General features: G+C 36.1%; 2 protein-coding genes, 2 long non-coding RNA genes and 1 other non-coding gene across 26 annotated transcripts; 1 reads left to right on the top strand and 4 right to left on the bottom strand.

Moving 5' to 3' along the window:
* Positions 1-975: 975 nt before the first annotated feature.
* Positions 976-2857, bottom strand: LOC106363993. Its single transcript, XM_048764011.1, has 4 exons — positions 2078-2857; positions 1521-1962; positions 1154-1380; positions 976-1062 (listed from the first exon to the last, which is right to left on the bottom strand). Exons 1-4 carry the CDS (start codon positions 2855-2857, stop codon positions 976-978), a joined length of 1536 nt encoding a protein of 511 aa, XP_048619968.1.
* A 7437-nt stretch (positions 2858-10294) lies between these two features.
* Positions 10295-15452, top strand: LOC125590702. The gene is made up of 2 exons (XR_007326705.1): positions 10295-13124; positions 13900-15452. It is a non-coding gene; the product is annotated as an uncharacterized LOC125590702 (long non-coding RNA).
* A 4565-nt stretch (positions 15453-20017) lies between these two features.
* On the bottom strand, positions 20018-22506 carry LOC106352958. 22 transcript variants are annotated; one of them, XR_001271773.3, is made up of 9 exons: positions 22294-22476; positions 21619-22184; positions 21475-21509; positions 21334-21392; positions 21116-21228; positions 20978-21026; positions 20791-20903; positions 20591-20687; positions 20018-20503 (listed from the first exon to the last, which is right to left on the bottom strand). It is a non-coding gene; the product is annotated as an uncharacterized LOC106352958 (long non-coding RNA). The 22 variants fall into 22 exon arrangements; XR_007326214.1 differs by having other exon boundaries at positions 20591-20676; positions 20978-21228; positions 21619-21947; positions 22046-22184; XR_002660297.2 differs by having other exon boundaries at positions 20591-20903; positions 20978-21228; positions 21619-21752; ... (1 more) ...; positions 22046-22184; positions 22294-22475.
* Positions 22507-40752: 18246 nt separating this feature from the next.
* Positions 40753-43242, bottom strand: LOC106356753 (ammonium transporter 1 member 3-like). The gene has a single exon (XM_013796477.3). It carries the CDS (start codon positions 42418-42420, stop codon positions 40909-40911), a length of 1512 nt encoding a protein of 503 aa, XP_013651931.1. The 5' UTR covers positions 42421-43242; the 3' UTR covers positions 40753-40908.
* A 19496-nt stretch (positions 43243-62738) lies between these two features.
* On the bottom strand, positions 62739-62845 carry LOC125590813. The gene has a single exon (XR_007326815.1). It is a non-coding gene; the product is annotated as a small nucleolar RNA R71 (small nucleolar RNA).
* Between the last annotated feature and the right edge of the window lie 9244 nt (positions 62846-72089).

Raw genomic sequence — 72089 nt, 5'->3', positions numbered from 1 at the left:
GGCTTTCTTTGGAAAATCCAATAACCTTCGTCGTTACGCTGCCATGCTCCGTGATATAAGCTTACACGCAGAGGTGTTGACATCTTAAAAGAGAGATTTTAGTTGGTGAGGTGTGTGAGGAAATAGTTTTGTGTTATCCTGGATATATAGGCAAGGAAAGTAAACAAGTATGCAGATAAGATCGAAATTTTCAATATGTGCAAATATAATAAACATCTTAGCTGGCTACTCTAGTATAGATATCATGATGAGATTCGAATTTTAATCCATATGACAAAACTATTCCATCACATGCATTCGAAACAAAAGCATATGTTATTAGTCATACACGCGCCTGGCTTGGAAAGACCTCTATTGAGTAGTCTAATTATATGATCTACGTTTTGTCATATTGTCATATTAGGTTTGGCATTAAAGAAAACCTTTAATCACGTTTAGTTCCAAATACAAATTATTATTTCCTACACTATAGTTAATTTATTATTAACGGGTGTCGTTACCAATTGAAGTCCCTATAATTGTTTTATATATGTATGGTTAGATAGATATCCTCGGATCATATACTAAATGTTGCAATTATCTGATAATGTTGACAGCATACACGAACAAAATTGCATAACATCCAAGAGAGGTTTTAGTTAGGATATACGAAATATGAAGTCCAAACATATTAGACGTATGGAGGTCCAAACAACCCACAAAACCATGCATAATATGTTACTATGCATAACCGGATATATATAATTTTCACTCGTTATGGATATATGAATTGCAAGCCTATAAAGAAAGGGATTTCATTAATTTATTTAACAACCGGTGTTCCATCACAACTTCAGCTCTCACGCCATATAAGTAATCACATATTAGATATTAAACAGATAGTAGTTGTTTGTCTTAACAAACTTGATTCTTTATCCATCCTCTTTCCGTACAACTCCATCACCGGGAATATCCCTTTCTTAGTAGTAAGATATCTTAACTTATAGGAGTTTTGCACGTTGCACGATTGTGACCACAACCTTTGCAACGACTACATACAGTTCGTCTTCGTGGTGTCTTCATCTATTGAACAATACAAAATAAATAACTAATTCAATGAAAACATATTAACCATAATATCATTAGACATTATAAATAATTATAAAGTACTTACACGAACTTCCCCGCGAGATAGAAAACGTTTCTTGCGTGGACGGCCAGGGGGATGCTTGGTAGACGGAGGAAGCATATCTAACTCGGAAAATTGACCACTGAGTTCTATGATATCATCGGTATCAATCACTGGAGCGACACTACCCACATACGCAGCAAACGTTGTATTCTTCGTGTACTCTTCAGCTACCAATGAATCGACTTTTATCTTGGCTACGATGGCTGCTGCTATTGCATGTTGACAAGGAATTTCGAGGAATGAAACTCAAAACAACTACAAAAACGTTTGTAAATGTCGACGTGGAATGAATACCCTTCCTTGTTCCGTACTTCATACTCCAAGTGTTTTATCTTCTTCACATCAAAACCTGCCGAAGACTCGAAATTAACAGCGAGAATTTCCATTACTTTCGGTATGAATTTGTCTAAATTTGCTGAGTTTGTTGAATCCCTAGCAGAAAACCAAGACATTAGCTTTGCTCTGATAAATTCTACAAGAGCCAATATAGGGTATTCTCTGGCTTCACGAAGCACTGCATTCCATGATTCCGCAACTTTACTCGTCATAATATTGTAACGACGTCCGGGGAAATGGGAACGCGCCCAATGCTCAAATCCAATTCCAATTAGATAATCTGCACAAGAGGCATTGACACATTTTATCTCATTGAAAATCTTGTAGAAGTCAGCCAACCTATATGCCCTTCCAGCCTTTGCAACCAAGAATCCTAGATTCTTATCCTTGTAATAAGTCCTGATATTTCTCTTTAAATGAAGAATGCATGCACAGTGTCTCGCTTCAGGATAAACCTGTTACAATTATCTGGATTAACATTAGGTTGCCGGATATAAAGATATTATCCTTAATCATTGAAACGTTCTGGATATAACAACAATTACGCAATATTGTTAAGCCTTTACTTACCTTGGCCAATCCGTAATAGATGGATGCATGTCTATCAGATACAAACACTATATCGTTTGAATTTGGAACAAATGCTTGTAACGTTTTGAAGAACCACTCCCACGAGTTATCGTTTTCTCCGTCGACGATAGCAATGGCTAGTGGAAACACTTGGGAATTGCCGTCTTGGGCAGAAGCAGTTAGAAGACACCCAACATATTTTCCTCTCAAATGGGTTCCATCGACAACTACAACTTTTCTCATGTATTCAAATCCCATAATAGAAGCACCCATAGCTAGAAACAAGTATTTAAACATGTTTCCTATATTGTCCTTGTATTCAGTTTCTATCTCGGCTAAGGTTCCAGGGTTTGCTTGTGCTAGTTTACAGAGGTAATCAGGAAGTAGATTGTAAGAGCCTATTGAGTTTCCTTTGGCATATTCCAAAGCAATTTCCCTTGAACGCCAAGCCTTCCAGTAGGATATACGGACATCGTGGTCTCCTTGCATGACTTGACGTATCTCTCCAGGCTTTGGACCACTGCCACTACCATTGAAACGAGCTTTCATTATCTCTCCAACAACATGATGTGTAACTTGAGACTGATAACCGGATCTATCGTCCACAGAGAAGGTGTGTATGGGATCGAGTTTTCTTATCTCGTAGACGTCCGAGTCTTTTAACTTTGTTGTGTATACCCTCCACTGACAGTTGGAGCTAAAACATCTTAAAACCATTCCATTTGGTGCTGATCTGATGTTACGAAACCGGAACTTCTTATTAATTGCATATAATGCCATATGCAATTTAAATTCATTCCGGTTTGTAAATACCATTCCAACATAGAGTTCGTTGTGCTGGTTTGTTGTGACTCCTACATTAATTAGCACGTTCAGATATTAGGGAATTAATATTGCAAAGCTCAAAATGTAAACTAATATATGTTACATTGAGGATTAGATTAAACATATCTGTTGATATTAAACATTAACAAAAATTATTAAACATATCAGTTGACGTTTACACATTACCAAAGATTAAACCTGATCATCCTTTTACAAACCAAAACAAAATAAACATCCCCGACACACGATAAACTTAGCCAAAACCATACTTCCTTCCCCGAAACCATGAGAAAATTTAAAACATAGCAATAGGTAACCTAGAACACACCACTGTCCATGGAGTCCTCTGATGAAGAATCATCAAGATTGATCACCAGATTGTCATCTGCATTAGCCGGATTTGGAATAAGCCCCACGGTTGCTGATATGGACGGGGAATTATTAGTTGCGGGAATAAGGTCGACACTTGCGGAGTTCTGAGGCATAGTTTGGCCATCGGAGATAACGAGACCATTGTCAAGAACGCCTATATCATAAAATAGGTATTACATCGAAATATTATTTCTTATTTGAATAAATACATATGACAATAATACATACCTTCTGAAACAACTGGATTATCATATATGGGTTGGGTGTTCGAAAGATTGGCTGAAACATTTTCCCAACTAGGAACGACATTGTTTACTTCGTTGAGATCAGGAGTCAAGACGGTCGACGAGTTGGCATGATCAATGTTGGTAGTGCCATTTTCTTGGAACTGCGTAATATTTTGAGACATGAGAATATCGAGATCCATCTCGTCGGAATGTTCTTCGTCCTTTACATCGTTTTCATTTTCTGATGCAATAACTCCTTCCCAAAAACTAATGCCATCAAAAACTAGACGGTAACTTGGCCCGAGAACAACCAAATCTTCATCCACAGCAAATTGGATGGGAATCACTTCATAGTATTCCATTGGTGAATCTACCAAACAATTCAAAATATGTCATCTATAGCCGGAAAATATAAAGGAAAATCGGAAATAGAAAACATAAATTATATCTTATCGTTAGACACGTTGGGTTGAGGAATGTACTCGGAGTCTAATGCAACATTTGGTGATTTAAATCAATGAAAGATATGGTTAGATCATAGTTATTAAATGTAATCAACATTTATTATAATAATATGTGAGATGACAAACTAATTAACATTTCGACATCTTGCTATAGTTTTGTATATTTATATCTTGAAGTAATAAATTATATTTTATACTAACCGTTTATCTCGTCTGAAATGATGAGTCTGTTTGTTGGGAAAGGAGATTCTTGATTTGACGATGAACCTATATAAGAAACTCCATAATTAGAATGTTTATAGTGATATATAAACATGTATTTTTATTACCTGTGTTAAACACGGTTATAGAGAGTTTGTTTGTTCCTAATGGTTCGGTTCCGTCGCTGTCGGAGTCAGTATCATCTATGACAATTATTTCGTTGCCATGAACAAGTTGGTAACATTGTTGATTCTCCAAATCCAGTTTAGCTTTTTCCATTTCGAGGTGAACCCTATGAATAACCATCATCTCTTGGTCATTGAAGTATTCCTCTAGCACCGCTTTGCTTGCAACCACTGCCTCTCCTAAAAAGCCTAAAACAATTGCAAATAATTTAAATATTTTAACAAAATAATTGATGAAATTAAACGCGATGTATGTACAAATTAGATTCTCTTATTATTATAACACAACACCAAATTTAGAAGAAACAAAAAGAGAAATATTGCGAAACTACGGTTTACCTTCGAAAGACGGATCCTCGTTTCCGTTTCCGAATTTATAAGAAGAGGACCCAATATTAAAGTCAGATCGGCAAAAGAACTGATAACGCGCAACATCTTCGGCTCCGATAGTTACGCAAAGAGTGAGATCGGCGAACCAAGCTCTCAGAGCAATCATGACTTGAACATCAGGTGTTTCGAGTATTGTTATCGGAGGAGTGTTGTTGCCATCGGGAATAAGCATCCACTCGGGAAGCCTATAAGTCATCGAACTTGGTGTTTCGATTGCGAGATTGTATAGGCTTCGGACAATTCGTTCAAGCGAATCGAAGGTTTCGGACGTTCGCACGATAGCTGGAAAACCAAGATCGTTTATCTTCCTTTCAAAGCTCCACTCTCCATTTTGATGAAGATTCCAAGCCCCGTGAATGACCCTCAGAACTTGTCTAGAGTTCCTCTGCAGAACAAATTAAAGAGAACATTGGTAAACGATCAAACCCTAAAACAATAACCCATATTAACGACAAACGAATTTTGATCCGTTAAATAAACGACTTCAAAATTTTTTTAAGGAATCATAGATGTAGATATATATAGAAAATAATAAAACGATCCATAAATGTGGTCCTACCGACCGTTTGTCGGTGTTTTGTAGCCCTAATAGATTGAAAAGTAAAGACGAACCTTTTCCGTGATGTTTGGTACAAACCGGATAGATCCGATATTGTTTAGCCGGCTACGACTTGCAATTGTAGATATCATGATGCCAGACGTAAGCAGACAAGCCGAATCTGTCTCACTCTGCCCCGTAAAATTCCTGTAATTTCTGACATTTCACGCTCCTCCAATTTCCTATTCTACAGACGCTCAGGAGAAGATCGACATTTCACATGTCTCAGTTATCCGTTTGCTTAATTTTGAAATGTTTTAGTTAGTTTCCTAATAACCAGATTCTTCGTGTATATTGATCATAATTTCTCTTTTTTTAAATGTTATAAGTTTGTAAATTTGTATGTTTTGAGTTTTTAATGGTAAATTCGTATTGATTATTTTTTATATCATTCTTTTATGTTATCCCCCACGCGAATTTATTGTTGGTTGTCCTTATAATATTTTATTAAAAATATTAACTAACTTATTTGACTCATTTTCTTAAACTCTTTATTTTTTATCTAACTTCTAAACATTGTTCTCTAAATATTTTCTTCAACATAATTCAACAGGGAGCATCAAAATTTATGTGTTATATGAAGTAAATCAGACTATTTATTATAAGAATTCATCATTTATTTGCTTTAATAACAATATTTTTTAAAAATCTTGTTGATCACATCATGTTAGATTTATTTCCGTATAGCTTATTTGTTTAATTTCTCTGAAGATTTTGACCGTAAATGATTAAAAAAATATTTGTACAAATATAAAATAATAGTATTGATTAATATTTAAAATTTTACTGGATAAATAAATTCGTTACTTTTTTATTGATTAAAAATAATTTGAAACTCATAAATAAATTATGGATTGAGACTCTCTCTCTCTCTCTCTCTCTCTCTCTCTCTCTCTCTCTCTCTCTGTTTTCTTACTTAACATCTTTCAAAGAGAGCGAATGTAAATTTCAAAAAAAAAATTATACTGGAATTATTCTCTACTCTATCCGATTTTTTGGTGTGATACATTTTTTGTCTATTGGATTGTGTCTTCGTCTTTGTATGTTTACTTTCCGTCGCGGATATTTTACGTTTTTCTTTGTACTATTTCTCATTCACTGTTATTGTTCGAGGTCCGTTTGATATCCAAAAAATGCTCAGCAACAGTCGGACAAGTGGGAAATGTTGGGGTAAATTCACTTCAAATCTTATTTTCTTGACGTGTTCCTTGTTCATGAAGATTATGTTTGGTTTTTCAATTTGGATATTGGTAAGGAAAACACATTTGATATTGATTTATAATTTATTTTGAAAATACACTTTTTCAAATTTTATTTTGAAGAGTATATCTTTATTCTGTGTTCTTGGAAGGAAAAATATTGTATCTTTATATTTTATATTATTTTGGTTAATTTGTTTGTTACATTTCCAAATATTTAATATATATATATATATATATATATATATGAATCAATTTAGTTTTAATGATTTATTTATTAGTTTACCTTATTTGATGTTGAATTCATTTTGTATTATCAATTTTATAAGTTTGAACATTTTAAAAATAGTAAACTATAATTATGTTTTTTTATATTTTGATTGTTTTTTTCTAATCCTATGTGTATACACCACAAGAAAACAGCGGCATACTGAGGGAAAAAATCGTCGGTATGTCGTCGGAATAACGCTATTCCGACGACATACCGACGAAAAAAGTCCTCGGAAATAACTCCTCGGAAATTCATCTTTCCTCGGAAATCCCTCGGAAATTTCCGACGGAATTCCGAGGAAATTCATTTCCTCGGAATATTCCGAGGACTTTTTTCGTCGGAAATTCCTCGGAATATTCCGAGGAATATGTCGTCGGAATATTCCGAGGGATACACTTCCTCGGAATATTTCCAAAATTCAAAAAAAAAATTATAAATTTATTTTTTTAAATTGAAATTCAAAAATATAAAATTAAAATTGAAATAGAAAACATATTTAAAATACAAAAAATAATGAAATAGTTTTTATAAATAAAAAAATGTTTTATAAATACAAAATTAGTTTTAATAAATATAAATATTTTTATAAATATGAAATCATCTTTTTATAAATACAAAATAGTTTTTATAAATACAAAAATAATAAAATAGTGTTTATAAATAAAAAAAATGTTTTATAAATACAAAATTAGTTTTAATAAATATAAATATTTTTATAGATATGAAATCATCTTTTTATAAATACAAAATAGTATTTATAAATACAAAAAATAATAAAATAGTGTTTAGAAATCAAAAAATGTTTTATAAATACAAAATTAATTTTAAAATATGAAATCATCTTTTATAAATCCAAAAAACGAATTTATATACAAAGAACGTTTTGTATATTTAAAAATAGTTTTTATAAATACAAAAATAAAAAAATAGTGTTTATAAATCAAAAAAATGTTTTATAAATACAAAATTAGTTTTAATAAATATAAATATTTTTATAAATATGAAATCATCTTTTATAAATCCAAAAATCGAATTTATATATAAAAACGTTTTGTAAAATCGAATTTATATAAACATTTTGTAAATACAAAAATAATAAACAATTTATAAAAAAAATTCTAAATCAATTCAACACAACCAAATCACAATTCTAAACCTATTACACAACAAATCACAATCCTACCCAATCACCCTAACAAAAATCTATCAAAAAACTTCTAAAATCATCAAATCTATTTAAAAACCTAACAAATAGGACCTAAGAGAGTGGGATAAGGTCCTTACATGATTTGTAAAGGAATGGAAAGGATTCGCCGGAGAGATCGTCGCGAGAGAAGGTGGAGAACGCCGGAAGGAGAGAGAGATCGCCGGAGAGGAAGAAGAGAGAAATGGGGAAGAAGAGAGAAATGGGGAAGAAGATGCGGTTCGAGTTTATAAAACCTTGGATCTGACAGATATTTTCCGTCGGAATTCCCTCAGTATTTTCAATTTCAATTTTCGCGAAATATTTGGCGGCTTGTTTGCCCGGTTAAATGAAAATATTCCGAAGAAATTCCGACGGCCACTTAAATATCCGTCGGAATTTCCTCGGAATATTTTCATTAATTCGAGGAAAAAGAATATCATGTGCATGTATTTCTATCAATTTATATTGTTCCTCGGAATTTCCTCGGAATATTCCGAGGAAATACCGAGGAACTAGTGTTTGGGGTTTCAAAACATCAATTTTTTTTGCCGTATTTCATTTCTTATACAATTGTAATGCATACCATTGAAGATTCTTTGTATAGATGAGCATAAACCATGAAATAACAAATTTCAAAACGAATTGTAAGTATTCCCTTTACCGTTCATTAAAGTGTATAAGTGTTTCTCTTATGTTGTGGGGATTTCGTTCATACAATCGGAAAAGTGTTTATTATAGGGTAATGAACAAATTTTTGACTTCATAATGAACGTAAGACACTTAATAAGGGTTATATAGGTGTTATTCAAACCGCAAAACGTTGTTTTCGGTTTAAAAACCCTATTTCCTCGGAATTTCCTCGGAATATTCCGAGGGAATTCCGAGGAAACCCTTTTCTTCCTCATAATTTCCTCGGAATATTCCGAGGAAATTCTGAGGAACTAGTGTTTAGGGTTTCAAAATCTCGAATGTTTTTTTATAAACGGATCGATCGATGTATTTATGCCCAAAAACGCATCGATCGATCACTAAGATGGACCAAAGCGTAACAATGTGATCGATCGATGAGATTATCCCATCGATCGATCAAGGATATCAAGTGTTCCTCAGAATTTCCTCGGAATATTCCGAGGAAATTCTGAGGAACTAGTGTTTGGGGTTTCAAAATCTCGAATGTTTTTTTATAAACGGATCGATCGATGTATTTATGTCCAAAAACGCATCGATCGATCACTATGATGGACCAAAGCGTAACAATGTGATCGATCGATGAGATTATCCCATCGATCGGTCAAGGATATCAAGTGTTCCTCGGAATTTCCTCGGAATATTCCGAGGAAATTCTGAGGAACTAGTGTTTGGGGTTTCAAAATCTCGAATGTTTTTTTATAAACGGATCGATTGATGTATTTATGTCCAAAAACGCATCGATCGATCACTATGATGGACCAAAGCGTAACAATGTGATCGATCGATGGGTATATGTCCAAAAACGCATCGATCGATCACTAGTTCGTCGGAATTTCCTCGGAATATTCCGACGGATTGATGTTTCCTCGGAATTCCGTCGGTATATTCCGAGGAAATTCCGAGGAAACCCAAATTTTGGGTTTCCTCGGAATTTCCTCGGAAATTCCTCGGGAAATTCCGAGGATTTCATTTTCCGTCGGAATGTCCGTCAGAATACCGATGTTTTCTTGTAGTGATACTCTCAATGACTTATAGCCTTATATATAGTATATGTTATTTTTGAATATTTTCAATAGTATATAGCCTAAACTTTGACAACCATGAGTTAAATTCTTATAATTGTTTGAATGTCTTGTATTCTTAATATTAATTCTTATTTTGTATTTTATTTTAATGTTACGATTTGAGAAATACTATATATTACGTAAATTTATTTATAATGTTTTACTTTTGACCTTGTTTGATATTGGTTTCTATTTTATTTTAAATGATTTTATGGAATTTTTTAAATCCTATTCAAAATATAATGAATTGTTTCTCACTGATTTATAGTCTTAGCTTATATATAATGTATGTTATTTATGAATAGTTTCAATAGCATATAGCCTAAAATTTTAAAATCATGAGTTAAATTTATAGTTATAATTGTTTGAATTACTGCATTTTAAAATTAATTACTATTTTTAGTTAATTTACGTTAAATTTTAAAATTATAATATATATATATATATATATTAAGTTAATATATGTATAATGTTTTTACTTTTGTTAGTTTGCCTTATTCGATATTGATTTCTTTTTATTATGAAATAAGCAGTTTTTTGGAAAAATTGACATATTTAAAAATAACAAATTAAAATTCTTATTTGTCATAATATGATTGGTGGTTTAAAATCCTACGTGGACGTCGTCAAAGGCTTATAGCCTCAACTTTTATATAGTATAGATTATGTTATTACCATGATCGATTATATTATTATTTTAATTTTATACATTCAAAAGTGGATTATTTTCACGGTAGACTTTTGAAATTTATTTGATATATTATTTTTCAAGTATAGAAATTATAAGTTTCCAATCAAATCTTATTTATATACTAGTGGTTTGCCCGCGCGGAGCGGCTGTCCTTCGTTGTAATTTGGGTTTTTTTTTTATGTAGCATATCTTGATTGGTGGATGGTATTTCGAAAGTTTTTGTTATATGTTAGATGATAAAGTAATATCTGGATTCATGGTGTTGCTAATGGTTTTATGGTTTAAGTAGTGTAGGTAGATAGTAAGAAACCTGTGAATTGTATAAAATCGTCCGGCATTTGTAGTTTAATATTAGGAAGTAATCTTAATCTTTTTGTGTGTCATGTATTGTTTGTCTTTATTGATGTTATTTTTTATATAATAAAATAATCATGTGAAAGGAAAATATTTCTTAATGAGGATAAATTATTAATTATTTTGTCTGAAAATGAAAAACCAAAGTAGAAAATACTACACAAATAAAATTGGAAATTAAAACATGATATTCCATGTTATTAATAATATTGAGGGTTGAATCATAGATTACTTTCCCTACATATTGAGCAGTTGTTGTTTGTACAAAGCCATTGATCAATGCATGTAAAATGAAAATTATGACCGCAAGTAAGAGAGCAAAGTTTATTTCCATAGTTGTAATTTCTGAAGAATATAGTGCATATGTCGTTTTCTTCTGTAGTTGGAGGCCTAATTGTTTCCTCTAGATCTGTGATGATAAGATCGACGTCAAGTCTTGCAGTCGCATTTTGGTTGTAGTCCTAGATGGTAAGAGTAACTTGGAGATCATTAGTTATAGTATTGTGGCTGTTTTCTTCTTCTGTAGTTGGAGGGGCCTATTTGTTTCCCCTAGATCTGTGATGATAAGATCGACGTCAAGTCTTGCAGCCGCATTTTGGTTGTAGTCCTAGATGGTAAGAGTAATTTGGAGAGCATTAGTTATGGTATTGTAGCTGTTTGGCAGTTTATTCATCACATATTCAGTAGTCTCTTGAATAAGCAAGGTTGAGTCGGAGTGGTGAATGTGATGGTATGTTAGCATGAATTCCATGTACTCAATTGTTGAGTATTTTAAATTACATTGATTATCAATGATAGTTGGTAGCTGAAAATCAATGATGGATTATTGTGTGTTGGGCTTGTGGATGTAGACTTGTAGTGTTTGCTGTGGGGTTGTTCATGTAGATTCTCTTTGGTGTGAGAGCTGATAAGAGAGAAGTGTCTGTTATTCATGGTGTAGTATTTTGCGTGATGATAAGTTGTTATAGCTATGTCTTATAGAAGGTGTGTTTAAGTTTTTTTTTCTTTAATTCTTCAACCGTTTAGTTCAAAGGTCCATTTATTCAGGGGGCGTTAACATTTTGAGTCAATGGTTTGTGATAAGTTTGATGTTTTGTCTATGTTGAGTTGTTACTTATTTCGAAGACCATGTATAATGATGTGTAGTGTATAATGATGTGTAGTGTGTATTTGTACGAGAGCTGGATAATATTAGTTATTTTTTGTATTTGCATGATTCTCGTAAGGAGGTTTTTCTTAGTATAATAGATGTTCTTGTTTGGAAATATATTTGTTTGTTTTTGCAGAAAGTGTGCCCGCATCAGTTATACCGAGAACTCACACACTTTTATGTTTCATGTAGTGCAGTTTTTATATATGTAGTTTCTGTTTTGGTTTTTGTGAGATAGAATGAGGGTTTTTTTTCTAAATTTGATAATGAATATAAACATAAAGTATGAGCCAATAAATAAACATAAAAGCCCAACAAATTATCATAAAACCCAGCTAATCGGCAAGTTAGAAACACCAAAGAAAAAAAAAGATCCGCGAGTTGGAAACGAAAGCAAAAAGAAAAACACGTCTCTCTGCTCGACACATGTCGCAAAATGGGGATAGGATGGATGACGTGGCGCATTGTGAAGCCTTTCTTTTCAACTTTATTAGTATAGATAAGAGAATTAGTTCTCTCCTCGTTACACCACGTCAGATGCCAACTAGAAAAGTCAAGCTCTTTCGCGATGACACATGTCACCGATTAATGAAACTCAGCGTTTCATTAAATCCCAAGTCCGATGAGCTTCGTTTCTAACAGGGTCTTATATCTTCAGAACTGGCCAGTTTTGATATTAGGGTTAACCAGTTTTCATCTCCGCCGTTGTTCTTGATTGAGTCACGCTGTTAACGTTCTTTTGTCTTCTTTCCAACTGTCCCATGAGCTACCAGTTACAGATCCATCCTCTTAAATCTTTCTTCCACGATTTTCCTTGAATGCGAGCTTTAGTCTTGCAAGGCGGTGGGATCTATTTATAACTACTTTTGTTTTCATCACATTTTTAACGTTTATGTCGTGTTGAATCATTATTTTTCAGTTTTCCTGTTCATATCTCGTTTGACATATTTTAAATAAGACTAATTAAAGCCGTTTATTGATTGTTCTATAATTTTTTGGTTTTCTGATTGTAACCGCTTGAGTTCATAACTCTGATTCAGACGGCGCGGATGGACAAATTAAAACCGCTTGAGTTCATAACTCTGATTCAGACAGCGGATGGAGTAACCAATATAGTATACAAGGAGATCTTCAAGGGCCTCAGAGACACATAGGTTAACATATTAAATCGGTTTTGTTGGTATGTTATCCCAGATCTGCTCTGTTTTCAAGTACTGACTGTATCACTTTCATTGCAGTGGAAACGGCCAGTGTATTCTTGAAAAATTTTAAACTTCGACGCGTATATCGTATTCGAGTGTACTAAGCATAATATTTTGAACAACTCTACTCCCTATTTTCTTATCGTTTTCCATTAGCTATTATGATGAAAACCATCATCTGTATGCTAACATATTTGTCAACATTTCTGTTTTCATATTTCAGAAATTATCTACTTCAAAGGTTCAACTGATCCATGTAATATAATATTATACTACTATATGCATACTAAAAAACACATAAAGAAAGAGAAACGTCATGGTTAACTTGAATATTGACAGGTGTGTTAAATATGAAGCACTATATATAAGTTAATCAGTAGAAGTTGGGTTTAGTTATGTGTGTGATCAATGATTGTTTGTTCACTTTTCTCACACAGGAGTGTGACAACTGTTAGTGTATATAAGTAAATCAGTAGAAGTTGGGTTTAGTTATGTGTGTGATCAATGATTGTTTGTTCACTTTTCTCACACATGAGTGCGACAACTGTTAGTGTGAGTGTTATCGAACTTGAAACTGCACTCTGTTTTATCATTCGTGTGTCATATGGTTTGTGATGCTTTTGAAGTAAAGGGAAGGAACATTATGAAAGCATCTTCAACTGTCACTACTGAAATTATCGATCACAAATAAGTCTTTTTAAGAAGAATACAAAATCAATTGTTGTGTTCAGTGTTTCTGATATGATTTTGTAGGTATGGTGCAAAGACAGCAGAGGCGACAAACAGACAAACGCAGGGCTTGGAGCAGCAGGGCATGCTCTTAGAACGGAGTGGACAGTTTTAAGATCAGACAAGCTCTCCCAAATAGTGTGTTTAACTGATGTCTAAGATCGCAATTAAAACGGCAGCCTAATAAAAGAAAAAGGGGAATAGAGCTTTTTCTAATTAACTGAAAAAATAGTTATAAGTGGATGTTGTGTTGTTTGTACATCAGTTTCATTGCCTTCGTGCAAAAGCAATACCAACTAAAAAAATTAGGGTTTTGTTTATTGTTGTTGGGGTATGTGTTTAGGCTTCTTTTAGAATCAATAGATTTATGCAAACATAGATACAACTTTTAATATTGGGTTATGCTTGGTGAGTGAGAATGATCTTTTTTTTTTGTATGTCATGCTGCTGTGTTTATATAATCTTTCCTTAAGTTGTGGTTATTACAAGGAGAATAGTTCGTTTAATTTTTATAAATAAAGGTTTTTTCCAGATCTTCAACTTATACTCTGCATATAATAAGTAGTCAAATAACAAATTTTAGTGAAGGTGACAGACTGCTCCACCAATGGAAAACGCCGGCCACAAACTGCGAAATACCAGCCAAAAAAATTAACGAGTCAGAAAAATTGGTTCTATGTGACTTCTGTGATGTTTTTTGTTTTGGATTAATAAAATTTTATTTTAGCATTTCCGTATTAGCAGCATACAGGCTGCTACACAATATGACCATTTACCAAATGGTGGCTTCCCACGACAAATGCGTGCCAAAAGGCCTCCCAATAAATATTGTGAAATCAGTCATAATCCATCCATTACACGGTCATAGATTGTAGGCAACCACTACTTCTACATGAGACTATATCATTCCATTCTCTGAGTTTTTATATTGTAACCAAAGCTGATAACTGGGGCCCCTCCAATAATTAGAGAAAACGGTAATAGCCATCACAGCAGAGATCGAGATGGGAGGCGAGTTAGGAATAACAACTACAGATGCGGTGGCTGAAATTTTGGTGCGCCGTGATCACTCGGTGGTTTGTGTCGAGGTGAGGAGACAAGAGGGATGAGAAGGGAGACTGAGCCTGTGGTGGACGAGAAGACGACGCAAAGGAAGATAAGAGGAGTCGCCAGAGATATGTTTAAGGTCTCCTTCACCATGCAGGCTCCCCTTTCAACAGATCTCGAAGTCGATTACTGACATCATCACTATCATAAGTGCTCTGACAATGTAAACCAATAAGTTCCTTTGCCAAGTTGAATTCTGTGAAGGCTTCTTAGATGGTCTTAGACAAGGGCTTGCTGAAGTAGATCACCACTATGCAACCGATGGACCTCTGATTTTGTTGTCTTTCCATAAACCATTTCTGAAAACTACTGGTTAATTGTTTATCAACTAAAATATCCAATTTTTTTCCAGAGAGATTGAGTCTGTGTTAAGTCTTGGGAGATGATGGTTGAAGAATAAGACTCCTCCGTAAAATGATAACTTTCAGCTAATTCTATGACTATTTATCAATGAATTTTTATTTAAATTATGTTTGATCTGTTTGCATCTGTTTTAGTTTTTTCTATTGGTGTATGGCAATAGATATTCCGCAGCACATCTGAATGGTCATTGAACTTTGCTATGATATCAAGTTTTTAATATTTTATTTTATTTTGAAAAAGAAAAATTTCTTAAAACAGAGTGGAAGAGAGAGATTTGAACTCAGTTTGAGGAGCGTCAATGACTGAGACTTTAGCCAAGTGAGCCATCTGTGAATTCTTTTAATATGGTATTAGAAGTTGAATTATTATTGCTTTTCTGCTTTTAGTTTGATACATGGATTTTTATATTATGGTGGTTATATAATCTTTATGAGTTCATCTCTGACATGGCTTTGGAAGTGGCCGTAGAATAAAAGAGCTATTATACTGAAACAAGACGAACTAAGTGATCTTCGTATCAAAACATCTTAGCATGAATTAGTGCCCACTATAGTAAATAGTTAATGTTATTATATACATAAAAACAAGAAGAATTTGTAGTAGATGGATGATATAATAATCACGCAAGCCTATTTCGTAGATTATGTGAGAAAAAACTTTAGTTACATATCATGTATTAGCATGTGACATCCAAAGACCAAAGACACCTATAACATATATTTTTAACTAGCTACAATACAAATTTGTTGTACTTTGTTAATTATTACTTTGATCACCAACCAATTCTGAAGAATGACAGTATTGTGCACATACGATTATGAACATTATCGACATTAATTAATCAATTTGCAATCTTCATATTTGTGGCCTTCACACCGAACTATCAGATCGTTGGGATCTGCACGTCTTTTTTCCTTAGTCTTTGGAATATCTTCTCCGGTTACCTCACCCCAAAACCAGTAACAATCTTCATCACCTTACATAATCAATAACCAAAAGAATGTATCTAACTTATAAGTTTAGGTATGTAGCAAAAACCGATATGGTGGAGATGGTACTACTGGGCAACACCAGTGGCTTAGACGTTGTACGGTATCATCACATCTCAAGTAAGAGACAAAGATTTGATAGTGCAGATGCTGGTGTTGGAGACATGAGCCTCAAAACTTTTCCGAATAATGGGTTCTCTAACATGACTTCTTACGAGTTATTGCTGCTGTCCACATAGGATGGATACTCTTGCTTATCGTATAAAATTTCTCAACTTTTAAAAGAAGGCGAAGGAGAAGAACCTTTGTAGCATAGTGTTTGGAAGTTGTTGAATTCATGTGATTTTTCTTTTATTATATATATTGTTTTTAAACCTTTATATATACTAGAGATTTTACCGCACTACGCGCGGTTTGGTTGTCTATAAAACTTATATATTTTAATGTTAAGTTTAAACATCAAAGTTTTATCATTAATTTGTTTTAATATAATTTTTGACAAATCAGAAAGAATGTTTTGAAATATTATAATTTTTTTTAATAATAGCATTAATTTATATTTTAATATATATTAAGATGTTAAAATAGTTAATTTTTCTATTAATCTTTTAGTACTCATGTTTTTAATATTTTATATTATTTTTATGTACGATATATCTGTTTATACATCATCTGATTTTAATTTTAAACTATTATTGAAAGGACAGGTAAATAACCTTCATTTCATATACATACATATATATATATGAATGTGGAATCATTTTGAATACTTAAATATTTGTAAAGTTTGATGACCAATAAAAATGATTGGATATATTATTACATTTTTGAAACTATAGTTTATTTTCAAAACTAAAATTTGTTTGGTATTTTCTATTTTGTAAATAAGTATTTATTGTAAGAAATGCGATATGTGTAGGGGATTTCAATATGAATGATTCCATGTTTAATCTTACATAAAATTAGAAAATATATAACCTTGTAATGTTATTTGTATGTTAGAATTGAAACATGTTTCCATTATTAGTTTAGGCTCTCAAGTTAATTATTAAACAACTCAAGATGGAGTTGGAATTTGACAAAGCAAATTAGAAATTTCCTAAATTTTGCATAAAATGCATTGAATGGTGATGCTCTGACTTAAACTGATCTTTACACAAACTTATTTGGTATAATATTATAAGTAAACGATGGAAAAAACCAAATGATATATATACAGTAAAACCTCTATAAATTAATAATGTTGGGACTTTGAAATTTTATTAATTTATAGAGATATTAATTTACAAAAGTTTCCTTATTTAATTTTTTTTCAATTTTTAAAATGTTTATATATGAAATATGAAAATATTTGATTTCATCGTATGTACATTATTCAAATTTTAGAAATTTGACTTTTATATTGTTTTATTATCTTATTTAGTATATATTTTTATGTTTTATATGATTGTTAAATGGTTTTCGATATAATTTTACTAAATATTATCAAAATATATTAAAATGTTAAGAAAAATAAAGATATTTTCATTGTGAATATAAAATGAATAATATAATGTTTATTTTGTAGTTATATAAAATTATATATAGATTGATTATTAATTTATAATTTTAATGGGACTATATATTTACATGGAAGTTTTAAAAATATTATTATCTTATTATTTTATCGATTTGTGTCATATTTTACACCGGCCCAAGTTGGGACCGACAAAATTTATTAATTTATAGAGATTATTAATTTATAGAGGTTCTACTATATATATATATATATATATATGATAACTTGGAGGTAATAGTTTTTAAAAAATGTTATTTGTAGTGCGATTTACTGAGCCAAATCAAAAACCATAAACATATTTTAATTTTTTTTAGTTTGATAGTATATGATGATCTGTTTCAGTGCTACACACCACAAGCTACAATGTTTAATTATTTATTTTCTTTAGTATATACAAATTTTGTATTTTTTTTACATATTTTTGGACATAAATTTTAATTTATTTTGATATAAATTTTACAATACATTTAGATTAGACCTCAAAATTCTTTTTGAGATAATATTTTTTAGTTTAATTTTTACTGAATTATTTTTATTTATAAATATGATTCTTTAAATTTTTGAACATGATAACTAAATTGACATCAACATCATAAACAACATATGATTCATTCATTATGTTTGTTGTACTGTTCTTCTTTCATAGAAAATGTTTTCATTCAGGTAGTTTAGCGTTTTATGTTGTTTATCTGAAAAATTATCATTTAAAATACACTCTAAAAATGCTAAAATTAGCCTAAATAGTAGATATTTTTATGCGCCACACCCAACTTATATATTTTAATTTTCTGGAAATATATTATGTATTTTTTTGTTTTCTTTTTGTTTTATTCTGTATTTAATGTTATTTTTTTTATTTCTCTTTCTGTAACATTAACTTAATAATTTATTATATTCATAAGTGTTTATGCATGTAAATTTTAATTATTTATTTAATTTTGAGAGTGTAATGTTACTACATGTAGGCATATTTTTTAAAGTGTATTTTATATGGCAATAAAAAAAGAATAGTGCAACAAACATAATGAATGAGGAAAAGTTATCTCTAGGTTCGAATTATATTTTAGTCTATTTTTATGATGTTGATGTCTATTTAGTTATCATGTAAGATTAGTATTTTTTTTAGACTTCTGATTTCATTTTTTTTTTTAATAATATTTATGGGTTTATTTAAGTTGATTCAGAGATAATCAAAATGGTTTTAAAATCTTTTTCTCTCTGTTGAGAAGTAATGTGTTTATGTTGTGTTGTCTCCTTTGTTTCTCTTGGGATCTTGTTACAAATCGCACTGTCCGTTTGCTACTTATAAAGTCAATAAATTCTTGCGATTTGTATAAATTGTCTTGTATTTGGAGTAATTATTCAATTTCAAGAAATTAGTTCACCAAGAAGCTGTGTATTTGGAGTAGTTCTGTCTTTTCTAGGTGACATGTTGCTATTATGTAGTATATATCACAAACTGCATTTTCAGAAAGCGCTTTGTCTTAAGAAAAAAAGGAAGCAATGATATTAGAAAGGAGTGAATCTTTTTGGCAATTACAAAACCATTGTCATGTGTCTTAGACATTGTGCTCTAACTCCTTTATATTTTCAGAATCATTTATGATTTGCTACATTTGGAACCATTTGCATATTGTTATTTTCGGTTATGTGAGTATCATTTCCTTTGCTTTTTCAGTAATCATACCTTGTGGTTTTTACTATACATAGTGAATTATTTGATTTGTATTTGATTGTACATGAAACCGTCATCCTTAAAATACTGTTTCTAAGGTTTGTGAATTAGTCGAAAACAGATTACACAGTAACTACTATACATTGTTACTGACGTTCCGAAAAAGACTTGTATCTATTATTTACAATCTTTCAAGCTTACAATCTTTCAAGCAAAATACAAATTGGTTTTTTCCTAATATTTAACTAAATCTAAATAAATTTAAATTTAAAATAGTTAAACCAAATTTAAAATTATTGGCTTTATAGTTTTAACTTTTAAACTAATAAAATTACTATCTAAAACTAATTATATTTAATATCAATTAAAATTAAAAAAAACAATTACTTAAAAAATTATTATAACTGCGCCGGAAACCTCCTAGCATTCATATATATGAAGAAGTGAAGATCTTGTAATGGCATTGTGCTTTAATAATTTTCAACAGCTCAATATTGTAACTGTACAACTAAGAGAGAATCAGAAAGTTGTGATTCAGTATCAGTTATAAAAGACTTTAGCAGTCAGTCATTGATATATAAAGCCGTTATGAGACTCTTCAAAAAGGAATGGTTAATGAGTGTATGGATTCCCCACCTCGAACCTAGTAAGCATACATCACACCAGTTTCTGGATTTAGCAAATGTTCAAGAAAAGAAAGAATTAAGAGTGTACCATCACGGTCTCCACCCATCCAAGGAATAGATTTGAATGAGAGGTGCATCGTAAGGAACACTCATTAATTCCAATGTTCTTCAGAGCTGTGGCAACACGCTTCAAGAACTTCAGAACTCATTTCCAGGTTGTCTCATGGTAGTAGCTCAAAGCCGCTCTCATTTCATCTTGTTGTGCAGGTGGAGTTCTTTGGATTTCATCCGTGTGGAAAGCAACTTGAATCTGGTGCAACAAAAACAGAGTTTTACTGTTTTAGACTTCAGTAGATATTCAATAAAAGCCTTTGTAGAGTTCTTTGTTAGCATATACCTTTATGTTGCAGATCTTCATCGAGTTCTTGTTTATCAATAAGAGCAGTGTCCTTCGCATATAACTGTGTCAAACCATCACGAATCCTGATAATATTCTTACAAAACAAAGTCACAAGAATTAAAGTGTCAGGGACTTGGAAGAGTTCTACAGATCTTCAAAACATTTGGAACAAATTGAGTAGAATGAGCAGTTAAGACCAAGTCAACAGTCTGGGTTTTGAGAGCATCGAAGACCTCTTCATTTGTGTTAAGCTGCAGTAGCTTCTTGAGAGTATACTCAATGCCGGATTTTCTTGTTGGAGAGCCCCTAACTGCAAAAAATATCGGTCGAACATTAAACATACATAAAATTCAAAGGAAGATAACATTTTGTAGTTTACTTTACCTTGAAATCAGGGGTCCATTATAAATTTTGTGGTATGGACTTTCAAGACCTTATTAAACAGTTAGAAACAAATATGATAGATATAGAATAACTTAAAAAAAAAATCTCATAGAATCTAAGTCAGGTTTGAGATAGTACGCAAAAACAAAGCAGTTATTATTCGACGATCCAAAAGTGATGCTAAATTGCTTCAGAACAGATGACATGCCTGCTCATCTCTACTTCTGATTTGGTTGGTGTCATTCATCATCCTAAACTCAAAACTCAATACATGAGAACATGGTAAACATGAATTTGATACATGACTTAGATGCAGATCTCTCCAACTGACAAACTGAAGAGAAGGAAACACTAACCGGATCAAATGCATGATATATGTAATCCACAAACTGAATTTCTACATTTTCTTGATTTCCTGTCAAGATCAAAACACTCACATATGTCAAATTCAGTGTACAACACAAACAACCAAAATTTTATCGCAGCCACGAACACACCTCGCTGCTAGATAAATATCATATCCAACAATGCCCTGAATCCAAGCAGATACAAAACAGAGTGAGAAGCTTATATCAATGGCTCAAAAAAAAAGACTAACCCAAAACACAAGCACGTCAAATCTGCGAAGGATTTAAAATTACATAATTGCTTGCAAAGAATGTTGAAGACACGACTTTTCCCGGTTCGTTCCGCTAAACATGCCGCGAAAGACTCCTCCAGAGCCGTTATCTTCCCCCCAAAGACATAAGAGCTTCCATGAAAAAGTTTCGACCAACTAATGTCAAATCAAAAAGAAGATCACAAACTATACGATGTTACTAATTTTCCTTTATCAAAATTCCACATTCACCAATATTTTGACCTTCGTGTTCCCATGAATACAATAGATGTAGAGTTATAAGTAAATGGAATAGACATCAAGTAAAGGAGAGTCCACCGCGTCCAAAACATGCTTTCACAATTTCAAATCCTTGAAGCAAATAAAAGAAAAAGAGGCGATGTGAAGATTTTTGACTGATAGCATATATATATTATAGATTCAACAATTTCACGGTTTCTGATTCATACGTCATTGTTGATACCTTCTGTGCTCCAGGACTTGAGCCCCTTTTAACCAATTTTCCTGCAGTCGGCCTAAAGGAGTCGCCATTTATTCAGAAAGGGTGAAGCTTTCGTTGAGCCCACCAACTTCGGACGGCGCTAGTACCTGAGTGAAAAAAAAAAGACAGTGGAATTTAGTGTCAAAGACTACAAATTTCTTCAAATATCAAAACTCAAAAGGAAACAAAAACATTTGAAATCTAAATAGGTGATACCCAACAGTTACGATTAGGGATTGAACTTCACCGCAATCACTATATCTTTACATCAGTAGGGAACGAGTTGGAAAAGAGGAATCGGAAGGTCATAGCGTTGAATTAATTAATGCAACTAAATGAGTAAAAAACCTTTGTAAATTTGCAGGAGACGAAGAGATTCGTGCGGATAGGAAAAAAATAAGTCAATAAGGTTGTAAAAAACAAATTATTTTTCAGATGTGTCAGTTTGATTGGTGCTAAATATTTGGCTGACGTGGACACCCTTATCATTGAGAACTAGGAACTTTTAGTATTGTAAGATTGTTTCTATTTGGTTAGAAACAACCACAATAATAACAGTTTATGTTAACAATATTATACTTTTGATTGGAAATAATATTTTTCTTCCAAATCTACTTAAATGTATTATGTACTATTGTTATCTATAGATTAACATATTTATTAACCTATCTTATATTTTTGCACCAATTTGTTTTAAAAAAACGTTAAATACTTCATAAATAATTTTTATAATTGATTCATTATCAACATCAATATGTTAACATATATCAATTTTTCAAAATTCACATAATAAAACACAAAATACATATATTTATCGTAATTTTTAATATTATTGTGACATCATATTTACATTTAAAAATTAAATTTATAAAGATTATTTAAAATCTAAAAAAAAATTAAAGAAAGAGATTAAAATAAAAAAAACAAAATCTATGATCCACATTAAAAATAAGCGCAGTTCAAGGGCCTCAAAAATAATTTATTATCTATCTTCATTATCTTTATTGTTACTTGAGTATTTTTTTGGTCAGCTTACTAGAATATATTTGGTTCCATAAAATATAACCTTATTTTAAATATGAAGATTAACAACATTGAAAATAAACCATTAAAATGGTAGTATTCATTTACAAAAAAAAACTGAAAATATTAGATTATAACTGTAAAAATTAAGAAATTAACAGAAAAATAAAAAATAAGTATAAAAGAATTGAAATATTTTTAATGGAATATTATATGTATAACTATACATTTAAGTGTTAATTTATAATATAAACAATTGATTTACATTTTTAATATTTTACTCAACACTTCAATATCATATTCAACCTAACATAAAACGTAATGAAATGCAGTCATGTAATGCTTAATCCATTCTCTTTTTTTTTGAACAAATGCTTAATCCATTCATACAAATGATAATCATAAAAATTATGAACCTATTCTTGAGATCTCAAAATATAGCAACTCACAATTAACAAACTAATTATGGATTCATAATTATAAAAAAAAATCAAACAACAAGAACACACCTACACCTCATCCATCCAATATAATATGTTATACGCCGCAACCTATTAATAGAAACACAAAAATCAAAATCAAATAAATTCATCTTAACATACATAATCGGTAATCCCTGCACACCCTGAGGGGGTGTATTCAATTGAGAGTTTTAGGTGATTTGTATTAAAATGACAAATCCACTGTTATTGAAACATGAATTTTAAAAACTCATTTAAAATCCACTGTTATTGAACTTAACATTTCGTAGAGTACTCTAAAATCCATTGTTATTGAAAATATTTTAAGTTGTGGAGTTTTTAAGTTTTTAGGTGATTTGAGGGTGTTTGGGTGGAGTTTCTTAGTTAAAAAAAAAACTCAAATCCCATGGTTTTAGGTTATATTCTTGAGTGGTTTAACAATAATCACCTAAATCTCTACAACTTATTGAAATCATCTAAACTCTATTAAAATTCAAATCACCTCAAATGTTATATTGAATACACCACCCCCCCCCCCTCCCTAACATTCTCAATAACCATAAACTTTATCATACACTTCTTTTAGAAAACTTATATAAAACCACGTAAAGAAAATGTACAATTATATAGTTACATACATCACACATAAAGCATATCCCACGCGTAGCGTGGACCGACCCTAGTTAAATAAATGGTTGGGTTTATCACATAGTTTTGCAGTCTTGTTAATTCATCCAGATTTATAACTTTGAAGTTTACAACCAACTGGCGCTCTAGTATTTATTATACATTGCTAAAGAATCCCTTTGTAATCAATGTCAGATTATGGTTTTAGTCACTGCCATTTTCTAAGTTTAGTATATATACTAAAGGATTTTTAACGTTAAAACCTCTCAACTATGTTTGTTTTGGGTAAAAACCCCCAAACTAAGTATTTAACGTAAAAGCCCCCAAACTAACTTTATTTAATGAAGTAAATCCTAACAGGTAATAATTACCAATACTACCGGTAAATCTTTAGTTTAGGGGTTTCTACATTAAGTAAACATAGTTGAGGGGTTTTACAATTAAAATCAAAAAAGTCAAAATTTTATAATATTATCTAAAAATTAGTAACTTAAATTTTCAAAATTAGCATTTTTAATTTTTTTTTTGTAAATATATGAGTTTGATGTGTTTTTAACATCAACATTATATATGTATAAATTAAAAATGTAAAAACCAAAAAAATATAACAAAAACTATATAAATAATTTAGACGCAGTAAGACTTTCTTCCCTAACTTCCGGATCAGACATATTTCAAGAGCACAAAATACTATGGCGGACAAGCTTGCAAGTGGTGCGAGGAGTTCTCCTTCACCTATGTTATATGTCGATTCAATACTTTCGGTTTGGCTTTCTGAATCGTGCGGTCCAGTTACTTAGTTCTCGCTTATGTTGTCAAAAAAAGTTGCTAATTTTTAAATAATATTATAAAATTTTGATTTTTTTTTTTGTTTTTATAATTTTTAATGGTAAAACCCCTCAACTATGTTTACTTAATGTAGAAACCCCTTAATTAAAAATTTACCAGTTGTAATGGTAATTATGACCTGCTAGGGTTTAATTCATTAAATAACGTTAGTTTGGGGGTTTTTTCATTAAATACTTGGTGTGGGGGGTTTTTACCTAAAACAAACTTAGTTGAGGGGTTTTAACGTTAAAAATCCTATACTAAAATTAAAACACTCATTTATATTTATTACTAGTGGTATTCCGGCGTTGTACGTCCGGTTCGTATGTTTTATTCTTTAATGAGTTAAAAATTGTTTTTTGTCCATTTGATAGTGGTTAGTGAATAATTTTTTTTGAATTTGCTTAGGTTAAAGAGGAATATTATAAGTGGTCTCACTAATCAATTCAATAAAAATAGAATAAATAGCTGCTCAACTTCTCTAACAGTTGTTTGTTCTTGTCATCGACATGTTCTTTTTCACTTAGCTTCAAGAAGATCTTCATTTTTTTGTTTCAGTCTTTTCTTTCATCAATCGATTTGCCTCCTCTTGTGTCTTCGCTATTTTGTCTAATCGTTCCAATTCTTTCTCTTTAAATTGTTTCTATTCATTCCACTCTTCGTTGACGGTTTTCAAAGCTGCGCCTTTGCTTTTCTTTTTACCTTTTTTTTGCTGCCTCTCTCCCCATTGGACGAGCACGTGATCCTACAGAGTTTGATCCTGCGGAGTTCGTATCACTGGCATCACTCTCTCGGGATCTCTTAGATCCACTACTTGTAGAGCCAGTATTTCCTCCTACTTGACTACCATAGTACCATAGCGTGGTTGATCACGAACAACAAGCCACTCCGTCATTAAATTTGAAATGTTCATTCTTACCAATTGAATATAATTCGTGCGCTTTTGCCATTACATCATTCTCGGACCATCCACTTTGTTGCATACGCCTAGCTTTATCGTAAGCGCCACTCCATTGCTCAATGTTTTATTCATATAGTTGAAATGATTTCTGCATGAAGCTCCATCAAGGGGAGGATCAAATGAGCAAATGCTCATTACAGTACTCAGAAATTTTACTCCAGTATGCTTCGCTTTTCTGGTTCCTGCCAACAATGTTGTCTGTTCTATATTTAATCTATCAACTAAGTTGGACCAAACTTTGATCGGTGGTCCATTTAGGGCTTCTGCGGCGAGCTTGAGCTGAATCATCTGCATTTGCATCTGGAATGGGTTCACTAACATCGCTCATGCCACCAAGAGCTACTTGGGTAAAAAAATCGGGAAATTCAGTTGCTTTCGGAGCATTTTCATCACCCGTTGGAGTAGAAGAAAGAGGAGGTGTTTGAGAAAAATATTGCATCATCGATCCATAATTGGAGGATAATTCGGAACAGATGCTTGAATGAAGAAATTTGGTGGAAAACCATAATTTGGTAAATTTTGGTGTTGGTTGGAAGTTTCATTTTGAAACAGATAATTGTTGGGATTTTGAAAGTTAAAAGGAACATTATAAGAGTTTTGAGTGTTAAAAGGATTATTATTTGGATCAACTTAACAAGAAAAAAAATTAAAACATTAAAATAGTTGATTATAATGAAAAATTACTTTTTCTGTATCCAAATGAAATGAGAGTAGTCTCTAATTATAGATTAAAAAATCTTGAATTTTGAAATAGTTTTGATATTTTTTTAAAAAAGTTTTGTTATATAATAAATGTATTTAAATTATTGGGTGAGGACAAAAAAATAAAAGAAATCTGCACAGCCAATCTGAACACAACATTTAAATCTTATCCAGATTTAAAAAAAATCCATGATAAAGCTAGCGCGTGTGTACACGCACTCACTTTTTCTGCCCAATCAGAAGGTGACACATGGTAGCGCTGGGCCACAAAAAAAAAGTTTCAACCGTTGAAACTTTACAATGGGTGTTTATGCCACATAGATAAAGCCCAATTTATCAACACCCTTATTGCAAGAGTTTCAACGGTTCCATTATGGGTGGTCTAATATAATAAGTTAATAACAAAAGTATGAAAGCTTTTTTTTTTTGGAACAACATTTCATTAAGCTAGATAGAAGGCTCTAAAGGACTGAGTTACAAAGGCAGGCGTTGGCAATTGAGTCTGCAGAGCTATTTTGAGAACGAGGAACAAAAAGGAAACTACAACAAACTACTATATGACAATTTTACAAGTCATATACATCCTGGATAGTTCATAGCTCCGAACTGAAATATCCATTCGTGAAAAAAATCCAAAATTGTATCTAAATTTTGAGATAACACTCGCGTTATCAGAGATGATCACAGTAACAGCCTCAGACTTACAGAAAATACGAGAAAGCATGAAGAGAGAGAGAGAGAGAGAATAAAGTTCATATAGATCTAAGTTAGTCAGAACGTGTGTTCAATTCAAGTTCAACATACATAAACCACTAGCTCTGTATATAGATATGATAAAACTTTCCAATTTGAGTTGATAAAGCTTTTATCGCCAAAACTATTTTACGATACACGTTCAGTACAAGGTAAATAATCTTAAACCGTTCAATACATTTCTTTCTCAAATCAACCAACTTATTTATACTAGGGGCATTGCCCCCGCGCAAGCGCGGAGTTGTGGACAGAGTTCTTGTTTCATCTCAATACTTGCTAGGGTTATTGTAGTTGTGAATTTTGCGTTTTGAGTTGTTTTTCAAGTTTTTTAATTGTTATAGGATTAGAGTTGTGATGATGAACTGTGTATGAATTGTTCTCTACTTATGAAGGACTAAATTGTGTTAATAATGTAATTGATATAGTTCGTGGTGTTGTTTGCTATGTCACTGGGACTTATTGTGTGTTTGTCTTTTTAATTTGTTTCTTGTACTGTTGAGAGTACATAAATTATATTAAAGTTGTTGAGAGTACCTTTTGTTTCTAGATATTTTTTCTCCAGTTTAGTTGTGTAAGTTATGTGTAAATAATAATTTTTATTATCCTTATTATCCTTATTATGTTTGTTATATGTTTTTATTATATTTTTAAACTTGTTGCTCTTACCGGACCTTTAAAACAAATACATGAAGACTTGTAGAAATAACTATAAAATGAGTGACAGTTCTGAGTATTTGAGCCTTAATGAGTTTTAAACGAATTTATGCATTTCTCATAAGAAGACAATAGCATTGGCATGTTGATATTGGGCATGTAAGCTATTTTTATAAGACAAGAGTAGGGAGCAGGTGGAGATATTGTTGCTGCCTTTGTGTCTGTCAGGATTGTCTCTTGTATCTCCTCATGTAGATGTGTTTGTTTATCTTTTATTTGACGGGTAATATGTAAACAAAAATCATTAGCAGTATTTATCAGAGTTCGTAATTTACTTTGTTTTTTTGTTTAGGTAATTTTACTGATTTTGGTTGTCGTCTTCGTCTTCTTCGTTGCGAAAGTAAGTTTGTAAATTGTTAAATAGTTGGCCGTGTAGTTTGTATTTGTTTAGCTGACTCGATGTATGTGTCGTTGAGTTTTAGTTGAAGTGATTGGATTGGTATATTTGTTTTGAAGTTTACTTCTAAGATTAGACAAAAAAGAGAGGTAATCATTAATGATTCGTCTTTTTTGGAATTCTAGTTTTTGGTGTTTTGATTGTTTGGGTTGTTGTGGTTTCTTTTAAGGTGTAAAATAAAGGTTTGTGTAAAATTAGTTTAATAAGTAAGGGAGATAAATAGACGACCACGGAATAGGAAATATTTTTGATTATTAATGTTAGCACAATATAAATAATAATATAAAGAGAATTGTGTGTTGATTGTTTCTTACGGATCAATGAGGAGACGAATAAGGACTCGAGTTGTTTCTTTGGTAAGGTCAGAGCCCTGGACAGAACGGATTTGCCCAACCACATCTGCGAGTTTAAATATCAGTTATGATATCGAAACATAATATAAACCCAGATGCAATATGATAATATACCTGGGAGTTCTAGGTTTGTGTTCGCAATCACTTGGAAATTGTCGAACAGTCTAGTTATGACTGGAAATTGATCTCAGGAGCACCCGTGATGACTTCATCATTAATAGTTGGTGAGATGAAACGAATGAGGAATGGATGATCAGTTATCTTGTACATGCTTGAGCACCTAACAACCTCAAAACGATCGATTTTCACAATGGAACCGGCTTTCAAAGATGACATGTAATGATTAGTACGTCCGGCGGGAATAAACCAATGAATCACGGAATCTGCAAATAATATTATTCAACAAAGAATCAAGAAATCAATTAAAAACAATTATATTAAATAAGTGTGATAAATCGAATATTAACTTACCTTTTCATCAAGGAAGAGAACCGTGATTCCCATAAACTCACTGTCTTTCTTGAAATTTAGGGAATCCCAGAAGCGAGGAGGTTAGAGGCTATGCTCTGACTACTACGACCAAGACGGAGAGACTCGAAGGTTGAGTGACGGACGCCGGGGATGCCGATTTGAGGAACTGGAGAGGCAGAAAGAGACATTTTCTAGAAGCTGATTAAAGCTAAGAGGAATCAATGAGTTTTGTGGAGATGCAAATTGGGTTCATCAAAGATGAGAATCATATATATAGGGTTTCGAGAAGGACTACAAATCAGGAACATTTATGATCAAGCGATTTAAGATGAGGAGATGAAGAGTTCACCGGTGAAAAAATAGATTACGAACAGACACACGCCGCAATTACGTAACCCAGTATTGTCTAAGACAATGATGAAAAGAACCCTAACTCATGTTAAACAAAGACAGTTTACAATATGGAAAAACTATAATTGTTTTTTTTTCATATAACGTCATTTAAAAATGAAACTCATAATACACTTGTAGGCCCGGCCCACAGAAAAAACCGAAGAAGCAAGGATTTCCGACCTTCATAAATATATATTAGTTTCGGTCATCAATGTACAAAGTATCATTTAGTTTAGTGGTATAAATGATGATGTTTATATCTCAATTACCCGGGTTCGAACCATGTGCTTGACACTTTTTTTACTCTTTTTAAAAGTGGGACCCACAAAATGCTGACGTGGCGCGCTGAGGAGAGAACAAAAACTATATCATTATAATCATTATAGTATATAACCTAAATTATGTAAATCATGTGTTTTAGATTTATATAGTTATAATTGTTTGAAAGTATTGCATTTTTAAATTAACTATTATATTTGTTTGTTATTTTTATGTTAATTTTCGAAACTTATTTTATATAGTATAGATTTGTACATGATGTTTTTAACTTTGTAAGTTTAACTTGTTTGATAATTATTTATATTTTATTTTGAAATAAAAAATTTCGTAATATAAACATTTTTAGAAATACCAAATTGAAAAACGATTTGATATATTTTTGGTGCTTTAAAATAATATGTGAACATTCTCAATGATTTATAATATCAACTTATACATAGTATATGTTAGTTTGAATATTTTCAATAGTATATAACCTAAACTTTGAAAATCATGAGTTTAAATTTAGATTTATATAGTTATACTTGTTTGAAAGTCTTGTATTTTTAAATTAATTATTCTTTTCGTTATTTTTTTTTAATTTTCGAAAAATATTAACATTATGTTAACTTAATATAGTATTTATATTTTTGTAAATTTACCTTATTCGATATTGATTTATATTTTAGTTTGAAATAAACATTTTTTTGGTAATATTAACATTTTTAAAAATAGTAAACTTAAATAATAATTTGTCATACTACAATTGGTCGTTTAAATCCTACGTGGACGCTCTCGATGGCTTATAGCCTCAACTTTTATATAGTATAGACTAGATTTTTTACTCGCGCTACGCGCGAGTCTGCTTTAATAATTTAATTTAATTTTGCAATATTTTTTAAGAAAAAGATGAATTTCGTAAAATATATTTTTATTAATATTATTAAAATATTATTTGATTTCCTATTTACATTTTTTTTATAAATTGTTATTTTTGAACTTAGCTATTTATTTTTTGTATTATAAAAGTAAAATTACTATTACTAAAGTATTTATAGTTTCTTATAAGTACATAATTTTAATATCACATAGATTATACTATCCTATACACTGCTATGAATACTTTATTAATAATTAGTTTTATTTTTTAATAATATTAAGATAATATAATAGAAAATTGTTTTATATACATTTTTCTATGAAATTTATTTAAAGTGTGCTTTTTTATTTTTCATAGTTAAGTTTTTATACAATTTTACCATTTAAATAACTAATATTTAGATATCAATTTGTTTGTATACGTAAATGTATAAATGTATTTATAAACATGTGTATATTGTTTCTTAATAAAAAAATTAAAAGCGTCATATAGATTGTTCCATGCTTATTAACTAATACAACATAGTTATAAATATTTTATTATAGTTTTATATGTATTTTTATTTTTTTTTTGTTTTGATGAAATTTGAAATTTATTGATCAACAATTTGAAATTTTTACAAACGATTAAAAGTTGTTAAATGTCTAAGGTGCACACGAGAAACAAATCGAATACTAAAGAGTAACTTGAAACCATCTTCTTAGCAACCCTTCCAATTTGTGGCCATGAGTGTATCGCAAAGAGCAGATGCGGTTTCGAACTGCCTTGTCTATGAAGCTTCTTAATTGTTCAGTCTGGATCCCTCGTTGCTGATGACGCCTTGAATTTCTTTCCTTCCAGATGTAGTACACAGTTGTTTGGAAAAGCATCCTTGCGAGGATTGAGTCGAGGCTTTTTCCTCCCATAGTACGTAGCCGATTGACAGTCCATTCCCAATCTGGGTTGATGTTCCGTCCAACAAGTGGTCTAGCCAGAGATTCCCATATCGTGTAAGAGTATGGGCAGGCGAAGAACAAGTGATCTCTTGTTTCATTTCTATCTCCACAAAAGCCACAAACCTGAATAAAACCCCATGTTCGCATACGATCTCCCGTTGATAACCTGTTCCTTATTGAAAGCCATGTTATGAAGGAGAATCTAGGAACCCCCTGTGCGAACCATACCACTTTACACCACTCAACGTTACTTCTCCTCTCTCGTAGTTGATCCCAAGTCCTGGCTGCTGAATACGTGGTCCTGTAATCATCAACCCCATGCTTCCATAATATAATATCGCTACCTGTACCAGGGGAGGGAGGAGCCGCAGCTAAGATCTGGTCATAAAGCTCCCGGTACCGCCGACTCCTACGTCCTTGAATGTTCCACGTATTGCCCGTCGCTGCATCACTGACTTTGGCATGGCGTGATATACCCAGATATGTGGCGCCAACCGCTCCTGTAATATTAATCAATTTCCCAATTCCAAGCCAATTGTCAAACCAGAAGTAAGTAGTCCTACCATCCCTGATATCAATTCTAACAAACTCATAGGCCAAATCTCTTAGTTTCAGGAGCTTCCTCCATATCCAAGATCCATTTTGTTCTCCCCTCACATCCCAAAAGGAATTATACCTGAGCAAGTAATGTGTAACCCAACTTACCCATAGAGAAGCTGGTTTTGTGAAAAGTCTCCAAATGAGTTTTAGAGCAAAGGCTCTAGCTGTGTTCTTGAACTTCCTCACACCCAGACCACCTTCGTCCTTAGGCAAACAGAGATCCTCCCAACTGACCTTAGCTTTGTGAGTTTGTGTAGGTGAGCCCGACCAGAGAAACGCGCTGCACATGCTTTCGATGGTGTCATAACACTTGGCTGGTAGGATAAAAGCCGAGCTCCAGAAGTTAACCATGCTTGTAATGACCGACCGGATCAGTTGTAGTCTTCCTGCAAAGGATAGAAATCTGTTGGACCAACACAGCATCTTTCCACGAATCTTTTCTATAAGCGGTTCATAGTCATGGCTGGAAAGTGTCTTCGTTGTTAACGGCATTCCTAGGTACCGGATGGGTAAGGTACCGACACTGATACCCATAGAAGCCGCAGTAGTAAGAAGAGCAGAGATGTTTCTTCCTGTAACATAGATGGACGACTTAGCTACATTTATGTGTAACCCAGAAACTGATGCAAACCGGCGCATTACACCCAGAATACCCAAGAGCGAGTCCGGTGTGCCGTTGGTGAAGACAAGTATGTCGTCCGCAAAGCACAAGTGAGTGAGTTTGACATCTTGACACTGCTGATGATAACCAAATTCACCTGCATCTGCAGCTTTGTTGAGCATTTTTGATAATACATTATTTAGGATGACATACAAGTAAGGCGAGAGAGAACAGCCTTGACGGATACCCCTGGCACTCTGAAAAAAACCCTCCAAACTTCCATTCACATTGATAGAAAATGCGGCTGTGGAGATGCATAACCTCATCCAGTGGACAAACTGAAGAGGCATTCCCATTGCTTGGAGCACGGAAGTAATGAAAGACCACTTGACCGTGTCAAACGCCTTAGATATGTCAAACTTGATAGCACAATTTTCCTTGTTCGTGCTCCTGTGGTATCCAGTGACCAGCTCAGAGGCGAGTAGGACGTTTTCTAAAAGTAGACGATCTGTTATGAATGCACACTGGTTTGCTTCTACCGCATCCGGAAAAATGATCTTTAGCCTATTGGCTAGAACTTTGGAGATGACCTTGTAAAGCAGATTACAGCAAGCGATTGGGCGATAATCCTTTAGAGTCTGTGCAGTAGTTGTCTTAGGTATCAGGGAGAGTATGGTTGCATTCACACCAGCAGGCATGAATCCAAATATGAAGAATGATTGAACTGCCACAATGGAGTCCCTTCCGATGATTGGCCATGCTGCGATAAAAAATTCTTTTGTGAACCCATCTGGACCTGAAACTTTCCCATTTGGAAGTGAATGAAGCGCCTGTTTGATTTCCATTGGTGTGATAGGTCGAACCAGTGCAGCTGAATGATCACCAGGACACCTATAGGTCAGTAAATCTTGCAGAGCAGCTACAGAAATTACCTCGCTATTCGGATCCTGTCCTTGTAAGAAGGATTGGAAATATGAGACTGCCTCTTTTTTGATATCAGGTAACGAAGTGAGAACTTCTCCGTCAGTCGTAACAAGTCTTCTGATTGTGTTCTTTGCAATCCTCGTTTGAACCATATTGTGGAACACCTTGGTATTTTGATCTCCAACCGATAGCCAGCGAACACAAGACTTCTGCTTGTAGAATTTTTCCTCCACTTGAGCTAAGGCGTTCCATCTGTCAGCTGCTTCCGCCGCCCTTGCAAAGTTTCCAGGGGTTGGGTCTAATAGTGCTATGTTTTGACATTCACACAGCCTGTCATAAGCATTCTTTGTACGAGCTGGTAGATCACCATAGTGCGTTTTGTTCAGCTCCCGCAGAGGCTGTTTCAGGAGCTTAAGTTTCCTGTGAAAACGTGAAAGAGCTGCTCTAGAAGGGAACAGCGGTTCCGTTGTATCCCAGATTCGCTGAACTGTCGGCAGGAACTCGTTGTGCTCAGTCAGGTAGTTGAAAAAACGAAATGGTTTTCTAGCATCATTAACAACTCCTGTCGTACGGATCAAACACCTTGCATGTTCTGAGATTCCACCAGCATCAAAGTGCGCAGAGGAGCTTGGGTATTGACTCATCCAGCTTTGGTTAACTAATGCTCTGTCCAGTTTCTTTCCGATGGGGTCCTCCTCTCGATTGTTCCACCAAGTAAATAAAGCTCCCGTATAGGGAAGATCAGTAACTGAGCAGTCCGCCACTAACTCCTGAAATTGATACATACCCGTCAAGTCTCTACGATACTCCAAAGCTCTGGAGTGCTCACTTGAAGCTAGTGTTTCATTAAAATCGCCAATCAAGATCCAAGGAAGCTTCAGGTGACCATAAGCATCTTTTGTGCCTCTGAGTTCCTCCCATAATCTGGTTCTTTCCACTGCAGTGTTATACGCATATATGGCTGAACAAATATATTGTTCTCCGGTGGATGGATTCTGAATAGCACAAGTGATCACCTGTGCACTCGTGTGCAGTTGTGTGACTACAACTTCATCCGTCCAGCAAAACCAGATTCTCCCCAAAGGATGATATGCGTAGTTTGTAAGAGAGTTCCATCCCGGCATAGCAGCATTCATACACCACTGATGGTTTGATTCCTGGACTCGTGTCTCAACTAGGCAGCCATAAGAAGGCTTTTCCTCCTGTAACCATGATCTGAGGGCTCGATGCTTGCGTGGTAGATTGAATCCACGCATGTTCCATGCAAAGAAAGAAGTCATAACTTCCTACTGGAAGTTTTTTTTGACGTTCTGTGCCTGCCACCGTTGCTCATGTCTTTAGAACCAATTACTCTCCCCCGAAGTTGCCTTGGCACCGATCCCTGTTGCCTACTTCTCGATGCAACCTGCAATTCCTTCTCTTTTTTGCCATCCACTATATTTCCCCGAAACTCGCCCTCTTCAACTTCTGTTCCACTTTCTTCTAAGCATGTCTCCTCCTCTTCATCGATGTCCTGTAAAGGACTAAATCTTGACGGGGATATCATAAACTCCTTTTCTCCTTTCCCGTCGCTTGATGCCTTCACTCCTTTTCCGTTTACCCACACGTCAATTGTATTGGTCTTAGAAAGCTCCTTAGATGATTCAGATATCTTGATCGCTTCTTTCTCGTCTGAAGATGCGACAGGTGTAAGCTCTTCCAGGTCCTTAATTAGATGCTCCATAGCGTTTCCCTCCTTAGGCATTGTCTCCACTACTTCCACAATCCCAGTCTCTTCCCCTCCACTTATCTTATCATCCTTCACACCAATTTCCTTGCTACCCTCCACTTCTTTGCCTTTGCCTCCGACAGATATCCCTTCACGCGGCATGGAGGCATAGGTAGTTTCCCCTGTCCTCTTACTCAGGATTTTAATCTCCTTACTCGAACAGTCCTGTCCCTTATGTCCCCACCTGCAGCAGACATTGCAGCAGGGAGGGAGCCAAGGATAATTGACTTCGACTTCGTGAGAAGCTCCAGCTTTGTCCGTGAAAGTGATCTTTTCCACCAGAGTCTTACGTAGATCGACTTCCACTAGGATTCAAGCCATGTCGAGCCTCACACATTTCTCCGTGTTCGGTTGCAGTTTCACAAAATGTCCCACTGCCCGAACAAGGCACTTCAGTTCTTTTCGGGAATAAAGGGTGTTTGGTACTCCTCTGAGGTCAACCCAGAGTGGCATGGCTGACAAGTCTGGGGGATGCTGAGCAGACTCTGGGGACCAGACATTAACCACCAACGGAATATCCGCTATATGCCAATACTTCCTCTGAATCACCATGTTTCTCATCTGATCATTTTCAATTCGGAACAACACAGTATTCTTCGCAATAAACTGGACATCAATCTTGGTACCCGCCTTGGGACCAGTCCAAATACGATTGACGGTTGCGTGAATTGAGCCCACGTGGGGAGCATCTCCAATGAAGTAGCCCACTACGAAACTTTTCCAAAGAAGCTCTGCCTCATCAAAGATCGCATCTGGAATTTGCAGTGTTGCAATACCATCGACAATGTCAATAACCGGTTCCGCTTCTCCTCTGCCGGCCAGGTCCTTCGACCATGGGGCTGATCGGGCCCGCTCTCCCTGTTTACCTCCGTTCCTCCCTTCAGCTTTTTCTCCATGGTTCCCGGTCAGAGATTTCTCCAAGTTCTCCCCACCATCGCGTCCCTCCGAAGCTGCACCTCCGTCAGTTGACTGAGTCGACAGAGCGAGAGATGATACGCCACTCTCGTGTTGAGTCTCTGAAGCTCCGACACTCTGCGCAGCTGGAACTGGTAAAGAGAGCGTCGTCTCGGTCGCCTGAACATCATCTCCCGTCGTCGATCTTAGAAGATCGTCCGTTTCCTGCAGTGACACCTCCGTCGGAACTTTAGCATCGCTCGATGTTACGCCTGGATCTTCTGTCGTCTCGCTAGGATCTCCAAGCTCAGACGCGATTGGATCTCCCGGATTCGTCGTTGGATCGTCCGTGAAGTCGCCCTTGATGTCGCCCGTGATTGACGCCATAGTCGTAATTCATGTATTTCTATTTGAATGACATAAAAGATTAATCCTTATGCAATATATCTAACTTTTTTGTATTTACCAAAATTTTTAGAATGAATGTATTATTATATACTTATTTTATGCATATTTGTATTTAAAATACTCTTATTTAATTCTTTTAAATGTATATCTAATAGTTTTATATGTATATTTAGGTCTAAATCATAATAAATATTTTGATGAAATTTAAATAATAGTAACTATCTGTTTGTTAGATATAAGAAAAGGAGAAAAAAAAATATATATATATATATAAAATTTATGCTAATATTAAGTAATATTTTATTTATTAAAATAAAAAATAAAAATCTAAAAAATTAAATATATCTCGTACTTGATATAGTTACAATATAAATTAGTGGTGGGATTATGATGTTTTAGCGGTTCACAAAATGTTTTCCCCGATTGAGAAGTTACTTTTCTCGGAAAAGGGTTACCATGTACTTCGATTTATTATTATTAGTGACCTAATTTAAAAAAAAAAATATTTTAGATAATAAAAAAATTTAGGTATGTTTCATAAAAACATGTTTGGTTAGTTAAATGAATATTTGGATTAAGACTTTTTAAAAACAATTGTCTCAAAATTTATTAAAATCTAATTGTTGATGAGTAAATAACTATGTTAATTTATTTAATTGATAAAAGGCAATTCAAAAGCATATAAACAAACTGTTTGATCAACAATATGTGTATGAATTGTGGATTATTCTTACCACATTTTATTTTTAATAGAACTTTGTAAGCTTATTATAAGCCAAAACTGAATTGGCCCAGTAAGAAAAAAACGAAAAAATTGACCAATGTTTTTAAGAACTTTTTATAATCTATTATAAAATTAGATGATTTTGTAGCCAACACCAATATAAAAATACTAAAATTTTATTTTTTACCTATTTGATTAGGTTAATTATTTTAATATTAATTATATATTTTATTTTTATGTATATGCTATTTTATGTTTTGACATACTTTATGAATTTTTTAAATAAATTTTAGTGATATGTTTTAAGATAGTTAGCATATATATCAAGTTAGTTAATTTTAGTTCATATTTTGAAATTAATTTATAGATTTACTTTAGAAATATTAAGATTTAAAAAAATATTAAACATTGATACTGATTTGGAATATTTTTCGTATTTTTATTTATATATGAATATTTTTAATAGTATATAGCCCTTATCGTAATATTGGCTGTGGACATAATTTGTTTTTTTCTTGTTAAAATCTTTTTATGTTAAGTTTTCAAGAATTTAGTATAAATACCAATCTAATTTTTAAGATAATTAATACATTAGTTAATTTATCATTTTTGTAATTTTGTATTTATTTTTATTTTACTTTCACATTCATGATTATTAGAATATTTTTTTATGTTGATTTCTTTTTTAAAATGTTATTTTTGTTCGATAAAAATTTATTTTTAATTTCCAAATATTTAGTTTAAAAATAAAGTTAATTATTTCTGGCAAAAATATTTAAACTTATTTAATTTTATTTTGAGAGAAATAAAATATCTGAAATTTTATATTTAAAAATATCAAATTAACATTTTGAGAATACATATTATTAATAATAATTTTAGCTTCTATGTGACCACTTTAAATAACATATAGCCTCAATTTTAAAATCATATGTGCTTTAGATTCATATTTTCTTTATTATTTCAAATTATTTTATTTTTTAATATTATATTTTGTACGTAAAATTTATGTTATTCTTCCAAATATTTAGTTTATATATCAATATGATTCCTTTAATGATTTTGGCTTTTTCTAAATTTTACATTGATTATAAAAGAAACAATTTTTGAAAGTTCTATAAGTAATATATAAAATGGTGATTAACATATTTTTCTTGGTGCTTCAAGATAATATATGGATATTCTCAATAATTTACGGCATCAAATTATATATAGTATATGTTATTTGTGAATATTTTCAGTTATTTCTGTTTTTTAAAGCATATAGTCCATATCATATTAAAAGTTACATACATAATTATATTTTTAGTAATAATATGCGATCAATACCAATTCATATAAGGTACGTGAGCAATCTCTTATTATATTAAGTTTTCAATAATTAGTTACAAATATCAATCTAACTTTAAAGATAAGTTTTACAAATTTTAATTTATCTTTTTATAGTTTTGTGCTGATTTTTATTTATTTTTACATACGTGATTATTTATAAATATGTTTTTTAAAACTTTGTTTCTTTTTGAATATTTTTATTTTTGTTAATTTTTTGTTTAATTTCAAATATATAATTATTTTATATATCAAGTTAATTATCTTTAATAATATTTTTATTTACTTTATCAAATTAAGATGCTGACTTTTATATTATTATAATGATATTTTTAAATTCTATGTGAACACTTAAATAATATATATCATCAATTTTGAAATCATATGTTATTTCGATTCATATGTAATGAAAAAGTGATTTAGATTTACATTGTCTTTATTATTTGAAATCCTTATATTTTTAAGATTACTTTTGTTACTTAATTTTATGTTGATCTTCCAAACATTTATTTCTTATAATAAACTGATTCTTTTAGTTATTTGGCAATTTTGCTTATAAAATTTATTATTGATATTTTTTGAAAGAAATAGCTTCCATTTTGAAATCATATTTTGTTAGATTCATATGTAATGAAAAGTGCTTTAGATTCATATTGTTTTTATTATTTTAAAATCTTGTATTCTTTAAGAGTTTTTTTGTTAGTTGATTTTATGTTGGTCTTTCAAAGGTTTACTTTATATATCAAATTGATTCCTTTAATAGTTTTGCATTTTCACTAAATTGAATAGTAGTTTCCTTTTTATTTTGAAATAAACATTTTTTGAAAATCTTGAAATTTTTAAAATAATAATTAAAATGGTAATTTGACATATTTTGGTGCTTTAAAATAATATGTGGATATTCTCAATGATTTATTGCATAAAATTACATATAGTACATATTTTTGTTGAATATTTTCAGCAGTATATAACCTAAATTTTGTAAATCATGTGTTTTAGATTTATATAGTTATAATTGTTTGAAAGTATTGCATTTTTAAATTAACTATTATATTTGTTTGTTATTTTTATGTTAATTTTTGAAACTTTATTTTATATAGTATAGATTTGTACATGATGTTTTTAACTTTGTAAGTTTAACTTATTTGATAATTATTTATATTTTATTTTGAAATAAAATTTTTTGTAATATTAACATTTTTAGAAATACCAAATTGAAAAATGATTTGGTATATTTTTGGTGCTTTAAAATAATATGTGAACATTCTCAATGATTTATAATATCAACTTATATATAGTATATGTTAGTTTGAATATTTTCAATAGTATATAACCTAAACTTTGAAAATCATGAGTTTAAATTTAGATTTATATAGTTATACTTGTTTGAAAGTCTTGTATTTTTAAATTAATTATTCTTTTCGTTATTTATTTTTTAATTTTCGAAAAATATTAAACATTATGTTAACTTAATATAGTATTTATATTTTTATAAATTTACCTTATTCGATATTGATTTATATTTTAGTTTGAAATAAACATTTTTTTGGTAATATTAACATTTTTAAAAATAGTAAACTTAAATAATAATTTGTCATACTACGATTCGTCGTTTAAATCCTATGTGGACGCTCTCGACGGCTTATAGCCTCAACTTTTATATAGTATAGATTTAGTACGCAAACGCTTTTAAATGACCGCCTATGTGAATGATATAGAGGTACAATTTAATGATGGATGAGTCAGTATCCATACCAAGTTTGTATTTCAAAACCATATTACCCCAACAATGCTCAACAGTTAATAAAATTACAAGAAGCTTGAAAATTAAACCCGAGGAGTAACCGAACGTGGGAAAGGAGATCCAGGGTCAACTCTTTGGAGCTGAATGGCCCTGTGAGACTCATCATCATTATCATAGTACATATAAGCAAAACCACCGTGACGTGTCATATCCATACCGGCCATCTCATCCTTCTCCGATATCCTCAGCAAACCGAGCCTTTTGAGCAAGAAGAAGAGTGTTCCCATGGTAGCACTAACCCATCCTGCAACCACAAGTATTTGAACTAATTGTGCTCCCAACAGCTTCCCTCCTCCACCCATTAACAGTCCATATGGCCTTCCAGGTGTCTCGCCGTAAACCTCGTTTAGATACTTCTCCTTTGCAAAAAGCCCTACGAATATCAACCCCCACGCACCACATCCTCCGTGTAGTTGCGCCGCCTCGAGGGGATCATCATACTGTACGATCTCCGCGAGCTTGTTGCAGCCGATGAGGACGAGGGCAGCCACGAATCCACATACGATCGCAGCCCAGGGCTCTACCACAGAGCAACCCCCTGTTATGGCAGCGAACCCACCGAGTAGCCCGTTACATACGTCTGTCACGTTCCAGTGGCCAGAGAGAAGACGTTTTCCGAAGAGTGTGGTTAGAGCTGCGGTGGATCCAGCAAGCGTGGTTGTAACCGCTGTCCGTCCTATTCCGCTCCATTGGCCGTAGCTCGAACCGGTTTCATACGGGACGAGGATCTTGGTAAAGGAACCAGGGTTGAAACCATACCAACCGAACCAAAGAAGGAACGTTCCCAAGACGACAAGGGAGGCGGAGTGGCCACGTAGTGCAATAGCGCGACCACTTTTCTCAAACCGGCCACGTCGAGGACCTTCGACGAGAGCACCCCATAATCCTGCTATGCCACCAACCATGTGAACAACACCGGAGCCAGCAAAATCTATGGCTCCGGTGTTAAACAAACGGTCATCTGCTGAACGGAAGGGACTAGCCCATCCGAACGGGGACCAGAACCAGTGAGACACAACAGGATAAACAAATCCAGTTAAGAAAGAAGAGTAGATCAAGTAAGCCACAAACTGAGTCCTCTCCGCGATAGAACCGCTGGTTATTCCAGCAGCTGCGATTGCGAATGACCATTGGTAGAGGAAGTAAGAGTAGTCGGACGTGAGAGTCGGGAAGTCTCTAAGAGCAAAGTTGTGTCTTCCGATGAAACCTTCAGAGGATCCGCCAAAGGCAAAGGCGTAACCGAAAAGATAGTAAAAGAGTCCTCCGGCTGCAGCGTCAAGGACATTGGTGAGCATGATATTCATTGTGTTCTTGGCTCTAACGGAGCCAGCACAGAGCATCGCAAAGCCTATCTGCATGGAGAAGACGAGGTAGGCAGAGAAGAGAAGATAGGTGTTGTCTACGGCGTAGGCTGCATCTGTGAACTTGTTGTTTACGGTGCCTAATTGGCCGCATATGTATTCAGCCGCTGCGGTGGCGTTGGGACCGAGCATGGCGGAGAGATCGGACACAGAGCAAGTTAGAGGTCCTGACATGTTGACAGAGTTGAGACAGAGAGACACGGAGAAGAAAGGGCGTCTCTTGTGTCTCTATATAAAAAGAAGGAAGATGGGGTTTATGGTTGACTTTCGATTCTGGCTTCACCAATTAAATTAGGGAGACATATTAATAAACCCTTAACTACATTAAGAGTTATGTAAGAGAAACATTATTAGATTAGAAGATGATATCTGCCAAATCTCTTAACAGCTTTCACTCTATGGTTTCGTGATTAGCATGTAGTTGTAAATATAAAAGACAGGGGAATATATAAATTACTACTGTATGTCTGTATGTGATGACTATACTTAATAAATCGATTTAAAATCACCGAGCAGATTTTCTAGTTGTAAGTTGTAACCAAGAGTCTTCGTTTCAGCTAAAAGTAAACAAAAATCAAAGGTCTTCGCTGATCATACATCTTAACTTTAATAGAAAAAAAAAAAATGAATGGATGATGGTTAAAGAGAAAAATATGATCCGTTCAAATGTAATATACGTTGGAAATATTGATAAAAAATCATTTTTCTGGGCTAATAGGAAAATATGATCCGTTCAAATGTAATATACGTTAGACCATAAGGACAAACAATTACCGTACAATATGGTACTTTATAGAGTCACACTAAAGCGGGTAAGTCCTTTATTCTTCTTCCGTCCTCATGGAAAAACTTTCACATGTATCCCCAATTTGTTGTTGCTAAAATTTACTAAAATAACAACACAAATTGTGGCAATCAGTAACTAGCAAAATAAAGTGTACTGATCAAAGCTAAACGTATATTATTTATTTTATGTTTCTTTTGTAAGGTATGTTAATGAGTACTAGAATTTAACAACCGTGCGGGTTTTCTTTTTCTTTTTCAATTGATTAAATTTAAGAATAATTATTTTTCCAAAAAATATATTTAATAATGGCTGTGTTTTTAATTTTTATATTGTATAATTTGCTTATATCGGTAGTGTAACTTAAAGCATAATCTTAGCACCGCATCTCATTTGTCATTTGGTAATTTTTTTGGTTTTTATTTAGAGAAATTTCCTATGATAACATTTTTAAGTTTTTGTCACAAAAATAGCATTCAATGAGAAAAATAACAAAAATAAGTTTTATAAAAGAGTAAAAATGCATTTATACCCTATGGTTAACTAATTTAGACTTAGGGTTTAGAGTTCTGGGGTGGGGTTTTGAGGATATGGTTTCAAAGTTTAAAAAATAAATATTAAAATTTCAAAATAAGATGGCTATTGTGGTCATTTTTTTATTGAAGGCTATTTTTTGACAAAAACTTAAAAATGTCTATTTGAGAGAACTGCCCATTTATTTATCATTCTTCATTATTTAATTATACTATTTTATTTTATGTTTGATAGATAAATGAATATTTATTTCTAACAAAATTTTTGTAAAATATTTGTAAATGTATTTTCAAAAATTAATCAGTTTAAATTGTTATTATCATTGAATAATTAATTTTTATATAATTTTATTGTTTATTTACATCAATGCTAAATTAATTTTAATATCTAATCATATTTTAGCATAATTAGAATTTAAATTGTTATTTTCGGAATTGTTTTTTAAAATATTCTAAAAAGATTTTTTTAGATATTTTAAAAGAATATTCAGCTGCATTTCAAATAAAAATGTAAAGATATTGAAAGATATTAAATTTTTATACAATTTCTAAGAAATGTTCCAAATAAAAATAACACACATAAAAAAATCATGACTTCTGTTTTGATAGATAAGATGTAATATATTTCTCCGTTGTCTCGTCATTTTTACAAAAAATTTAAACCATTTTTAAAAAATTAAAATTATACTATTAGAAGATGAACTGAATAGTATTAAATTGTGTTAATTCAAGGGTGGAAAACTGATGCTTGATCAATGGTTTTTCAAATGACAATCGTGGTTATTTAATGAAAAGTAGTATTTATAGGGGCAATTTTTGAACATAAAAGCTATATGCATACTTATACTTTATTTATTCTACTGCTGGATGTGGTTTCACAATTAAGAAGCATATTATCTCGAGCATGCGAGTTACCGCATATAAAAAAACCAAAAATACTGAATTTAAATTCTTAATTTCGAATAATTTTGACCTTAAAATGACGAAAGCTTGTTTTGAACTATTACATTCACGAAACTTAAAAAATGGTAATCGAGTTAGCTATCTCTTTTTTTTTTTTGTAACATCGAGTTGTCTATCTCTAACAACCTCATATTGCAGGATTGGATTTGAACCCAAATGCTTCAGTAGCCAAATATAACGGTCGAAAACGTCAAAAACATGATATGTAAAGGACACTTATCACATGGTTACGTTACAGTTATATATAACCATGTGCTAGTGTCTATTTATTGTAGTTGAAATGAAGTATCAAATTCAGTCTAAAATAAGTAAAACAAATATGGTTGTGACTAATAAGATTTAGTTGCCTAAAACTTGAGATATGTAAGTAGGAATCGTTCTTAAAATTTTTAAAAAGCTAGAAGCAAGAAAAATAAATTGGCAACATTTTTATAGGAAAAACAGAGATAAACAGAAGAAGATAAAGACAAGATATTATCAAATGAATCCTCGAGCTCGGGTCTGATGAAGGCAGTTTGGACAATTGATTATACCACCAGACTAATGAGAAATTTGAGATCTCATGGCCGGAAATTGTTGGACCTAATTATTAAGCCTAATGGCTCAAATAATATATGGCAAAATGTGAAAATGAAATGGGCCTATGGTTCTTTCAAAAAGCTTTGTTGGCTTTAATGAAATGAAGTTAACAACACCCCACATTGGTTGGGAGAGTTGATTTTGAGGAGTATATATATGTCTTCATGACATGAGAGGTTAAACAGCTCAGAGGAAGAGAGAGCTCCCCACGCGCGCGCCGCCACCGCCGTCCGGCCGGCTTGGGCTTGGGTGTCGGGCCTTTGGCCCGATAAGAACTATTCTTTTTGGACCAAGTTAAGCTCAACGTTTTGCCAGTTATTTCGGGGAAAAACAGCATACAATTTTATTTAAAACGACAAGTAGTTTGTCTAAAAAATAAAAAACGTCATGCATGTTATCCTCTCGATTTAAAACGAGATAAGAGAGAGTCTTGAGGAAGAAGTTTCGGAACTCAACTTCCCTCGATCTCCGCGAGATTCTCGCCCACGTGCAGCAGCTGTTGCGGGAAGTGGGTCTTCTCCGACTCTTTAAAATATCGTCTCTCCTCTTCCTTCATTGGAGAATTTTTTTTTCATATCTCGCCTCCATGTCTATTTGCGAATACGGTTTCTTATCGTCCTCGTATTCGTTTTTATATATTCGTCTATTTTCTTAACTTCGCTTTTATTATATCGTTTACATCGGACCGGTTTTCCGGCTTTTACAATCTTAACTCAAAATCGCTTTATGTTTAAAGCTTTAATCGGGTTGATAAACGATTAATAGAAACGGGTTTTGGAACCGTGTTTGCGATTTGCTTTCTAGCATTTCCGCGAAACGTTTTGTTCTTATCTCACAACGATGTTTGCGATTTGCTATACGCTTATCCGCGAAACGTTTCTGCCTAAATGTGTTTGCGATTTGCCTTAGAGCACTTCCGCGAAACGTTTCTGGTTTATTTCATTACGCTTTGCGGATTGCTTTCTAGCATTTTCGCAAAACGTTGATACATTCTTTAAACGTTATATACATGAATCGTTTCAGTAACCGTTTTCTTAAGCGAGTTTGTGAAACATTCTAAGTCTATAAAAATGGTTTCTGTTTGCAAAACGTTTTTTCCAGACTTATATCGATATGATTTGGTTCAAATACCAAAAATAAACATCGATTTTAGACTATTATTTTCTTTAAAATAATATGTTATTTGTTGAATGGAGTACTAATCCGTTTTTTCATGTTTTCTCTACAGAAAAATGACAAACGATAACAACACCCCCATTGACACCACAGATGTCATTCAGACTCCACTCAACGCTGCAGCAACTGATGCAACTGGCGTGACAACCGCTGCAGCAACAACGAGCACTATCCTCCCTGCAGGAAATGCTGCTGATGAAACCACTCGCCGTAGCCTATTCGGTGCTGGTCTTTATCAGACGGGTTCAGTATCAGCAACTGCAAGTGGTCCGGTGGCAGTTCAAACTCCTCCGGCTGTACCTAGCTTGTTCACTCAAGGGCTGATGCCAGACAAGTTTGATGGCAAAGGCTTCAAAACGTGGCAGAAGAAGATGATGTTCTTCCTGACAACGATGAAACTGGACAAGTTCATCCAGGAGGACAAGCCCCTGATTCCGTACGGGATTGATGATGTCCACAGTCTTGCAACTGTTGACATATGGGTGCATTCCGACTTCATCTGTAAAGGTTACATTTTGGGTCGTCTCATTGACCCATTGTACCGTGTCTACTGTGAGATCCCCACGGCGAAAGAGCTATGGAGATCACTGGACAAGAAGTACAGAGGTGAGGACGCTGGCTGCCAGAAGTATGTGGTCTCAAAGTTCCACGACTTCAAAATGGTGGATTCAAAACCCATCATGGATCAGGTGGAAGCGCTTCAGCTCATTTGCCATGAAATCGCTGCTGAAGGAATGTCCATCTGCGAGACATTCACAACTCTCAGCTTCATTGAAAAGCTTCCTCCAAGCTATGCGGATTTCAAGAACTACTTGAAGCACAAGAAGAAGAAGATGGGGCTCGAGGAGCTCATCATGAGGCTTCAGATGGAATCCAGAAACCGAATTGCTGACAAGGTCACTGCTAAGGAGCACAGTGTCAACATGGCTGAGCACAAAGGCAAAGGAAAGGCACACGCCCATTCTCCTGCCAAGCCTTCCAAAACTGCTGCAGCCCTGAAGGCTTCTGGAAAAAACTTCAAGAACAAAGGCATTGAAATCAATGCGAATGCGAATGTGGAGAAGTTCAGGGGGAAATGTCACTACTGCCACAAAGTGGGGCACAAGACTGTTGAGTGTCGCAAAAAGATCAAGGATGAGAAGGCTCAGGCAAATCTCACAGAGGAGGATCTCGTTGCTGTGGTGACTGAAGCCAACATGGTTGAAAGCAACAACCCCAAGGAATGGTGGTATGACACTGGTGCAACCACCCACATTTGCACCGATAGGGCGATGTTCAGCACCTATCAGAAAAGCATGACTGAGGAGAAGCTCAAGATGGGAAACACTGCAGTCTCCAAGATTGAAGGACGCGGCAATGTGATTTTGAAGATGACATCTGGACATGAGGTCACTCTGACGAATGTGAAGCATGTGCCTGACATGAGGAAGAACCTGGTCTCGGGAACCTTGCTCAGCAAGAATGGATTCGCCACAAATTTTGAGGCGGACAAGCTCGTGATTAGGAAAAATGGGATGTATTTGGGAAGAGGGTATGTTAAGGGTGGACTTGTCAAGTTGAATGTAATGACAGTCCCTCCGAAAGTTGTAGCTTCAAAAGTTTCAATGAATAAGAAAGAGCCAGTTGCTTATTTGGTTGAGTCTTTTAATATATGGCATGAAAGATTAGGCCATGTAAACTACAAATCTATACAAAGATTAATGAATTTAAATCTAATTCCTAAATGCAAAACAAGTAAACAAAAATGTGAAGTATGCGTACAGGCTAAGCTCACGAAAACGCCATCACCTCGTGTTGAAAGAACTAATAAACCTCTAGATTTAATTCACACAGATTTATGTGATTTAAAATACTTACAAACTAGAGGTGGTAAAAAGTACTTTGTGACCTTCATAGATGACTGCACAAAATATTGTTATGTATATTTTTACATAGCAAAGACGAAACCTTAGAAAAATTTAAAGAATTTAAACTCGAGGTCGAAAATCAGCTTAAAACAACTATTAAAGTAGTTAGAAGCGACAGAGGAGGCGAGTATGATGGTCCATTCAATGCATTCTGTAAAGAACATGGAATAATCCATCAAACTACAGCTCCTTACTCACCAGAATCTAATGGAGTTGCTGAACGCAAAAATCGAACTCTAAAAGAGATGATGAATGCAATGTTGCAGGAATCTGGGTTACCCCAGAACATGTGGGGGGAAGCATTGCTTACCACTAATTATATCCTCAACAAAATTCCACACAAAGTAACTGGCAAAACTCCATATGAATTATGGAAAGGTAATTTACCTTCGTATAAATACCTCAAAGTGTGGGGGTGCCTGGCAAAAGTTGCAGTACCGCCACCAAAGAAGGTCACTATTGGACCTAAAACAGTGGATTGCATCTTCATCGGATATGCACATAACAGTAATGCTTATCGATTTCTGGTACATAAATCTGAAATATCAGACATTCATGAAAATACAGTCATGGAATCAAGAAATGCATCTTTCTTTGAAAATATTTTTCCATATAAGGAAAAACAAGGTTCAAAACGAACTCGAGAAGAAAGAGACAATGACAAAAACTCAGAAACTGAGACAAACGTCGAGATTTCTATAAATGATATTTCAGAAAATGAAGAAAAAGATGAACCTCGAAGGAGCAAAAGAGCTCGGAAGGAAAAATCTTTTGGAGAAGATTTCCTAATGGCATTTTTAGTAGAAAATGTTCCAAAAACTTTGGCAGAAGCCATGGCTTCACCAGAAGCTCCATTCTGGAACGAAGCGGTCAGGAGTGAATTTGATTCGATCATGCAAAATTATACTTATTACATAACGGATTTACCACCTGGCTGCAAAGCATTAGGGAATAAATGGATAATGACACGAAAACCTGGTGGAAAATACAAGTCTAGGCTTGTAGTTCAAGGATTCCGACAAAAGGAAGGCCTTGACTATTTTGATACATATTCTCCAGTGACGAGAATAACATCAATAAGACTGATGATAGCAATCGCAGCCTTAAGAGACCTAGAAATCCATCAAATGGATGTAAAAACTGCTTTTCTAAATGGTGATTTAGAAGAGGAAATTTACATGAAACAACCTGAAGGTTTTGTCATTCCCGGACAGGAAGACAAAGTATGTCGACTTGTAAAGTCACTTTATGGGCTTAAACAAGCTCCTAAACAATGGCACGAAAAATTTGACAATACAATGATGTCAAATGGTTTCAAAATTAATGAATGTGACAAATGCATATACTACAAAACTACCAAAAATGCGTATGTTTTGCTATGTCTATATGTAGATGATATGCTCATTATTGGAAGCAATAAAGACATTATCAATCAAACAAAGAACATGCTCAAAGGGACATTTGAGATGAAAGACTTGGGATTAGTAGATGTAATTCTCGGGGTTAAAGTCACAAGAAATTCAAACGGAATTATCTTAACCCAATCTCATTATGCTCAAACAATATTAGAGAGATTTAAAAATTACTCTAATAGTACGGCGAAAACTCCGTTAGATCCCCAAATGCACTTGACAAAGAATTCAGGTGAAGCGGTTTCACAAAACGAGTATGCACGTGTGATCGGAAGTCTCATGTACTTGACCAATTGTACTAGACCGGATCTGGCGCATGCAGTAAACGTACTTAGTCGATATACAAGTAATCCAGGTCATACACACTGGAAAGCTATAACGAGGGTACTCAATTACTTGCGCTACACCAAAGATTTTGGGCTTCACTATGGTAAAGAACCAGCAGTTTTAGAAGGATACAGTGATGCTAACTGGATATCAGATTCTAAAAACTCAAAATCCACGAGTGGATATGTCTTTACACTAGGAGGAGCAGCAATATCATGGAAATCTACCAAACAAACAGTGTTAGCCAGATCTACCATGGAATCTGAGTTCATAGCCTTAGACAAAGCAGCAGAAGAAGCTGAATGGCTTAGAAATTTTTTGGAAGATATTCCTATGTGGGAGAAACCTGTGCCAGCTATACGCATACATTGTGATAGTCAATCAGCAATAGCTCGGGCTCAGAATAATCTCTACAATGGAAAATCTCGTCACATCAGAAGACGACATAAAACCATTAGACAACTTATCTCAACTGGTGTAATCACAATAGACTACATCAAATCGGCTGACAACCTAGCGGATCCATTTACTAAAGGTTTGCCACGAGATGTTGTTGCTAAATCATCAAAAGGAATGGGTTTAAAGCCTATAACGAATGAGGATGCTTGATGGCAACCCTACCTATCATGACTGGAGATCCCAAGACGTAGGTTCAAAGGGAAAACAAAATCAAACAGAATCTAACCAAAGCACTTGAGACAAAGTAGTCTATTCCCAGCTCCTAAGATGATAAAAGTGCTAACAAATGTGTGAAGGATAAGCATAAGCTTTTAATGATTCCATAGCTTCTAAGCGGGTATTACTCAATACTTTTCATGGTCAATCACCTAATGAGTGTGAAATGGGGCCGTTTCTAGGAGAATGAATGCAAGGCTATATTCTCTAAGTTCACTCATGAAAACCAGGAATAGTTCAGGGCCACAATGAACACAATAGAGAACTAAGTTCTACGAGAAAATGAAGCTGCGTTATGCCTGTTGTCTCGGTTTACATAAAACACCGGTTGGTTCAAGACATCATGTTCACCTTCTGGTAAAGTAAACCCGACAGATATTAACTATGAGTGGTTCAAGGCTTAAAAATGCCACCAACTCAAACACAGTGAATTTTTCGCAAACACTCTCGATAAGTCTGTCTAGTCTAATCATGATTAGAATAAGTATAGTTTTTCTTTAGAGTCTATCGAGTCTGCATTTAGTCTGCATATGTTTTAGAAGAGTCATTTCTATTCATGTGGGGGATTGTTGGACCTAATTATTAAGCCTAATGGCTCAAATAATATATGACAAAGTGTGAAAATGAAATGGGCCTATGGGTTCTTTCAAAAAGCCTTGTTGGCTTTAATGAAATGAAGTTAACAACATCCCAAATTGGTTGGGAGAGTTGATTTTGAGGAGTATATATATGTCTTCATGACATGAGAGGTTAAACAGCTCAGAGGAAGAGAGAGCTCCCCACGCGCGCGGCGCCGCCGCCGTCCGGCTCGGCTCGGCTCGGCTCGGCTTGGGCTTGGGCTTGGGCTTGGGCTTGGGCTTGGGCTTGGGCTTGGGCTTGGGCTTGGGCTTGGGCTTGGGCTTGGGCTTGGGCTTGGGTGGAGGGCCTTTGGCCCGATAAGAACTATTCTTTTTGGACCAAGTTAAGCTTAACGTTTTGCCAGTTATTTTGGGAAAAAACAGCATACAATTTTATTTAAAACGACAAGTAGTTTGTCTAAAAAATAAAAAACGTCATGCATGTTATCCTCTCGATTTAAAACGAGATAAGAGAGAGTCTTGAGGAAGAAGTTTCGGAACTCAACTTCCCTCGATCTCCGCGCGATTCTCGCCCACGTGCAGCAGCTGTTGCGGGAAGTGGGTCTTCTCCGACTCTTTAAAATATCGTCTCTCCTGTTCTTTCATTGGAGAATTTTTTTTTTCCTGATCGAAATCCAACAGCAAAAAATCCCTCTGCGTAAGTCTATATTGCGAGAGTGTTTCGTAGAGTTTATAGTTCGATAGGGCGATCACGAGTGAGGCGTGATTCGTCTGCCATGGTTGTATCCTGGGAATCTATATTCGTACAGTCCCGTCTCACTAACGGAGCGAATATTTTGAGTTAAGGAAAGAGATCATATCTCGCCTCCATGTCTATTTGCGAATACGGTTTCTTATCGTCCTCGTATTCGTTTTTATATATTCGTCTATTTTCTTAACTTCGCTTTTATTATATCGTTTACATCGGTCCGGTTTTCCGGCTTTTACAATCTTAACTCAAAATCGCTTTATGTTTAAAGCTTTAATCGGGTTGATAAACGATTAATAGAAACGGGTTTTGGAACCGTGTTTGCGATTTGCTTTCTAGCATTTCCGCAACGTTTTGTTCTTATCTCACAGCGATGTTTGCGATTTGCTATACGCTTATCCGCGAAACGTTTCTGCCTAAATGTGTTTGCGATTTGCCTTAGAACACTTCCGCGAAACGTGTCTGGTTTATTTCATTACGCTTTGCGGATTGCTTTCTAGCATTTTCGCAAAACGTTGATACATTCTTTAAACGTTATATACATGAATCGTTTCTGTAACCGTTTTCTTAAGCGAGTTTGTGAAACATTCTAAGTCTATAAAAATGGTTTATGCGAACGCTTTTAAGCGAGTTTGCAAAACGTTTTTTCCAGACTTATATCGATATGATTTGGTTTAAATACCAAAAATGAACATCGATTTTAGACTATTATTTTCTTTAAAATAATATGTTATTTGTTGAATGGAGTACTAATCCGTTTTTTCATGTTTTCTCTACAGAAAAATGACAAACGATAACAACACCCCCATTGACACCACAGATGTCATTCAGACTTAATAAACCTCTAGATTTAATTCACACAGATTTATGTGATTTAAAATACTTACAAACTAGAGGTGGTAAAAAGTACTTTGTGACCTTCATAGATGACTGTACAAAATATTGTTATGTATATTTACTACATAGCAAAGACGAAACCTTTAAAAAATTTAAAGAATTTAAACTCGAGGTCGAAAATCAGCTTAAAACAACTATTAAAGTAGTTAGAAGCGACAGAGGAGGCGAGTATGATGGTCCATTCAATGCATTCTGTAAAGAACATGGAATAATCCATCAAACTACAGCTCCTTACTCACCAGAATCTAATGGAGTTGCTGAATGCAAAAATCGAACTCTAAAAGAGATGATGAATGCAATGTTGCAGGAATCTGGGTTACCCCAGAACATGTGGGGGGAAGCATTGCTTACCACTAATTATATCCTCAACAAAATTCCACACAAAGTAACTGGCAAAACTCCATATGAATTATGGAAAGGTAATTTACCTTCGTATAAATACCTCAAAGTGTGGGGGTGCCTGGCAAAAGTTGCAGTACCGCCACCAAAGAAGGTCACTATTGGACCTAAAACAGTGGATTGCATCTTCATCGGATATGCACATAACAGTAATGCTTATCGATTTCTGGTACATAAATCTGAAATATCAGACATTCATGAAAATACAGTCATGGAATCAAGAAATGCATCTTTCTTTGAAAATATTTTTCCATATAAGGAAAAACAAGGTTCAAAACGAACTCGAGAAGAAAGAGACAATGACAAAAGCTCTGAAACTGAGACAAACGTCGAGATTTCTATAAATGATATTTCAGAAAATGAAGAAAAAGATGAACCTCGAAGGAGCAAAAGAGCTCGGAAGGAAAAATCTTTTGGAGAAGATTTCCTAATGGCATTTTTAGTAGAAAATGTTCCAAAAACTTTGGCAGAAGCCATGGCTTCACCAGAAGCTCCATTCTGGAACGAAGCGGTCAGGAGTGAATTTGATTCGATCATGCAAAATTATACTTATTACATAACGGATTTACCACCTGGCTGCAAAGCATTAGGGAATAAATGGATAATGACACGAAAACCTGGTGGAAAATACAAGTCTAGGCTTGTAGTTCAAGGATTCCGACAAAAGGAAGGCCTTGACTATTTTGATACATATTCTCCAGTGATGAGAATAACATCAATAAGACTGATGATAGCAATCGCAGCCTTAAGAGACCTAGAAATCCATCAAATGGATGTAAAAACTGCTTTTCTAAATGGGGATTTAGAAGAAGAAATTTACATGAAACAACCTGAAGGTTTTGTCATTCCCGGACAGGAAGACAAAGTATGTCGACTTGTAAAGTCACTTTATGGGCTTAAACAAGCTCCTAAACAATGGCACGAAAAATTTGACAATACAATGATGTCAAATGGTTTCAAAATTAATGAATGTGACAAATGCATATACTACAAAACTACCAAAAATGCGTATGTTTTGCTATGTCTATATATAGATGATATGCTCATTATTGGAAGCAATAAAGACATTATCAATCAAACAAAGAACATGCTCAAAGGGACATTTGAGATGAAAGACTTGGGATTAGTACATGTAATTCTCGGGGTTAAAGTCACAAGAAATTCAAACGGAATTATCTTAACCCAATCGCATTATGCTCAAACAATATTAGAGAGATTTAAAAATTACTCTAATAGTACGGCGAAAACTCCGTTAGATCCCCAAATGCACTTGACAAAGAATTCAGGTGAAGCGGTTTCACAAAACGAGTATGCACGTGTGATCGGAAGTCTCATGTACTTGACCAATTGTACTAGACCGGATCTGGCGCATGCAGTAAACGTACTTAGTCGATATACAAGTAATCCAGGTCATACACACTGGAAAGCTATAACGAGGGTACTCAATTACTTGCGCTACACCAAAGATTTTGGGCTTCACTATGGTAAAGAACCAGCAGTTTTAGAAGGATACAGTGATGCTAACTGGATATCAGATTCTAAAAACTCAAAATCCACGAGTGGATATGTCTTTACACTAGGAGGAGCAGCAATATCATGGAAATCTACCAAACAAACAGTGTTAGCCAGATCTACCATGGAATCTGAGTTCATAGTATTAGACAAAGCAGCAGAAGAAGATGAATGGCTTAGAAATTTTTTGGAAGATATTCCTATGTGGGAGAAACCTGTGCCAGCTATACGCATACATTGTGATAGTCAATCAGCAATAGCTCGGGCTCAGAATAATCTCTACAATGGAAAATCCCGTCACATCAGAAGACGACATAAAACCATTAGACAACTTATCTCAACTGGTGTAATCACAATTGACTACATCAAATCGGCTGACAACCTAGCGGATCCATTTACTAAAGGTTTGCCGCGAGATGTTGTTGCTAAATCATCAAAAGGAATGGGTTTAAAGCCTATAACGAATGAGGATGCTTGATGGCAACCCTACCTATCATGACTGGAGATCCCAAGACGTAGGTTCAAAGGGAAAACAAAATCAAACAGAATCTAACCAAAGCACTTGAGACAAAGTAGTCTATTCCCAGCTCCTAAGATGATAAAAGTGCTAACAAATGTGTGAAGGATAAGCATAAGCTTTTAATGATTCCATAGCTTCTAAGCAGGGTATTACTCAATACTTTTCATGGTCAATCACCTAATGAGTGTGAAATGGGGCCGTTTCTAGGAGAATGAATGCAAGGCTATATTCTCTAAGTTCACTCATGAAAACCAGGAATAGTTCAGGGCCACAATGAACACAATAGAGAACTAAGTTCTACGAGAAAATGAAGTTGCGTTATGCATGTTGTCTCGGTTTACATAAAACACCGGTTGGTTCAAGACATCATGTTCACCTTCTGGTAAAGTAAACCCGACAGATATTAACTATGAGTGGTTCAAGGCTTAAAAATGCCACCAACTCAAACACAGTGAATTTTTCGCAAACACTCTCGATAAGTCTGTCTAGTCTAATCATGATTAGAATAAGTATAGTTTTTCTTTAGAGTCTATCGAGTCTGCATTTAGTCTGCATATGTTTTAGAAGAGTCATTTCTATTCATGTGGGGGATTGTTGGACCTAATTATTAAGCCTAATGGCTCAAATAATATATGGCAAAATGTGAAAATGAAATGGGCCTATGGGTTCTTTCAAAAAGCCTTGTTGGCTTTAATGAAATGAAGTTAACAACATCCCACATTGGTTGGGAGAGTTGATTTTGAGGAGTATATATATGTCTTCATGACATGAGAGGTTAAACAGCTCAGAGGAAGAGAGAGCTCCCCACGCGCGCGCCGCCTCCGCCGTCCGGCCGGCTCGGCTTGGGCTTGGGCTTGGGTGTCGGGCCTTTGGCCCGATAAGAACTATTCTTTTTGGACCAAGTTAAGCTCAACGTTTTGCCAGTTATTTCGGGAAAAAACAGCATACAATTTTATTTAAAACGACAAGTAGTTTGTCTAAAAAATAAAAAATGTCATGCATGTTATCCTCTCGATTTAAAACGAGATAAGAGAGAGTCTTGAGGAAGAAGTTTCGGAACTCAACTTCCCTCGATCTCCGCGAGATTCTCGCCCACGTGCAGCAGCTGTTGCGGGAAGTGGGTCTTCTCCGACTCTTTAAAATATCGTCTCTCCTCTTCCTTCATTGGAGAATTTTTTTTTTCCTGATCGAAATCCAACAGCAAAAAATCCCTCTGCGTAAGTCTATATTGCGAGAGTGTTTCGTAGAGTTTATAGTTCGATAGGGCGATCACGAGTGAGGCGTGATTCGTCTGCCATGGTTGTATCCTGGGAATCTATATTCGTACAGTCCCGTCTCACTAACGGAGCGAATATTTTGAGTTAAGGAAAGAGATCATATCTCGCCTCCATGTCTATTTGCGAATACGGTTTCTTATCGTCCTCGTATTCGTTTTTATATATTCGTCTATTTTCTTAACTTCGCTTTTATTATATCGTTTACATCGGTCCGGTTTTCCGGCTTTTACAGAAATAACTAAGAACTGAAAATGGCTGTAAAACTCCGCTTCCCCCGCTTTGCTCAATGACTGGCACTCTATATAAGCAAAGAATGATAAGAAGAGAAGGATAAGTCATAGCTGCCAATTCATACTACAAACTTTTCTCTAATTTCAAACACTTTGCTTTCTTTCATTTACTATCCCTTCCAAACTTGGTTCAAGCTTATATTATCATTGTTTCTATGTTTACTCATCAACTAAATAAAATATTATTTTGGCATTTTTTTTTTTTTTGATAAAAGTTTATTTTGGCATTTTGCTTTCTATTAAAAGTCCAAACCTGCATTCTTCTGTTTGTCAGCCGAATCTGATCTGTAATTTTATTTACAATTTTGATAGTTGATCGTGTTAGCGTTAACAATTATAAAACTTGGATGATCATGTTAGCATTAACAATTATAAATTTTGGATGGTTTTGTTTTCTCTGTATCCGATTTTTCAACCAACGACTTAGTTGTTGTTAGAATACCTCCGTTGAGAGGTTTTCACGAGAATATTTTATAATATAAATAAAAAAATAGAATCGAAAAGAGAGAAGTTAATTAAATAGCTAAATTACATTTAAATATTAATATTTTTTTTTGTTTGAGATATTTTTGAAGTATTTAATATTGACCACTCGTAATTAAAATAAATGAAAATAAACAGAAAATGGAAAAAGAAACAAAAAGAGTTTCCGGATAGAAAAAACGATGAAATGGTAGATATAAAAATTAGTATTTTACTCTTTTAATAAAAAATAATTCTGACAAGCTCTCATAGTTTCTACTCTAGAAATCAAGTTCTTGAAAGTAAGATTGTATGAACTCACAAAATAAGAACTCTTCTTATTAATCTCTTGAGGAAATTATCTCAAAACTTCAAGCTCTCAAACTCATAAAACTCACAAGTTATGCTACACATTAGCATATCCTTATATATGACTCTAAACTTCCTAAACTCATTAGGAATAACCAAATAAGATATTTCCTAATCCTTATAGATAACCACAACACTTTAGGATTAGGTAGCTTGTATCTAAAGCTACTTCAAGCTTAATCCAACATTCTCCCCTCTAAGCTTGAAGCTCTCTTCCGCCAAGTTCTTCATCCCAATGAAGTCTCTCATCTCCTTGAACTTAATCTTTCCTAAAGCCTTTGTCAAGATATCAGCCTTCTGTTTGTCTCCGGGTACATGTTCTACTCCCACCTGTCCATTTTCTACACATTCTCTTATAAAATGGTATCTCTTGTGTATGTGTTTACTCCTTCCATGAAAGACCGGGTTTCTTGTTAGAGCAATTGCAGACGATTATCAATTCGAATGATCACTCTTTCACTTGGCTGGTTCGTTATTTCGCTAAGCAGGTCTTGTAGCCAAATAGCTTGTCTTGCGGCTTCTGTCCCTGCCATAAACTCTGCCTCACACGAAGATAGAGCGACCGTATCCTGTTTCTGCGAGCACCAAGTGATTGGGCTCTCTCCAAGGTAAAAGATGTGGCCTGTCGTACTTCTCCCATCATCTGGATCAGATACATAACTGCTATCGCTGTATCCTAAGAGCTTCGGTACTCCTTGTGTTGATCGTTCAAACGTTAACCCATACGAGACGCTTCCACGCAAGTACCGCAATATCTGCTTCATCGCAATCCAATGTGACTCACGCGGACTTTGCATGAAACGTGACAGAACTCCCACACTATATGCGAGATCAGGCCGTGTGTGGATAAGGTATCGCAAGCATCCGATGTTTCTTCTAAACCTCGTCACGTCTATTTCTTTTTCTTGTTCTGCTTTCGACAGCTTTAGACCACTTTCCATAGGAGTTTGAACAGAATTACATTTATCCATTCCATCATCTTCTAGTATCTTCATTGCATATCTTCTTTGCACAAGCGTGATCCCGTTCTGATGTTGACACACCTCAATGCCAAGGTAATATGTAAGCTTGCCAAGGTCGCTCATATCAAATTTGGTTGACATCCTCTCCTTGAACTCTCCGATGAGCTTGATGTTGGTACCGGTTACAAACAGGTCGTCAACGTAGACTGCAACCACTAGTATGTCGCCTTTTACTGTCTTCTGATATACTGAGGGTTCTTTTGAGCACTTCTTGAATCCAAGCTCACAGAGGATTTGATTCAACTTGTGGTTCCAACTCGCGGTGCTTGCCGGAGCCCATATAATGCTTTGTTAAGCTTGTAAACTTTTCTTTCTTCTCCCCTCTTCTCATAACCCTCAGGTTGCTTAACATAGACTGTTTCTTTTAATTCTCCATGCAGTAACGCTGTCTTTACATCTAAGTGGTGAACTTCCCATCCGTTTGTCGCAGCTAGGTTGACGAGAAGTCTTATTGTCTCTAGTCGAGCTACTGGCGCGAAGACCTCATCATAATCGATTCCATGTCGTTGCACGTATCCTTTTGCAACTAACCTTGACTAATACTTGTTAATGCTTCCATCGGCGTTGCATTTGATCTTGAACACCCACTTTAGTCCAATTGGTGTTGCCCCATAAGGAAGATCGACTAAAATCCATGTATTATTCTTTTCGATCGAATGTATCTCTTCTTCACAGGCTCGTCTCCATTCGGCTGATTCTTTAGCTTCACCATAATCTCGTGGCTCATTATTTAAATACAGGAGAATCTTTTCTCCAAGTTCTTCGGCAAGCAGTATGTAATCGTCGAGATACTTCGGTCTTGTGTGTTGTCTCTCTGATCGTCTTAACTCTTGTATCTCTTCTTCTTCACTTTCTTCTTCATTGTCTACATTCTCTATATTCTCAGATGGAGCAGTTTCGTCGTTAGTACCCTGTTCCAGATACTTTTGCTCATCATAAGAGGCGATATGATCGTCTATCCCATGATTCCCAAACGTCCCTAGCGTCACTTCAAAATTTCCCATGCTCTGTTCCTCTGTTTCGTCTGAGCTCCAATTCCAACCTTTACTTTCATCGAACACTACATCTCTGCTGACCACTACTCGACGTGTTTGTGGATCATAAAGGCGATAAGCCTTCGATCCGGGCTCTGTTCCCAAGTGTACCAGCATTCGTGCTCGATCATCCAGCTTCTTCAAGAACTTTGTGTCTACCTTTGCATACGCTATACACCCAAAAACTCTTAAGTGCTCAATGCTCGGCTTCTTATGGCGTAGTCCTTCATACGGCGTCTTCTTCTTTAATGATCGCGTGGCTACACGATTGATAAGATATGTAGAATGTCGAATAGCTTCCCCCCAAAGATAGTTTGGCATATGCATATGTTTTAGAATGCTTCTTGCCATCTCCATCAAGGTTCTGTTTCTGCGCTCCACGACACCGTTTTGTTGTGGCGTGTATGGGGCGGTTAGATGCCGCTTGATCCCGAAACTCTCGCAATATGCATCAAATTCTCTTGATACAAACTCTCCGCCTCTATCAGTTCTGAAAGTTCTTATCTTCTTTCCCGTTTCTCTTTCAACTAGAACTTTGAGTCTTTTAAACTTGCTGAATGCTTCACTTTTCTTTTATAACAACATAGTCCACATATATCTGGTATGATCATCAATAACGACAAAGATATACATGTTGCCAGTAGGTGTGTTTGGTGTTATATGTCCACAAAGATCTCCGTGAAGTAGCTCAAGTGTCTCACTTGCTCGATACGCGGTGGCTTTAGGAAATGATTTCCTTGCTTGTTTCCGAAGCAAACATGATCCACAGACTTCTTTTTCCATGCTTATCTTCGGGAGACCAAGCACGAGTTCCTTATGTATCATACCCTTCAATGACTCTGAGTTTATATGTCCTAAGCGTGCGTGCCAACGTTTTGTCTCATTAGTTGACGTCAAGTGATATCTTGCATATTTCCATTGTCTTATCCATTCACCCATGTGCATTTTGATCATATAGACTAGGATTTAACCATGTTTAGGTTGCATTTTGCATACATGAGTCCTTATCAGGTATTGGAGTACCACATGGAGTTCTTGGAGACATTTGGGTGCATTTGGAGCTCAAAAGAGGTGATAAAAGTGATCATTGGACGAGCAGTGCATGGGAGCGACCTCACCGGAGCGACACCGTGAAGTCGCTGTGACACCCTTTCAGAGCAACTTGGCCAGAGCGACACCCCGATGTCGCTCGCGTCTCCATCGCTCGGAGGCATGAGAGCGACTTGGCCAGAGCGACACCATAAGGTCGCTCCAGCTGGGAGCGACATGACCGGAGTGACACAACGAGGTTGCTCGCGAAGAGAGACCCGGAGCGACGTCTCGCAGCGACCCCTCCAGGTCGCTCCCGAAGCCTGGAGCGACCTCTCAGAGCGACTACTGGAGGTCGCTGTGCGCCTTCTGTTTGCTCGAATTCATTTCTACTCAAGGCCTTTTTGTTATTTCATTATGCACGTTTTTACTTCTGAAAACCTATGTTTTAAGTACTTTTGGCAGCCACCAGACATATTATCTTTTGTTCTAAGAAAAAACCTTTGGAAAGTTCATCTCTTGAATCATCTTTGTTCATCTAGTTATTGCAATTCTGTGTTTTCAAATTCGTTGTTGTATCCCTCTGTATGATTAATCTGAAAACCAAAATGGGTTTAAGAGGAATCATGAAGAGTAGTGAGTAATCACCATTTGAATTCATGGGTTAGGAAGATTAAGGGTGATTAGGTCAGAACTAGGATGTTTTAGAGTAGATCATTCCAAAACCTTGCTAGTAGAGTAATCATAATGCATCTTCTGAGTTAGCTTCTCAAAAGTTGATCTTAAAGCATTTCCCACCCAAAAGGTGTTCGATGAAATGTCTGAAACAACTCTTCTAAGCTTTTAGCATATTTTTGCCAAAGACATTTGTTGTTAGAAGTGCTAAGATAGCCTTAGACCTGTTAGTATTGATTGCTTTCATACTATTCAACCAAAGACATTTGTTGTTTGAAATGTGTTAGTAAATGAACATTCATCTAGACATAGAGTTTGTTTAGGATCGTGTCTAAGCTTAAGGTTGATAGTTTGATTGTTCGTCTGCCATCCTTAGTTAGAAACTTGATCACCCAAGGTCCAATTCCTATGCCCATGAGTTCTCATTTTCCTTATTTAAGAAAGTCAACTCATTTACCATTTTTATTATTCTGAAACTGCATTAGTATTAATCATTAGTTTAGAAAACCCTTAAAATCATCGGTTGCACTTAGATTAAGTAAGTATTTGCATTCTCAGTGCTTGAAATCCCTTAGAATTGGTTCGACAATCATTTATACTACAACATTTGTCTTACGAGCCTTGAAAACTCCTAATATCAAATTGGCGCCGTTGCCAAATTCTAAGTAGATTTGAACATTGAGATTTAGTCATTTGCTTGAGACTAAGTCATTTTTATTTTCTTTAGTTACTGATTCTCCTTCTTCACCTCCCTTTAATTTACAGGTGTATGAACTTGAGGAGCAGGGGTCCATCAAACCTAGTTCCAAGAGCCGCAGACATCAGAGCTTTAGAGAGAGAGTGTTCTAGAAAGAGAAGAGAAGAAGAGCAACAGTCTCACTTGCAGAGATTGGATACTGATATGGGAGACATACCTCAAAATGATGCCAAAAACGTTCCACAAAACCAACAGCTAGCAGCTCGACCCATTGGCACTTATGACCGCCCCAACATTCATGGTCATAGATAGGGAATCCGAGCACCAGCTGTAGCAGCCAACAACTTTGAGATCAAATCAGGACTCCTCAACGTGATCGAGAACAACAAGTATCATGGCTTGGCTCTAGAGGACCCATTTGATCACTTGGACAGGTTCAACAGCTACTGTGGGTTGTCAAAATCCAATGGTGTGTCTGAGGATGCCTTAAAGCTGAAGTTATTCCCTTTCTCTCTGGGGGATAAGGCACGACAGTGGGAGAAGTCTCTACCAAGTGACTCAATCACCACTTGGGATGACTGCAAGAAAGCTTTCTTGGAGAAGTTCTTCTCTACTTCAAGAACTGCTAAGATGAGAAATGAGATCTCCAGATTTCAACAGAAAGGCTTGGAAGGCTTCAGTGAAGCCTGGGAGAGATTCAAGGGCTACCAAGCTCAATGCCCACACCATGGTTTCTCTAAGGAGAGCTTGCTGAGCACATTCTACCGTGGTGCTCTTCCTAAGTACAGGGCCAGACTGGATACAACTAGCAATGGGTTCTTCTTGGGGAGAACTGAGGAAGATGCAGGAGAGCTGGTTGACAACATGGTAAAGAGTGATGCAGACTACAGTGGAGACCACGACAGAGGCAGTCGAACAGATGACAAGCAGACGAGGAGGGAGTTAAAGGCTCTCCAGGATAAGATTGACATTCTCATTGCTGATAAGGCCACCCAGGAGCAGCTGCACTTTGTTGGTAACCCAAACAAAGAAGCCACACCAGTTGTCCAGGAAGTTGATGGTTTGGAAGGGCAAGAAGAGCTGTGCTTCATCAACAACAATGGTAGCTGGTACAAGAAAGAGCCAAACTTTCAGTACAACAACTACCAACAGAGATCTTACCCCAACAACCAACAGAGTGGTTATCAGCCTCGGAACAACCAGCAAGGCAGCTATCAGCCTCAACAAAACCCTCCTCCCGGTTTCAACAACAAAGGACAACAACCTACCCAACAACAACCTACTACTTCTACCTCTACTCCTCCAGTCAGTAGCACTGATGCCCTACTAAAACAAATGTTGGAGTCTCAGACAAGAAGTGAGAAGCATGTTGGTTATGAGTTGAAAAACCTTCACGCAAAGATTGATGGAAGCTACAATGAGCTCAACAACAAGTTCAAAACCTTGGAGAACCAGTTTGCTGCCATGAACACTCAATAAAATCTCCAACAAGGTTTTTTACCTGGAAAATCTGAGCAAAACCCCAAGGAGACCATGAAAGCTATCACCCTCAGGAGTGGTAAGGAGTTACCTCAGAAAGCTCTCACCAAGGATGCTGAGAAACAAGGTGAGGGGGTTGCCATCAACATAGATGATGAAGTGGTGATTATTGATAAGAAAATCAATGATGAAATCTTGGAGAAGATTGTGGAAGCGAAAGGTAAAGGAAAGTTTGGGGAAGAGAAGAAAACAGTGAAAGATGGTGAAGTTGTTGCTCCAGCAAGTGAGAATTCTTTTGTTCCTCCTCCCTATGAACCCAAACTACCATTCTCTGGTAGATTCAAGAGGCAGCTGCTAGAGAAGTACAAAGCTCTATTTGAGAAGCAAATGATGAGTGAAGTTCAAGTCACAATGCCCATCATTGATGCTTTCATGCTAATTCCTCAATATAACAAGTTCCTGAAAGATGTTGTAGCTGCAAAGAAGAAGGAGATGGAGGGCATGATGATTCTCACTTATGAGTGCAGTGCCATCATCCAGAGGCTTGTTGTTCCAAAGAAGCTAGAAGATCCAGGATGCTTCACATTACCTTGTGCTCTTGGACCTATGGTATTTGATAGATGTCTCTGCGATTTGGGAGCTAGTGTTAGCTTGATGCCTTTATCTGTTGCTAAGAAGCTTGGTTTCACTCAGTACAAGAAGTGTAGTCTGTCTCTGGTATTGGCTGATCGTTCAGTGAAGTACCCGCTGGGTATCTTGGAGGACCTCCCCATTATGGTTGGAAAATATGAGATCCCTACAGACTTTGTGGTGCTTGAGATGGGTGAGGAAGCTGCAGATCTTTTAATCCTTGGAAGGCCTTTTTTAGCTACATCAGGAGCAATTGTTAATGTGAAAGAGGGCAAGATTGATCTCCACTTGGGTAAAGGGCATGTTCTTCACTTTGACATCAAGGAGGTAATGAAGAAACCAACAGTTCAAGGGCAAGTTTTCTACATTGAAGAGATGGATGCCCTTGCTGATGAGCTCCTTGAAGAATTGTCAATAGAAGACCCTCTACAGCATGCTTTGACGATAGAGAGGCCAGCTGAAGTGATTCAGAACCTGGAGAGTGCTGCCTATGGGATGATGTTGGATTCACACAGAGGATTTGGTAGTAAGGATCAGTATGAGGAGCTGCCTCAAATTGTCCATCAGGAAGCCTCGGTCATTCAACAAGGGGACACCCAGAAAAACGACTGGAGCGAGCTTAAGGCGCCTAAGGTGGAGCTCTCCCCAATGGTGTAAGGTATGCATTTCTTGGTCCTAATGGAACTTATCCAGTCATTATGAGTAGTGAACTTACTGAAACTGAGCTATCTGAACTTTTGAAAACACTTAAAAGATTTAGAAAAGCAATAGGTTACTCACTTGATGACATCAAGGGAATATCACCCTCTTTGTGTATGCATAGGATACATCTTGAGGATGAATCAATGACATCTATCGAGCATCAAAGAAGGTTAAATCCTAACCTGAAGGATGTTGTAAAGAAAGAGATTCTTAAACTCTTAGATGTTGGTGTTATCTACCCTATCTCAGATTCTAAATGGGTATCTCATGTGCATGTTGTGCCAAAAAAGGGTGGTGTAACTGTGATTAAAAATGACAAGGATGAATTGATACCAACAAGAACAGTCACTGGGCATAGGATGTGTATTGATTACCGCAAACTGAACTCTGCATCTAGAAAGGATCATTTTCCACTTCCATTTATTGATCAGATGCTTGAGAGACTTACAAATCATCCATTCTATTGTTTTCTTGATGGATATTCAGGATTATTCCAGATCCCCATACATCCCAATGATCAGGAGAAAACAACATTCACATGTCCTTATGGTACCTTCGCATATCGAAGAATGCCATTTGGTCTATGTAATGCTCCAGCAACCTTTCAAAGGTGCATGATGTCGATCTTTTCTGATCTGATTGAGGATGTTGTGGAGGTGCTCATGGATGATTTCTCCGTCTATGGATCTTCGTTTTCTGCTTGTTTGTCAAATTTGTGCAGGGTCCTACAGAGATGTGAAGACACCAACCTGGTGCTGAACTGGGAGAAGTGTCACTTCATGGTCAAAGAAGAGATTGTGCTGGGGCACAAGATTTCAGAGAAAGGAATTGAGGTGGATAAGGCCAAAATCGATGTTATGGTTGGTTTGCCCCCACCAAAGACAGTGAAAGACATCCGAAGTTTTCTTGGTCATGCTGGGTTTTACAGGAGATTCATAAAGGACTTCTCCATTGTTGGGGTCAAAAACGGTTACGACGAAGTAACGTCCAAATCCCCGAAGAAGAAAAACGTAGAAAAATTCTTCGACAAATACTTTTTCGAAATAGATTCTTCTTTACGAAAAATCTTTCCGGAAGAAACGCGAATCATCGGACAAGAGCTCGAGAAGGATCGTTACGCAGCAACCAAACACGTGCTCTGCTCGGTCGCTACGTAGCGACCGAGTTCAAGCCAAAGCTCAGTCGCTACGTAACGACCAAACGCCCATTCCGCTCGAACTCGGTCGCTACGTAGCGACCGAGCTCGAGCCGGAGCTCAGTCGCTACGGAGACGGAGCTCGGTCGCTACCCGAGGTCCCTCTCGAGCTCCCCTATGAGGATCTCAAGTTTCGACACTTTCACTGAGTGAGAACCCTTGACGGCCGTCAGCATGGCCTCGGTTTCGGACCATCTACCCTGAAGTTCCAACAAATCCCCGGCAAGACGACTGGTCTCAGAACCGTACTCACTGATCATCCCGTCGATCAACGACACGAACTGCGAAACAAAAAGAAAGTTAGAGATTCTTTGTCTTTTAGAAAAAATACAACGATCAAAGAAAGTGAGTGAGCGACAAACCTTTCCGCGAAGCCCCGACGCTATGCTCGAGCCTCCTTGCTGCGAAGATTCCCCATCACCGCCCTTGGTAAACTTCCTCTTCTGGCCCTTAGGCTGAGTAACCGGAACAACACTAGGAGCGTGCAGCGCTAGAACGATCTCCTTCCTGGCAGGAGGAGGCGGCATAGAGTCAGCGGCTCTCCCCTTATCTTTGACGAGAATCAGAGTCGTGGACGATCCAGCAGGTAAAGCCGAAGCATCCGGAACAACCGAGCCTGCGAGAGTTCCCGTATCTCGCGGAGTTACGCCCTCGGTCCCATGATCCGGAGCAACGGCCAGTGCAGGAGAGGACGGTAACTCGGCGCCAGCTCGCGCCTTTTCTTTCTCGGCTTGGCGACGAACTAATGTCTCTCGAAAGGAGAGATGATCGGTAACACAAGCCGGCGCTTCGACCGGAGAAGTCGGAATCGGCGCCGGAGATGTAGCCTCGCCCATCTCCACATCGGAACTTCGCTTGTCACCATGGGAAGAAGACATGTTAAAAATAAGAGATTTGGAGCAAGAGAGTTTTTGAAGGCTTGGAGAAGGAAAGGTGTGAAGCAAATGAATGACAAGAGCTCACTACTTATAGAAATGGGGACTCAGAATTTTATATTTTTTAAATAAAAATTTTCTCGAGAATTCTCTTCCGCGGAATTTGAAGTAAACTTCGTTCAATACGCCTAACTTCGCCAAAATCGTTAAACCGCCCGCAAGAGTCTCGACTCTAACGAGCTGGGGGCTAACTGTTGGGGTTAAAAACGGTTATGACGAAGTTAACGTCCAAATCCCCGAAGAAGAAAAACATAGAAAAATTCTTCGACAAATACTTTTTCGAAATAGATTCTTCTTTACGAAAAACCTATGCGGAAGAAACGCGAATCATCGGACAAGAGCTTGAGAGGGATCGTTACGCAGCGACCAAACAACTGCTCCGCTCGGTCGCTACGTAGCGACCGAGTTCGAGCCAAAGCTCAGTCGGTACGTAGCGACCAAACGCCCATTCCGCTCAGTCGCTACGTAGCGACCGAGCTCGAACCAAAGTTTGGTCGCTACGTAGCGACCGAGCTCTTCCGAAACGTCGATATGACATCAGTCCATGCATTCTCGTCTACCCTTTGATGCTATCTCCCGAATACCGTAGCGAATCCATCTCACATTCCCCGCCATTTCTAAGTTATCAATCAAACTTTACCGTAAAAACCGCGGAAAGTTCATTCTTTATCGAAAGAAGCCGTAATAAACGCTTCGAGTCGGAAGACGGCCCAAAGGGACCTAAGACATGACTCGAGGCCCAACTTACAATTTCTTAACCAATAGCTAGTAAACCGCATGTCGGTTTACGTTTGGTTCGCAAGGGAAGATAAATGTCAAGTTTCCGCGGATAAATACGAAATTTGGAAGATAATTACGAAGATCGGACAAAATGGAATATCTCCATTTTTATGCTATGGCGGCTTAAGGGCAGAAGAGGAAAAGCGTAAATCGACCTTGAAGCCAGTATATAAGGGGTCCTAGGCGAGAGGCATGGGGGGAGGATTTTGACACAGCAAACTAAGCACTTAGAGCGATTTTAGGCAATTTTCCGTTTTTGTTATTCGAGCTGCGACTCAACTAGGTTTAGCCGTCTTAGGGTTGCTAGAACTAGGAATCTCGCCGACAGCTCTCGTAGCCCAGACACTTACCTTGTTGTAAACGCTCAAACGCAGATTCGGAATAAGACTTCTATTTGCTCTCTTCTTACGATTTTTATACTTTATCGTTGTCATTATCGTGTTCTGATTTGCTTGGCGTGTGGTATTAGCAGATATCCGGGACCTCTGGGAAATTAGGGTTTTTCCTAGTTTCCTTATTTAAACGGAAATCGACATTGCGAATTTCGGTTCCCACAGTTTGGCGCTAGAAGGAGGGGGGGGGAGGTACGGATCAATCTAACCCGCAAAACCCACTCACCGATCATGGACGATATGCAAGACTCAATGTGCGCGAACGTCATTTCGTTGAAGGGGGGAGCAACGGTCGATCGAGCCAAACCTCGAAACGATCTCCTTGTTATCGAACTAACGATCCGATATATCGACGTCGCAAGGGTGCTAATCGACACCGGAAGTTCGGCCGATATCATCTTCAAAGATACTCTCGAGAATATGGGCATCGATCAATTCAAAATCGTGAAATACCCTAGCCCACTACTGGGAATTTCGGGAGAAACGACCGTGGCCTACAGATCGATTAATCTCGCAGTCAAATCCGGAACCGTGACAAGAGTCACAGAGTTTCTAGTGGTTGACCGTCCTGCATCTTACAACGTTATCATGGGAACGCCATGGTTGAACGCCATGCGTGCTATCCCATCCACGTACCATCTTTGCCTCAAGTTTCCAACCCCTACCGGAACCGAGGTAATATGGGGAAACCCGAGAGTATCACAGGTGTGTTACACCGCAGAACAAAAACAAAAAAGACCAGACCTCGAGACCGTTCCTAGAAAAACGGAGAAAAAGGTCTCCGACCAAGGTTCGCGAAGTCAAGATTCGGTCACGGTCTGTCTCGACGAAGCATCTTCGGAACGATGCGTCGAAATCGGAGCCAATCCCCGTGAGCCTTTGAGGACAGAGCTTGTAACCTGTCTAAAAAAGAACCTCAATACTTTCGCATGGGCCATGGAAGATATGCCGGGGATTGACATTGACATAACGTGTCACGAATTAAATATCGATCCGACTTTCAAGCCCGTCAAACAAAAAAGGCGGAAGCTAGGACCTGAACGAGCTTCCGCGGTCAACGACGAGGTAGAAAAATTGCTTAAAGTCGGGTCAATAACATAAGTGAGGTATCCAGACTGGCTCGCCAACCCCGTAGTAGTCAAAAAGAAAAACGAAAAATGGCAAGTTTGCGTGGATTTTACCGACCTAAACAAGGCATGTCCAAAAGATAGTTTCCCCCTGCCACACATCAATCGATTGGTAGAAGCAACGGCATGAAACAAACTTCTATCTTTCATGGACGCCTTCTCAGGTTACAACCAAATTATGATGAACCCTGACGATCGCGAAAAGACTGCGTTCATTACCGATCGCGGAACCTATTGCTACAGGGTAATGCCCTTCGGCCTCAAAAACGCTGGCGCAACTTACCAACGACTCGTGAACCGTATGTTCTCTCAACAACTCGATAAAATGATGGAAGTTTATATCGACGACAAGCTCGTCAAATCCCTCCAAGCAAAGGATCACGTATCACATCTCGAGGAATGTTTCGCCCAGTTAAATTCTCATAACATGAAGCTCAACCCGACAAAATGCAGATTCATCGTGGCATCAGGGGAATTCCTCGGCTACCTAGTCATATTCCGTGGCATATAGGCTAATCCAAAACAGATCAACGCACTGATAGAGATGGCTTCACCGAAGAATAAGTGGGAAGTCCAGAGGTTGACCGGTAGAGTCGCGGCACTTAACCGTTTTATTTCGCGATCGACAGACTAGTGCCTGCCTTTCTACGATGTCTTACGGGGAAATAAAAAATTTGAATGGTCAGAAGAATGCGAATACGCTTTCCAACATCTGAAGCGGTATTTGGCTTCCCCCCCAGTCCTCGCAAAACCAGTGTAGGGGAAACCTTTGTTCTTGTACATCGCTGTATCAGCAACAGCTGTGAGCAGCGTGCTAATCAGGGAAGAACGCGGCGAACAGAAACCTATTTTCTATATCAGCAAAACCTTGCTGGATGCCGAATCTAGATACCCGCTAATGGAAAAATTAGCATGCGCGGTCATAACATCGGCCCGAAAACTAAGACCATATTTCCAATCCCACACGATCGTCGTCCTCACGACTTTTCCCCTACGAACGATCCTGCATAGCCCGAGTCAATCGGGCCGATTAGCCAAATGGGCGGTAGAACTGAGCGAATACGACATCGATTACCGACCAAGAACAAGCGCAAAGTCACAAGTGCTTGAGGACTTCTTGGTCGAATTACCGACAGAGACCATAAACAACGAGGAACCAAATTCCACTTGGCTCCTTCACGTCGACGGATCCTCGTCCAAGCAGGGATCAGGCATCGGAATTCGCCTCACATCTCCAACGAACGAGATCTTAGAGCAATCATTTAGGCTGGAATTCCACGCCTCAAACAACGAAGCCGAATACGAAGCACTCGTCGCAGGACTGCGTTTGGCTCACGACTTGAAGATACGAAACATCCACGCTTACTGCGATTCCCAGTTAGTGGCAAGTCAGTACAGCGGAGAGTATGAAGCCAGGGACAAACGGATGGATGCGTACCTTAAACTGGTCGGAAAACTAGCTCAAAAGTTTGACTGTTTTGCCCTCACGCGAATTCCCCGTTCCGAAAACATCCAGGCAGATGCTCTCGCGGCCTTAGCATCAAGTTCTGATCCAGGACTCAAAAGGATAATTCCGGTCGAGTTCATCGAACACCCGAGCATCGGACCACCAATCGTCGTCAACCTCATAGAAGTTCAAGGCGACGAAGAAGAAGAAGTTGCAATACAACCGCAATCAGAGCAATCTGATTACGGCTGCGATACCCCGTGGCTGCAGAAGATTCAAGACTACATTATAGACGGACGCCTGCCCACCGAGAAATGGGCAGCCCGCAAAGTCCGAACACAGGCCGCGCGCTACGTAACAGTAGACGGCAAAATTTACAAATGGAGATTCTCCGGACCACTCATGATGTGCCTGGAAGGGGAAGAAACGAAAAAAGTGATGGAAGAAGTACATTCTGGGTCCTGCGGCAATCATTCCGGCGGAAGATCACTGGCAGTGAAAATCAAACGCCATGGATACTACTGGCCAACGATGATCGGAGATTGCGAGAAGTTCGCACGAAAATGCGAAAAATGCCAGAGGCATGCTCCAACCATCCGACAACCAGCCGAAGTCCTCTCCTCCATCACATCGCCCTATCCTTTTATGCGCTGGGCCATGGACATCGTCGGTCCCCTTCATAATTCAAAGCAAAAGCGTTTCCTTTTAGTTCTCATCGATTTCTTTTCAAAATGGGTAGAGGCAGATGCGTACGCAAGTATAAAAGATGCCCAAGTCGAAAGTTTCGTATGGAAAAACATCATCTGCAGGCATGGAGTTCCTTACGAAATCATAACTGATAACGGATCTCAGTTTATCTCCACCCGGTTCGAGGCGTTTTGCAAAAAATGGAAGATACGGCTTAACAAATCGACGCCCAGATATCCGCAGTGTAACGGACAAGCTGAAACGATTAATAAAACCATTCTCGACGGACTGAAGAAACGCTTAGAGGCCAAAAAAGTCAGGTGGGCCGACGAACTCGAGGGAGTCCTCTGGTCCCACCGTATCACCCCGAGGCTAGCAACAGGAGAAACCCCTTTCGCTCTGGTGTACGGAACGGAATGCATGATTCCCGCAGAAGTAGAGTTCCCCGGTGTTCGAAGAAGATTACTTCCCGAACGAGAGGAGCTCAACAACGCAATGCTCCTCGACGACCTCGATCTCATTAACAAGCGCCGGGATCGAGCGCTCATCCGAATCCAAAATTACCAACACGCAGCCGCGAAGTACTACAATTCCAACGTACGGA

Source organism: Brassica napus, chromosome C7 (genome assembly GCF_020379485.1).
Source record: "Brassica napus cultivar Da-Ae chromosome C7, Da-Ae, whole genome shotgun sequence".
Taxonomy (NCBI): domain Eukaryota; kingdom Viridiplantae; phylum Streptophyta; class Magnoliopsida; order Brassicales; family Brassicaceae; genus Brassica; species Brassica napus.
This window is presented reverse-complemented; position numbering and strand designations above follow the sequence as displayed.

Coding starts and splice junctions, on each gene's coding strand:
- LOC106363993 (XM_048764011.1), bottom strand. CDS start 2,857: ATGGCATTATATGCAATTAATAAGAAGTTCCGGTTTCGTAACATCAGA. Junction 1,381..1,520: donor TAATTTCGAGTCTTCGGCAG/GTTTTGATGTGA, acceptor AACATGCAATAG/CAGCAGCCATCGTAGCCAAG. Junction 1,063..1,153: donor TATCTCGCGGGGAAGTTCGT/GTAAGTACTTTA, acceptor ATTGTTCAATAG/ATGAAGACACCACGAAGACG.
- LOC106356753 (XM_013796477.3), bottom strand. CDS start 42,420: ATGTCAGGACCTCTAACTTGCTCTGTGTCCGATCTCTCCGCCATGCTC.